This window comes from Diplotaxodon limnothrissa, linkage group LG23 (assembly GCF_057381915.1).
Source record: "Diplotaxodon limnothrissa isolate DT_005_m linkage group LG23, D_limnothrissa_male_GT1.1, whole genome shotgun sequence".
NCBI lineage: Eukaryota > Metazoa > Chordata > Actinopteri > Cichliformes > Cichlidae > Diplotaxodon > Diplotaxodon limnothrissa.
In genome coordinates this window covers 21,131,877-21,203,965 of record NC_140617.1, presented here as the reverse complement: position 1 = coordinate 21,203,965, position 72,089 = coordinate 21,131,877, and the positions used below count along the sequence as shown (strand labels likewise).

The 72,089-nt window shown below is 43.6% G+C and overlaps 1 protein-coding gene and 1 pseudogene across 5 annotated transcripts; one reads left to right on the top strand and one right to left on the bottom strand.

Moving 5' to 3' along the window:
- Positions 1–32,224: 32,224 nt before the first annotated feature.
- Positions 32,225–40,667, bottom strand: LOC146607981 (protein NLRC3-like). Of its 5 annotated transcripts, XM_085348481.1 has the most exons (10): positions 40,579–40,667; positions 40,393–40,494; positions 39,468–39,540; positions 39,063–39,291; positions 37,146–38,934; positions 36,618–36,791; positions 36,297–36,470; positions 34,470–34,643; positions 32,927–32,973; positions 32,225–32,751 (listed from the first exon to the last, which is right to left on the bottom strand). In XM_085348481.1, exons 1-10 carry the CDS (start codon positions 40,665–40,667, stop codon positions 32,225–32,227), a joined length of 3,378 nt encoding a protein of 1,125 aa, XP_085204607.1. The 5 variants fall into 5 exon arrangements, with proteins under 5 accessions (XP_085204607.1, XP_085204608.1, XP_085204609.1 ...); XM_085348482.1 differs by lacking the exon at positions 36,618–36,791 and having other exon boundaries at positions 37,146–38,970; XM_085348483.1 differs by lacking the exon at positions 36,297–36,470.
- Positions 40,668–68,387: 27,720 nt separating this feature from the next.
- Positions 68,388–70,032, top strand: LOC146607980 (E3 ubiquitin-protein ligase TRIM39-like; annotated as a pseudogene).
- The last annotated feature ends 2,057 nt before the right edge of the window (positions 70,033–72,089 follow it).

Genomic DNA, 72,089 nt, shown 5'->3' with positions numbered 1-72,089 from the left:
GTGGTAATGTAAATATAATATCGACAATATTATATGTATTGTCAGATTATTATGATATATATATATATATATATATATATATATATATATATATATATATATATATATATATATATATATATATATATATTACAGCAGTGAGCTTGAACTCTGGGTCAAAGATTCAAGTTGCATTTCTTTAAATATCCTTTCACCTTAAATCTTCACTCGAAGACAAGTATGTTTGACAGTGTATATACAGATGTATTATATATAAGAGACAAATATTGTTCTTTTAATATATTGGCATTACTAAATTTGGCTCAATGCTTACATATATGTGTAAAAACAAAATGTACGAGCTGTGAAAACTGTTTCTGATAGAATGAAGAGTAGACTGATATATTAAATATTCCTTTATTGGGTGAGAAAATCAGACCATGTCATAACTGCTTTAAGTCATACAGAATAGATATCAGAGCCTTAAACAGGCTGACTTCTGCTAAATGGGTCAAACTGGGCAGAAAGTATACAAACACCTAACATCCTTATAGAATATGATGTAACACTATAGATCAACTTACCTCAGAATATATAAAGCATATAAACAATTACAACAATATGATGCAACAAGTACTACTAATCCAAAATACTCAAAGCTTCAAAGAACTGAAACAAACATTTATTTTTAGGTCCATTCTGCTGCTGATACATACAGTGGGGCAAAAAAGTATTTAGTCAGCCACCGATTGTGCAAGTTCCCCCACTTAAAATGATGACACAGGTCAGTAATTTGCACCAGAGGTACACTTCAACTGTGAGAGACAGAATGTGAAAAAAAAAATCCATGAATTCACATGGTAGGATTTGTAAAGAATTTATTCATAAATTAGGGTGAAAAATAAGTATTTGGTCACCTCAAACAAGGAAAATCTCTGGCTCTCACAGACCTGTAACGTCTTCTGTAAGAAGCTTTTCTGTCCCCCACTCGTTACCTGTATGAATGGCACCTGTTTGAACTCATCATCTGTATAAAAGACACCTGTCCACAGCCTCAAACAGTCAGACTCCAAACTCCGCCATGGCCAAGACCAGAGAGCTTTCGAAGGACACCAGGAAAAGTATTGTAGACCTACACCAGACTGGGAAGAGTGAATCTACAATAGGCAAGCAGCTTGGTGTGAAAAAATCAACTGTGGGAGCAATCATCAGAAAATGGAAGACATACAAGACCATTGATAATCTCCCTCGATCTGGGGCTCCACGCAAGATCTCATCCCGTGGGGTCAAAATGATCATGAGAACGGTGAGCAAAGATCCCAGAACCACACGGGGGGACCTGGTGAATGACCTGCAGAGAGCTGGGACCAAAGTAACAAAGGTCACCATCAGTAACACACTACAACGGCAGGGAATCAAATCCCGCAGTGCCAGACGTGTTCCACTGCTGAAGCCAGTGCATGTCCAGGCCCGTCTGAAGTTTGCCAGAGAGCACATGGATGATACAGCAGAGGATTGGGAGAATGTCATGTGGTCAGATGAAACCAAAGTAGAACTTTTTGGTATAAACTCAACTCGTCATGTTTGGAGGAAGAAGAATACTGAGTTGCATCCCAAGAACACCATACCTACTGTGAAGCATGGGGGTGGAAACATCATGCTATGGGGCTGTTTTTCTGCCAAGGGGACAGGACGACTGATCCGTGTTAAGGACAGAATGAATGGGGCCATGTATCGTGAGATTTTGAGCCAAAACCTCCTTCCATCAGTGAGAACTTTGAAGATGAAACGAGGCTGGGTCTTCCGACATGACAATGATCCAAAACACAGCGCCCGGGACACAAAGGAGTGGCTCCGTAAGAAGCATTTGAAAGTCCTGGAGTGGCCTAGCCAGTCTCCAGACCTCAACTCCATAGAAAATCTGTGGCGGGAGTTGAAAGTCCGTGTTGCTCGGCGACAGCCCCAAAACATCACTGCGCTCGAGAGGATCTGCATGGAGGAATGGGCCAAAATACCAGCTACTGTGTGTGCAAAGCTGGTAAAGACCTATAGTAAACATTTGACCTCTGTTATTGCCAACAACGGTTATGTTACAAAGTATTGAGTTGTATTTTTGGTATTGACCAAATACTTATTTTCCACCCTGATTTACGAATAAATTCTTTACAAATCCTACCATGTGGATTCATGGATTTTTTTTTCACATTCTGTCTCTCACAGTTGAAGTGTACCTCTGGTGCAAATTACTGACCTCTGTCATCATTTTAGGTGGGGGAACTTGCACAATCGGTGGCTGACTAAATACTTTTTTGCCCCACTGTATATATATTTTGAAGTAGAGGCTTTAAAACCAAGTTAACGCTTTTTTTCCTGCTGGTCTGCTTATTATCTTTGCAAAACAAACAAAGTGTAGACTGAATGTTATATTGGGTCAGTCTGACTATCAGACTTCATCTCAGGTGAAGGTATGACTCTTCCACAGCAACACGGTCTGACTTCCAGCAGCTGAGAGCCAGGAGGAAAGGGTGAGTGAGTCGTATGTAGTGCGAGCGTCCACTGAGCTGTGAGCCAGGGGGCGGTAATGCACCTTAACATTGGTTGCCAACCAAGAAGAAGAAGAAGAAGAAGCTGTGAGCCGGGAGGGACAGGGAGAGTTGATTTGTTCAACTCGTTTGAGCTGTGAATTGGGAGGGAGGGGGAGAGTTGATTTGGTTGACTCGTTTGAGCTGTGAGTCAGGAAGGAAGGGATGAGTGAGTCCTTAGTCCTGAATGAGGCCGGCTACGGAGGAACTGAGTGATTTGTTCATGCTTCGATTCCGCACCGGATATTAGCTCTCAGGTAGGGAGGGGGTGAGTAACCCAAATGTGCTGTTAGCATGTTAGCAGAGCGATGATACTGTGAACTGATGAGCTATTGTCTTGACGTGAGCTTTCTACTCAAGGCTTTTTCTTCCAGTCCAGAGCAGAAATGTTTTTGTTAATAAACTGGCTGTTGTTTTTTTCCTACAATTTTAATTATAAGCTAGATATATTTCTACTAATGAAATTAGTTTGCTAACAGCAACAGGGATGAGTCAGTGAATGAGTCATTTGGGATTGGGAATCATGATTCATGAGTCAGTAAAGTGATTCTCGAGTATTAGACGATTCGTTCATGACTCGCACATCACTACCAGCAGCCTTTCTCTTAGGAAACAAACTACATTTACTTATTCTTTGCAGAATATTGCGCCGACATTACGTTATATAGAGCAGCAGCTGCCAATGTTAAACTGCAACTATCACCAGGTAATGTGAGCGTGTTTCTTGAATTAGCAGCAGGTGTTAAACAGCTGACAGGTGAGCAGGATGTATGCAGGTAAACTGAGGGTCCATTGAGCTGATCGCTAGTGTCGCGAGGACAATGTTGGCTCGTTATTTATGTTATAAAAACAGAGACACAAGACCAGGCGGAAAGAGATGACGGTTCGCTGAAAATGAGAATCTGCGGATGCAACATCTAAGCTGGAACACCGGGGCTGTGAGCTCTGTACACTCTGTCAGCTCACTGTTAGCGTAGCTAGCAACAAACAAACATCAGAACACTTTTGCAAACATGTTCTATGTTGACAACCTGACCAGACGTGAAGATTATTACACTACATTTGCTGCTAAAACAATATTAAAAGGGTAGTTTGTGAAAGAAAAATTTGGTATTTTTAAACTTTACTCACAGTTTAGAGCGCCACTACCATTGCTGCTTGTGATTTGAAATGCATTCTGGGATACCTGGCTGCCCCAAGTCCACACTACCACCAGTTCATAGCAATCTAGGATCGACCTGTCTTGACTTACTTTGCATGGTAACCAATCAGATGTTAGACAAGCTGCATTGGCAGCATTAACCCCCGCCCCCTGAGTTTGAGGCTGACAGATAAAATTAATTCATGTTGAGAGCCAGGCGTCAAATGTGCCAAAATGAATGAATTAAATACACCATTAAATAATTAATTAAATGTGTCAATAATTAATTTAAATGTGAAATAATTAATTAATTAAATGTATTATGTATATTTATTTAATTAATTCAATTTTTAATTAATTATTGACACATTTAATTAATTAATTAATTATGTCACTCCTGGCATTCCAGAGAACCTCTTGCGCCTTTTGGAAACTGGGCAAATGACTCAGGCAGATCCCAGGAACAACATGTGAGATATCTGCACAGAAGAGAATTGTTCAAGAACAGCTAGGATACTAGATACTGTTGTACCTTCAAGCTCACAGACCTAGAAGATGAGAGATATAAGGATTACAACTGCACACAGACTGAGTGGGGAATTTATTTCTCTGTATCTCTCACCCTTATCATACATTTCGATATACAGCTGATATCATGTAAGCTATTTAATTTATTTTTACCAGAAGATTTGTGCATATATACAAAAAAGTAGAGTTCCTTCAACACTGGTGGAAATGGTTCTGTAACAGTCTGTCCCAAGAAATGACAAGAATGAAATTATTCAGCACACAAAATCAGAGATAAAAAGCACGGTCAGCGACCGAGTAATAATACAAAAACGACACAAAACCATGTGAACATATATAAGACTTTTATTCATTTTTTCCACAAATTTCAGAATATTTAGCCCCTTCCTTTACATGTGTGTGTTCCTTGTAAAGGAAGCACTCAAAACGTGCGGCTATCCTAAATGAGCGTTCTTAAAGTCAGAAAAGAGGCACAGAAAAGAAGACCAGACACCAGCGAGGGAGGATAAGAAGGACAGACGCAACAACATTGTCATCCCCTATGTAGCCGGTGTATCAGAGAAACTCAGGAGAGTTTTCTCCAAGCATGACATCCCGGTGCATTTCAGACCCAGCAACACGCTCAGACAAAAACTGGTTCACCCGAAAGACAAAACGCCAAAACACAAACTTAACAATGTGGTGTATGCTGTACAGTGCAGCGAGGAATGCTCAGACCTCTACATTGGAGAGACCAAACAGCCACTTCACAAGCGCATGGCACAACACAGAAGAGCCACCTCCACAGGACAAGACTCAGCAGTCCATCTGCATCTTAAGGATAAAGGACACTCTTTCAAGGATGCCAATGTTCACATTTTGGACAGAGAGGACAGATGGTTTGAAAGAGGAGTGAAAGAAGCCATCTATGTCCACTGTGAGCGACCATCTTTGAACAGAGGCGGTGGTTTACGACACCAACTCTCTGCCATCTATAATCCAGTTTTGAGATCCCTTCCCAGACGCCTTAACGCCCACTCACATCCTGGGCCATCTGACCTCAGGAATTCGCATGATAAGGTGGGGCCAGGTTTCACAATGAACACACCCGAAACTCTGGCTGATTGGGACCCACACCCAGTTTCACACCTTGGCTCAGGCGATTAGAGGATCATCAGGGGGTCCTTTTGTCCCTCTGTGGGGGGTTACTCCCACTAGGTTTATATCTGGGACTCTCCACCATTTGACCATAGAACTGAAGAAGCTTCTCGGATGTGAGGTGAAATGTCTTCAAGCAACTTAAAGAAGTCCAGACGCTTTTCTTTGCAAGCTCCTTTGACTACGATGACCTGGATGACTGAGAACCTTCACAGACATGTTCTATTGTTTGTCCACTCAAGGTTTATATGGATTTTAAGAAGTATTTAGTTAAATACTTATGTAGTAATTAAGTTACTTTTCTGACACAGTAATTAGATAAGTATTTTAAATACAATATTGACTAAGTAATTAATTACTTTTTTAAAGTAACTTACCCAATACTCACATATCTATATTATTGCTAATATATATTGTAATATATCTATATCACTAAAGCACTTCTGGATGGATGCAAACTGCATTTCGTTGCCCTGTACCTGTGCATGTGCAATGACAATAAAGTTGAATTCTATTCTATTCTATTCAACACTGGTGATGAGCTTCGCCAAGGATGCCCTTTCTCACCAATTCTGTTCATAATTTTTATGGACAGAATTTCTAGGTGGAAGGCTTTCACTTCGGTGGTCTCAGGATCTCATCTCTGCTTTTTGCAGATGATGTGGTCCTGTTGGCTTCATCAGGTGATGGCCTCCAGCTCGCCTTGGAATGGTTCACAGCCGAGTGTGAAGCGGTGGGAATGAGAATCAGCACCTCCAAATCTGAGGCCATGGTCCTCAGCCGGAAAAGGGTGGAGCACCCACTAAGGGTCAGAGACGAGTTCCTGTCCCAAGTGGAGAAGTTTAAGTATCTCGGGGTCTTGTTCACAAGTGACGGGAGATGCACTAGGTGGAAGACAACCTCAAATCTCACAATTTTATATATTTGCAATGCTACTGGAATTTCTTGTATTATTAATAGTAGAGTCTAGTAACTGATTCACATCAACATTGATTATAATGCATTGTTATTTTTGTGCAGGGAGAGCAAAAACATAAAAAAACCCTCTCAGCTTGTTTGGGGCCAAAAATGGCCAGCCCATGCTTACGTTTACAAAGTGCTATAAAATTAATATATATTTTAAAAAATTCCACTTTCATTGACTTGAGATTTTTAAATTGGCATCAGTTCTGTTCATGGAAATCAAAATTTCATTCAAATTCAGAATTTTAACCCTTTAAATACCAGTTAGATCACATAATTGTGATTTATAAAGGGATAAAAGCATAAAATCCCTATTTTTAGTCTAAATAATACATGGCATCTGATTTATTTTTTAACCATGATGGAGGTTAGATGCATAGCAATAATTAACAGTATCAATGATTATATATGCATCTTTATTTTTTTCTGCAGTGACAGAAAAACAAAAAAAACTCCCTCTCAGCTTGTTTGTCGCCAAAAATGGCCACCCCCTATTTATGTTTACAAAATGCTATAAAATTTATATATATTAAAACATTTTTCTACTTTCATTGACTTGATTTTTTTTTAAATTAGCACCGGTCCTGGTCATGAAAACCAAAATATAATTCAAATTCAGAAATTATACCCTTTGCATACCAGTCAGATTACGTATTATTACTATGTTTTTTGGGGAAAATAGCAATAAAGTTCAAATTTTTCTCAGCATATGAATGATGAAACCTAATATATTTTTTTAATCATTGCAGGTCAGTACCAATAACAGTAACAATGATTTATTTTTACTTTATTTTATTTTGGGGGGATGAATGGCCAAAAAGAAAATCACAAATAGTGTGTTAGTGGCCAGAAAGGCCATTTAATGACCAAATAACCACTGAAATGATCACTAAAATGATCAAAATGTATATTTTAGTGTGTGTGCTTCTGTTTGCATCCTCATTAGCAGCAAGATGTGGTAACCACACTAGAGTGGTTTTTGTACGCACACTTTCCACACCCGGTGCATGGGGCTGCTGTTCCAATCCTGGAGGTGCGCCTTTTGCACCTTCTTCTCATTTTGTTGGTGGGGTGTGGGTCACACTCTGGTTCAGACTACTGTATCTTGATATCAATGGCAGAAGTGGCTGAGAATCGGGTACTAGGCCGTTTTGCAGTTGTTGAGGTCACCAGCATGTGGCCCAGCTCTTCCAGGATCACTCTTCATTTGTAGGTTGTAGAGGACTCCCCCACTTCAGTGAAGTTGTTTCCTTTTTGTTGTTGTTGTTTCCAACGGGACAAAGGCATCGTATCCCAAGACATCCAGGAGATTGGAGAAAAGAGCCAGCAGCCATCAGTTAGTTTTCCTTCAACAACTCGAGGTGCCAACATCCTCTCTAGGTTATCGAAGCTGTATTCATGTTTTTTGTAGTCCAGGGGCCCGTTCTTCGTACGTCGCTTACTACATCCAAGATCAAATGACACATCCAAGATCAAATCATCGCGCTAACCGTGAGCTCGCTAATCCGGTTCTCCGAACACACCTGCTGTTGACGATTAGTACAGCTGGATGAAGTAATGTGAGATCACTGGGTGTCGTAAAAGGGGCTACACATCGATAGTAGAAACATTGATCGGCAACCCTCTGATTGGTCGGCGAAAATGTCGAGGGAGCGCGCTCGGTATTTTTCGGCAGCAGAGCAAGAACTCTTGATTGAGGGATTTCAGGAGTTTCAGAGTTTAATCAGAACGCAAGGGAACACTGCAAAGGCTGCAAAAGCAAGGAGAGAGGGCTGGCAGAAAGTTGCTGACAAATTAAACTCGTAAGTAATTTAATAATAACAATAATAATGGAGTGGATTTATATAGCGCTTTTCAAGGCACCCAAAGCGCATGACAATACCACTATCCAGTCACTCTCACATTCACACACTGGTGGAGGCAGCTACGGTTGTAGCCACAGCTGCCCTGGGGCAGACTGACAGAAGCCAGGCTGCCATATCGCGCCATCGGCCCCTCTGGCCAACACCAGTAGGCGGCAGGGTAGATTTATCATATCACACTATATTATCCAATATTATATTACATTATATTATATTATAATATGTTATATTATATCCCCTTTCACATTAGAGCCACAACAGGACCCACTAGAACATGGGAACAAGTAAAAGTGAAATATAAGAATATTCTACAGAATGGTAATATTTATCACTTATATTGCTTTTAGTCTCTTGGAAAGAGACCCTGGAATAATCTGTTTGTTTGTTTATAACAGCAACCAAGAAAAGGGCAGAGCAAAAAAAGACAGGTGGTGGTCCTGCACCCCCTCGTCAACAAGTTGGTTAAGTAAATAATACCCTCACGGGAAAATCGATATCTCTCTATGAGCACACTGTCGCGCTGAGCTAAAGGATCCTGTCTGTCCCGCAATATACGCTGAATTCTGAGGACTCTCCTTATCAATCTTGCACCTTCTGCAATGGGTGGCTCGCGTAAACGGACAGGACATGGCTGCGACAGGCTTCCCAAATCCACCTTCGCTTTTATAGCCGTGGTCTCTCATCTTGATTACACGAAGTAATTTACAATTACTACTCTGAAATATGAATTACATCTGTAATAATCACATACATGTAATAGAATGTTAATAGTACATTTCCCTTTTTTAGGAAATGACCTGTATGTATCTGTGTGAAATCAATAAATGGATCAAGTGCTGCATTATCTTTAGTTACATTGATAATATTTATTTATGGTGAAACAGTGGTGGAATATCGCTGTTGCTTTCGTATAAATGAAGCGGACATACCTGCGTGGCCGCGATCTAATCCTGTTTACATAAAGTAAGCCTGCTCCCGAGCAGGTTTACGCTTACGGCTCTGTTGCTATGACAGCAAGTCCCGGATGAGCTTCGGGGAACCGAACGATCCAAGATCACGCGAAATCGTCAACAATCAAATCCAGCTAACTTACTTAGCGAGGTACGAAGAACGGGCCCCTGGACTGCTTCTTGCTTCCAGGCTTCCTTTATTCCCCATCTCTAACTGCTGATTCCCTGTGTGTTGTGCTCAAAAGAAGCACATTCCTCCGTTGCTTTGGCCATGGTAGTTTTGATGAAGGCAAAGACAGACAACAAAATCTTCCTCTGTTGCAACTGGAGGAGCTGGGGTGGAAGCTCTGGGTTGTTTCCCCTGTGCCAGTTTTCATCTGAGGACTTCCTCTGCCAAGGTGACCGAAGTAAAGACGTTGTCCTTCGAGCTCCTCTGTCAGTTGGAGTATGAACCCCTTTCCCTTTTTTACTTCATGAGAACTCCCAGTTTTGTCATCCAACATGCTGTGTATTGCTTTATTCTGGTTCAGGCTCACATTTCCTATTCATCTATAACCCTCCAATCCTCACACATTGGACTCCTATGTAGGTTTGTAAGGGTGCACAGCAGCTAAAAGATCTCCTTTGTTATAAAAAAAAAAAGTCAAAAGTAGATCTCAGGCTGCTAATGCAGGGAACTGAATAAAGGGTGAGCCCTTGTTTGATACCAGCGGGTACTGGATTGTAAAGCAGTCTCTCTTCAGTAGTGGGACCCACATGGTTTTCCCTTCATGAGGGATCCACTCAGTCGCCGGCTCCTCAGTCTCAGAAAATGCTCCTACGTTCTTTTCCATCAGCTGCTTGGCCTCCACCTCCGTGCCCCCCAACCTCAGTCCCCATCAAAGAAAAGGATTCAGGCACTGGCTAGTACTCATCATCAGTGGTGATGCGGTCAGCCTCTTTGGAGATTGTCCCTTCATCTTCTGGAGAGGAAGTTTCTTCATCTTGGGCAGATGTCTTTCCTTCAAGGGCAGAGGACTGCTTGCTATCCTTGCTCTCTGACCAGATCATATAGACAGTGCTTGAAGCTGTGATGACCTTCTTGCCATATTGCCAGAATAAATGACCTGGAAGCTCTTAGGATTACTTACAGAAGTAGCACTGACTGCACCTGCATAAACTCCAGGACCTGCAGCTGCAGGTTTGAATTCTGCAAAATGTCCTGTAATTTTCTTTTTGAGAGTTAATATTTGGGGTATGGTATCTTTTTATGAAAATACAAGAGTAGAAGTGCTTTTAGCATGTGCTTCAAAGCTAAGTTTGACTGGAAACCTCAAAGCTCAATAAGTTGAATCAACAGAAATTCACTGCAGCCTATGTATTTAATGCATCATAATTTATTCCAGTCTATCTTGCAAATACATGTTTGTGCTGCAATGTCATGCATGAACACAACCTATTAGATCCTTAAGATCAAATCTATCAACGCGCTTGTATTAAAAACGTTTCTATATTTAACGATCTGCTAGAGGGTATAGGGAGCCATAGCCCTGTCCCCCAGGGCATGAAGTAGGCAAGGAGAAGATCCAGGCTCCAGATATCCAGAGGCCCCAGAGTTCCCTGTGTTAGCCCAAGGAGGACCACTGGAGGGGCATTCATGCCACCCTCCTGGGAAGAGCTGAGGAGAGCCCAGATGAGGGGTCACCGAGCAGCCACGGAGCAGAAGCCAGAGGGGGCTGCAGTGGCGTGCCCATGGGCTCTGCCGGCAGCCAGCTGTGCCAGAGTGAACCGAGCCGCAGGCTCAGAGGCCGAAGGGCTCAGGGCCCCCCCACCCCCCGGAAGAGGCCTGATTGAGCCACGGGTGCCAGGCCCCGCCAAGCAGCCACCGGTACATACCTGAGTGCCCAGCCCCAGACACCAAGAACCACAAACGCACCGACGCCTAAGGGCATCAGCCACCAGCAGGGAGTGTGGTGAGGGGAGATAGGCCTCCATACATTTGAGGGCCTGAGATGTTCCCAGAGACGTCGAGTCTAAGACCCGACTTGACATATAGACACAGACAATCAGGCACACACAGACACAAACATGCATTCCCACCCTCATGCACACATATACAAATACTCAGCACTCACCCAACGTAAAGACAGACACAAATGGACATTGTACACACAATCACACTCCCCAAACATACTCTATACCCCAGATCCAGGTACCCCTGCCCCCAGAGGCAGAAATCACACTTAGACCCAGGAGATGATACTCTTTTCCCTGGGGTGGAGACAAGCAGACCGGCCCCGGCTCCGCAGCAGCAGGGGAGCCTCGCATCCCAGACCCCAATCGGACGGGCAACACCTCCTCCCTGCCCCTCTGCCACATTAACATAGTAATATGCACAGCTACAGGTGGTACATCTGCTTACATTGTGTTACGAAATCAGTTTTACCTCGGTTCTTTTTATTCCTCGAGCATCCAGAGATGGCACCGGACTCAGTAGTCATTTTCACAAAACCTTTATTCATCTTTACTCATCTTTACTCATCTTCATTTATCTTTACTCTTCTTCATTTATCCTCATTTAAGCATGCATCTTCGAGAAGGGAAGACTTGCCAGGCCGGTGTCCCTCTGCAAATCTTCACCCCTTTGTCTGTGAGACACAGTTTTGTAGGGGCGACCCTATCATAAAACCCCCCACGGTGTGCTGCAAACTCTGTGTCTGTGTCTATGTGCACGAGCACATGAATGCCTACATGTGCGCGTTCCCACGTGTCTATGTGAGTGCTCGTGAGTGACTGTGTGCGCATACCTGTGTGTATGTGTGTGCACATGAGTGAGTGTGCGTGTGGATGTGTGTGCATGACAGTTAAAACACTGTGGGTGTAGGTGACTCCCTAGGTCATAAAACCCATCTCCCTTCCAGACCACAGTTATCCAGTTACAAAATGTTGAGACCCCCACCCAAACATTCTCTGGGAAATTTCACTCAGCATTAACTCCTCTCTGTTTTACTTTCACAGTTCAAGTGGGGGAGGGGTCTCCTACAATCTACTCCTAAGTTCACGACACAGTGAGGCCTTTATTACTATATTGAGGGCAGTGTCAATGTCTCTACAATAGTTCTACATTCTATGTTAACACATTTCTAAACTCAAAAATAAGCTAAACACTCCTACAATTGCTAGCTGCTAATATGCTATTAGCATTATAATACCTTGAATTTAATACAAAAAGTTAAAAACAAATCTCATTAGTATTTTCCTTCAGATACCTTCAAAGTGCTTAATTCAATGGCAAACTCTGCATTCAACAAGGTAATCTGCACTTATTATTTGGTATTAACAGTTGTCATCCTATACATTGTTGTACATCTGTCACGTTTCTTTCTCCACAACATGCAGCTGCTCTCTATGAGGTTGGTTCCAAATTCACCATCAAGGAATACCAATAAACAAAAAACGACTGACACATCACTCTCAAGTGCATAGAAAGAAATAACTTTCATTCATGGTAATGGTGTCCATCTCTCTCTGTTGAAAGTTTTAAATTTCAGCCAAACCTGTGCTGCCTTACCTGTTGTGGGAGCCTACTATTTAAATAAAGTCATTGGTTAAATAAATTGGCATTCAAGTATAGTGTACAACATGCCAAAATGTGCAATACATCGAAACCATTTAGTTCAAAATTAATTCAACTATGATGAAGTGATAGTTATGGCTCTTCTCCATACAGCGGATGATAACTCGCACTTGCTGCTGATACAACACGTTCTCACTCCCAACTCGTCAAACGTGTGACGCATGGTCAGGCTCCCTCTGCTGCACTTATGGACGCACAGGGTACCCCTCTTGCGTCGGGAATTGACGTGAAGGGTCCTCCGATTGAAGAGATTGCCGCGGAAGTGCCTTTTGTCTGTATATTTAGACATTTTCCAAATCACATTGTAGTGACGTATACAGAACACAATAAATTATATAATGTAAACAACTACCTGAAAAACAGGTAGAACAATACTTTTGTATCGTTTATTGCATTTACGGAGGGAGTGATGTATGCTGGGTAATGGCACAGCTAGCTACTGGGTGACTTTATTCACCCGCTTCGGTTGTTATCAGTCCATACAATGGGCGTTATTAGCACAAATCAGTCCCATAGATATGGGCCATCTCCTGCTAGATTGTTCAGAAGGTTGTTCTCATCCATCCAGATGGAGGATCACTAACAGGAGCGTGGAAGACTCCAGAATCCACTCTGGCTGCAATCCGGTGGATATACAGTGTTTACTGGTAAGACCGTTTAAACGGACAGCATTTATAGAATGACTATTAAAAGTCAGCGAGTGTCAGTAATGTTAATGTGGTTATGTTAGTAATACACCGAGTGCTAATATAACAGCTGTAAGATGCATTTGTAGATGTTATTACGTGTTTTACCGTCTTTATGGTGCTAGCTTAAAGTTACGGTGTAAACGTTAGCTTATATTGGAGTAAAGCTGTTACTGTTTAAACGATGTTAGCACAGAAATATTAGCTTCTGTCATGACTGATGAAGTTACTAGTTAATAAAGTTTCCAGTAAAGTGTTTAATCGCAGCCACAGATTGACAGCAAATATCTCGATTAGCTTCAGTGCATCTATAATAAATATGTGCAAGTTTCAGTGCTTCGTTTAAACTGTATGATACTTATACTGACCCAGGGTCAGTGTAAAATACAATCCTAGCTGTGTGAACAAAGCCTGGCTCCTTTAATCCTGCATGACAAACCTCAGGATGCAGGTTATTATTACTCTTTCCTGCTGGCACACCTGTCACACCTGAGAGTCAGCTAGAAACTTACAGTGACGTGGACGTCATGCAAAGACTGCCAGACTCTGTAATACTGCAAATGATCAGTGACTTAGGTTAACACTAAACTTTAAACGGCACCTCTGTGTCTCTGTGTGCTGAACATCTAGGATTGAGTCAGGCTGCATTGACTGTGGGACTTTAATGTGTTAAAAGCAGGTTGAAGACGGCTCAGAAACATTTGAAGATTAAAATTTAGCATTATGGCTGCTGGTGGTTTGTAAAGCCTCTACTCAGCTGTATTTTTGTTACTAACTTATGTTTGTTGTTGTTTAACACAGATTTCAGAAGAGCAAATATGCTTAATAGTTTAACTAGATTTCATTTGTCAGTGTGGGACTGCTGAGTCACCTGAAGAACTCGTTTCATTCATTCTCCACATGATGTTCATTTACAGAAATGTTTCACAGGAACTGATTCCTCCCAAAGGGTGAACTAGTGTGTTTCCATAGATTACCTCTGTATGAATGTACTTCTTAAATGAAGGCAAGTGTTTGTCCTTTTTTGTTCCTCAGGTACAGTACGCGATATCAAGGGCAGGCGGTCAACACTGGGGGTAGACAAGAAGCAGACGTACTTCCAAGAGGGAGCTGCAGTGAGGTCAGAGGTCAGAATCTGAAACAGCTCAGGTTTATATTTTAGAGGTTATAAAAAATCAAAATGTATTATTTAAAGAAACCTTTAAATAATAGTCATAATTATGATTATTATAAGACATATCAAACATTTAAGTGGATTTTCTGTTACACATATTGTGTTAGCCCTGCGATAAACTGGCAGCCTGTCTTTGTCCTGTATCAGCTGGGATAGGCTTCATCCTCCCGCAACCCTGAATTGGATACATTGTATTCCAATTATGTAATCTGATCATTTACAAACTCAAGGTATCTAATCAAAATGTAAGTAATAATTATAAAATGGGAAAGCAGAAATAAGTGTGACATAAATGTAAATGTGTGAGCTGACATAGAGGACAGCTACATGTAGTCTGAAAAACCTTTGTTGTCAAGTTTGCAGGTATATCAGCACGAGACATTCTTACATAGAAGAGACATTAAAGTCTCTAACTCAGTGAAGCATTATTGGTCCCGTTTGTTTGGATAAATATAGTAAGTTGATGTATGTGCATTTATTGACACATTTTCTTAAGTGCTTATCCAGTTCAGGATCACAGTGGAGCTGCAGCTGGATATGTTCACTAAATAAACCTTACAAAAGTTAACAATAAACCTGCATCCATGTACGTTGTTGTCCACAGGATGAGAAAATCAAGCTGGAAGACTGTGGAACATGTTAATAAATGTTTGTGTTTATCCCTGTGTCTTTCACAGGAGGCGCTGGAAGGTTTCCCTAATAGTTCCTGGTGAATCAAAGCAGAACCATAAAGGTTGCTGGACTGCATGATGGCCTTACCCCTGAGCAGTCATCCTGTTAAAGGAGGAACCAGTTAGAAGCTGTTTTCAAAGTAGCTGATTAGATTTCATCTCAAGTAAGCAATTAACTGTTTGTTCGTTTGTTCTGCCACTTAAAGAGCATTTAAGGACGTCTTTTGAGTGTCCAGTTGAATTAATTCTACTGGCTCTCATGGTCATTTGTTATTATAGACATATTTTTCATGTTCATCCAGCTATTTAGTAAATTCTATCTTTTTAGTAATATCCGTCAGCTATAAAATGTAATATAAATATAAAAATATCTAAATATCTCCTGCCCTTTATGTTTTAATGATGTAAGTCTGTTATCGTGTTACATTAGCATTCCTCACATATCAATGAGATGCTGTACAGTACAATCCTACTGACACAGCAGAGGGATAACGACGGCTATTCAACATCGTTACACGACACATTCGAGCTGCATGACGCAGACAAAGTGACTAAATCATCTTTTTTGTGGTTTATTGTCTTCAAACCAGCAGACAAAGCTGATGGCAGAAGATGTCAGAGAAGAACTTCAGGCCGTGGACTGAAAAGGTATTTTTTTCTTGTTATCAAAAGACATTTGGAGTGACGGCTTCTACAACTGGTTGTGCTAAAGTAAAGCTTACAGTCTAAGAAATCTCAGTGTTGATATTCAGCACAAAGAGAAAAGCTCACTTGTTTGAATTTATTTACAATCATAGTTTTATAAATTCTGACTGTAAACAGCTTTACAGCTTTGATATTGTTTGACACTCGATATCAGGTGATAGTGTTTAATTTAAAGGTTTCTGTGTCCCAATGAGCCATTTACACTGACCAGTATCAGTTTAACTGTAACACATTCATTATTTAGATTCAACAAAGAAATAACTGAACGTAAAAAATGGCAGCCCTCAGGCCAGGTTTATAGAGATATATGCATGCATTATGAAATTTATGTATCCCAGATAATTGTTATTCATCTAGTCATGGCAGACCTACCTCTTCCTCCCAAGTTAACTGCAACCCAAAAGAACTAGTGGGGCTATTTACACACTCACAACCAGTGTGGGGTAAAAAGAGCCACCAAAAAGCTGTCAGCCACAGATGTGCTAGAAGAGTTAGAAACTCTACTTATGGAGAAACTTTCTAAGTCTAACAGAGGACAGGTACTCCTGCCCAAATAACATGATATAACCCCACATACAGCCCAGCCATAAAGTGAACCAAGTCATTTAGTTAAAGACAGCATGGGACCAAATGCATGTAACCAGCCTGCACCAACCTGACATTTCTTCCTCCTGAATTAAATGAATGAATGGATGAAAGTTAAATGACTACAAACCTAAAGCCACTAGTTCCCACACTGGAGCTCCCTGACACTGTGTGTTAACCGTATTTAGCTTGTATCAACAGTTGTAACAGGCTAAGCCACCTGAGACACTGCATTGAATGATTGTTCCTGTCTTAATGATTTCAGCTGACTGGTTTCAGCTCAGATGTTCTGCTTTTTCCTTTCAGTAGATCAAAGCAGCTCGTGCTCCTTCTGCTTCCAATTTAGAAGAAGAAGAAGAAGAAGAAGGCGAAGGCTTCAGCGAAGTGGCGTTCATGGTCTCAGTGAACAGTCATGGTCACACACTGCATGTGGTTTTAAAAGCAACATGTCTGTTCACCACAACAATGGAGATGTGTAATATTAGTGCAGCTACGGTTTGTTCTTGAACATCAGTTCTGTTTTCTACTTTGATCACTTAGACCAAAAAAGTGTTGTTTTCAGATTCTTTCTTTTACATCTATAAACCACCTGTTCATTTTTTTATTACAATCAGTTTCACATAAATGTTAGTGTTTCCTTTATGATCTTTTAATGCTTACACTACACTGTACACATTAGAGACATTTCTGTTACCTGTTTCTGTTGACTCAGAGTTGTGAAATGTTCTTTTATTTGATACACAATATGAAGTTCATAATTTTCTTACAAATAAAACTCTAATGACAAACATGAACATCTGTGCTTATTTCTGAGACATGAGTTTTTGAATGTGTTCATATTTAGACAGTGTGCATCTGTCTGCTGAAACTGTGATGGTGAACCTGAGGTGATGGTCAACAGAAGGCAAATATATATCAATATAAAACAATACTGAAGTAATGTCTTTACCCTCTGCAGCGTGTGCACGCAATCACCTTATTCACTGTAGTAAACGTGCACCGCTAGCTCACGTGACTGACTGTCTCCATGGTTACATCGTATATTATTAGCTATGTAAACAGCTTCCATAGATACCGTCATAGCTCTCTGCAGCTGTAACACTTAAACACTTTGCAAATCATTTCATGTTTTTGATAGTTATGAAGACAGAATATGTTTTTAAGGTCATGCTAGGCGGTTGCTATGGTGGTTGCTGTGGACTTGGGTGGACCGCGTCCGATTCCTGTTATTAGCTGTCCGCCGTAGGAAGGCTGCGTTCCATTTACAAGTAGTGACAGTCTGCCGCAACTCGAACTCAAACCCCACTTTGTTCTTTAATTATAGGCCTTTTATAGCCGTTCATGACACACGCACACACACACATAAAGCACTTTGCCTCACCATGAGAATGCAACTTTACCTAACCTAACCTTAAAGTATCTGATATAGGATAGAAAAATGAAGCAACCAGAGATTTAATGATGAAGACTCTGGGTTCTGTAGTTCACGTTTTACAGTCCCGAATGACTCTTTGCATATGATTTATTGAAGAGGACTTTAGAATGCACTTTACATTTAGACTGTTGCTGTTTCATTTTTTACATTGTTGCCGTGTTATGTCATGAATAAGGTTCACCTGCTGGGGGTTTGATGGATCAGCTGGACAATACAGTCAAAGACAGACTTCATTCATCATATGCAAGAATCCTAGTTGGATTTTTGTTGTCACTCATGTTTTTGAACCAAATATTGAAAACAATTCTGACAGACTGGATACCTCGTCAGGGTGTACATTACCTTGTAGTCAAGCATCCCAGGACAGAGCCCTGCCCCACCATGAGCCTGGGTGGATACGTGGTTATAATATAAAAGGACCAATACTGAATATGAATATTTCATGAAAATTGAATTCAATTCTACCATGGGTTCTCTCCGGGTACTCCGGCTTCCTCCCACCGTCCAAAGACATGCAGCTTGTGGGGATAGGTTAATTGGATAATCCAAAATTGCCACTAGGTGTGAATGTGCGAGTGAATGTGAGTGCGAATGGTTGTCTGTCCCTGTGTGTTGGCCCTGCGACAGACTGGCGACCTGTCCAGGGTGTACCCCGCCTCTCGCCCTATGACAGCTGGGATAGGCTCCAGTGCCCCCCACGACCCTGAAAAGGATAAGCGGACACGGGGAGAACATGCAAACTGCTTGAGGTGACTATAGTTGTGATTTGGGTGGCTGTAGCTCAGGTGGCAGAGCAGGTTGGCCACTAATCAAAAAGTTGGTGATTCGATCCCAGGCTGCCTCCTGGCTGCGTGCCAAATATCCTTGGGCAAGATACTAACCCCACGTTTGCCTACTGGTGGTGGCCAGAGGGCCCGGTGGCGCCAGTGTCCGGCAGCCTCGCCTCTGTCAGTGCGCCCCAGGGCAGCTGTGGCTACAATGTAGCTTGCCATCACCAGTGTGTGTGAATGACTGAATGTAGTGTAAAGCGCTTTGGGGTCCTTAGGGACTGAGTAAAGTGCTATATAAATGCAGGCCATTTACCATTTAGTGCTACATAACTAAAATAGAATTACATCAGGTCAGTTTCTGTTGGTTTGTCTCTGACAAGAATGTGTTTGGACTGAAAACATGCAAATGTCAGTATTTGTATTTAAACAAACATTTGGTTCAGCCGGTTTCATTCGGATCATGTCTGCATGTCAGCAGGGGTAATAGGAGAGGTGGAGTGATTTAAATATCACCTGCTGTCCTCATAGACTTTATCACAATCCAGACTTCTTACTGTAGCTGGACAGGTGGGAGGGGCTTAGCAGGAACAGCGGTCTATTTCATTTGAGTACACCCTTCAAGGTTAAGTTTCTGAACAACAGACTTTCATGTGAAAAGTAAAGCTTCCACCTTTTCCCCATTCCTTCTCTTCTTTGAGTTTTTTTTTCTAAATTACACTTTCACAGAGATGCAGTAACATTTCTATCCTTTCTTTCCTTTTTCCTTTGCATCAAATTTGCCCTTTGATTTCCCTCAAACTAACATGGCCAGGAAGTAGACACAGCTTAACCAAAAAAAGCCTCATCTGAGCTCTGAATAATACAGACATGTGCACATGAACAAGATCAGGTTGTTTTGTTTTTTGCCGTCATGCTGTGTCTCTGCACAAATAGAAAACACAAAACAAACATCAGTGTTTGCACTGAAAGCACCATGGCTGGTTCAACTGGTTTTATTCAGACTATGTCTGATGTCATGTTGAGGGAAGCTGGTAGAAGGATTTAAACCACCTACTGTGCTCAATCTAATCAAAGACAAGTTGTTGGAATTTAAGCATTCAATAATGATTCTGGATGAAAATCAGAGATGGTAATATCATCAAGAAGTGTAAAATCGCACTGAATCTAAAAATGTGTGGCTAATGTCTCCAGTCTGGTTTATTTAGTCTTACAGTAACCTGGTTACAACAGGATGATAATGTTATTTTAAATGAATCAACACCCCCGAGTCTGCGCGCTCAAACTGGAGGGCTTCCATCTGCTGCGCGCGGACCGGCAGGCCGCTCTCTCCGGTAAGTCCAAAGGTGGAGGTCTCTGCTTCTACATCAATAGTGGCTGGTGCACAGATGTGACAGTGATTGCTCAGCACTGCTCTTCCTCTCTGGAATATCTTTTTATCCACTGCAAACCGTTTTATTCTCCGCGGGAGTTTGCTTCATTCATCCTGGCCGCTGTTTACATCCCGCCAGACGCAGATGCGCAGGCAGCTCAGTGCGCACTCGCGGAGCAGATTCTCCACACGGAGCGGACATTCCCGGACTCTCTCATCATTGCTCTTGGGGACTTTAACAAAGCCAATCTGAGCCATGAGCTTCCAAAATACAAGCAGTATATTAAATGCCCGACCAGAGAGGAGAGGACATTGGACCACTGTTACAGCACGATCAGCGGGGCCTATCGCGCGGTGCCCCGCGCTTCACTCGGACTTTCTGACCACGTCATGATCCACCTAATCCCCGCGTACAGACAGAGGCTGAAGCTCTCCAAACCTGTCGTGAGGACTAAAAAACTGTGGAGCAACGAGGCTGTGGAGGAGCTTCGCACGTGTTTGGAGTCTACAGACTGGGACACAATGAAGGCTGCTTCTAACAGCTTGGACGAGTTTACGGACACTGTCACCTCCTATATCCACTTCTGTGAGGACAGCATTGTGGCATCACGCACCAGGGTGAGTTATAACAATGACAAACCCTGGTTTACTCCTAAACTCAAAAAGCTGTGGCTGGAAAAGAGAAAGACGTTCAGAAGCGGAGACAGGGACTGCTACAGAGAGGCCAAGTACAGGTTCACTAAAGAAGTGGACATTGCTAAACATCAGCACTCTGAGAAGATGCAGCAGCAGATCTCAGAGAATGACTCGGCCTCTGTGTGGAAAGGTTTTAGGAATATCACAAACTACAAGCCTAAAACCCCCCACTCCACTGATGACTCGCTCTTGGCCAACACCCTTAACGACTTCTACTGTCGTTTTGACGAGCCATCAGGGAGCCTTCACACCTCCAACGGCCCCAACAATAGAGACACTTTGGACACTAATTCCCCCACCTCTCCCCCCTCCATAGAGCCATCACCACCTTCAAACCGTTCACCTACAACACCCCCCTCTTCACCCCACACAAAAGAGGATTTCACACCACCTCCTCCCACCACAACTCTTCATATTCATGAAGCAGATGTGAGGAAGCAGTTTAAGAACCTGAATGCTCGGAAAGCTCCCGGCCCAGACGGCGTGTCTCCTGCCACCCTCAGACACTGTGCAAACGAGCTGGCCCCAGTGTTTTCTGGCATTTTCAACTCCTCACTGCAGGCATGTCATGTGCCTGCCTGCTTCAAGTCCTCCACCATAATCCCTGTCCCCAAGAAACCTAGGATCACTGGACTAAATGACTACAGACCCGTGGCTCTGACATCTGTGGTCATGAAGTCCTTTGAGCGCCTAGTTCTCTTCCATCTCAGGACCCTCACGGCCCCCCTCCTGGACCCCCTGCAGTTTGCATATAGAGCCAACAGGTCTGTAGACGACGCCATCAACAAGGCCCTACACTTCATCCTGCAGCATCTGGACTCCCCAGGAACCTACGCCAGGATCCTGTTTGTGGACTTCAGCTCTGCCTTCAACACCATCCTTCCAGACCATCTCCGAGACAAGCTTTCCCAGATGAATGTGCCTGATCCCATCTGCCGGTGGATCACTGACTTCCTGACGGACAGGAAGCAGCATGTGAGGCTGGGAAAGAATGTCTCGGACTCCCGGACCATCAGCACCGGCTCCCCTCAGGGCTGTGTTCTTTCTCCTCTGCTCTTCTCCCTGTACACCAACTGCTGCACCTCCACCCACCAGTCTGTCAAGCTAATCAAGTTTGCAGATGACTCCACCGTTATTGGACTCATCTCGGACGGGGACGAGTCTGCCTACAGGAGGGAGGTTGAATGTCTGGTGTCCTGGTGCAGCCACAACAACCTGGTGCTGAATGCCCAGAAGACAGTGGAGATTATTGTGGACTTCAGGAAGCACACAGCCCCACTCCCCCCCATCATCCTGACTGACACCCCCATCACCTCTGTGGACTCATTCCGCTTCCTGGGTACCACCATCACCCAGGACCTGAAGTGGGAGCCCACCATCACCTCCGTCATCAAGAAAGCCCAGCAGAGGATGTACTTCCTGAGGCAGCTGAAGAAATTCAACCTGCCAACACGGACGACGATGCAGTTCTACACTGCAATCATTGAGTCCATCCTCACCTCCTCCATCACCGTGTGGTACGCTGGAGCCACTATCAGGGACAAACAGAGACTGCAGCGTGTTGTGCGCTCTGCTGAGAAGGTGATTGGCTGCAGACTCACTCCCATCTTTGCAGGACCTGTACACCTCCAGGACATTGCGGCGTGCAGCTCGGATCTCAGCTGACCCTTCTCACCCTGGACACAGTCTGTTTGACCTGCTCCCCTCAGGCAGGAGGCTCCGGTCCATTCGCACCAGAACCTCTCGCCATAAGAACAGTTTCTTCCCCTCTGCTGTTGGACACATGAACAATAACCATATGACTGTCCCCGCCACTAACACATGACCCTACGCTGTGTTCACTGTATCATTCCATGTTTGGCACTGATCACCACCTGCACTCATGTATATATCTTTCAACGTAGCACTCTTAATTCTTACTCTCATGTATATATCTCATGTATATCTCATGCACATATCTTTCCACGTAGCACTTTTAATTCTTATCCCTACTTTTATTTTTTCCATGTCTATTTAAGTGTTATTTATGACTTGTAGTTACTGACAGTGACCACTAGAGGGCACTGATTCTGGTACTTTCATGGTATTAACAGTCCAGTGTTCAGTGTTGGGAAGGTTACTTTTAAAATGTATTAAAAAGAATATAGCCCATATGGTTTTCACTGCCCTATGCATAGCCAAGAAAACTGTCCTCATGAACTGGAAAAATAAAAACAATCTTAATTCTAACCAATATAGAAATTATCTATTAGATTACATTAGTCTTGATACAGCCTCTGCCACCACATCAGATCAATTGCTCTGGGCTCCTTTGATCAGCTCCATCACCTAGTGGGGGTGGGGGGTCATAGTTTGGTCCCGCCTTCACTGTTGTGATTGGTGTGGGGGTAGGGACAGGCTTAGGGCGTCGGGGGGTTCCCCAGAGGCATCTTCCTTGGGGGGCTCAACCCGGGGTAGCGGTCATGTCCGGTTGGGGGCTCTTTTGGCTCTCGGGTGACTGTTTCCTCGTGGCTGCGTGCAGCGGGGCTAGGGGAGGGTCTGTGTTGACGGACGTGGGTTACTGACCTGGTAGCCTGGCTGCCCCTGGGTGGGTCCGGGATGGGCGTGAGGTTCTGGGGGCGCTCCGTCTCTGGGCTGGGGCCCTGGCCGGGCCTCGGGGCCTTGGGTCCTGGTTGGTGTGTTGCCGGGGTTGTGGGCGGGTGGGTGCATGGGGGCCCATCCCTGGCGCAGGGTGCCGCCGGTGCGTTGAGCCACCTGGGGGGCTCTTCAACTGGTGGGGGAGATTGTCACGCCTTGCAGGAGCTTTCCTCTCCTCAGGAACTCTCTGGAGGAGGGGGAGATACAGGAGAGGTGGAGGAAGATCTCAGCCTGGGCGTCTATTGTCTCATGTAGTCTGGAAGATGAGTGGATGGTGGAGTGGGTGCAGTTTTCTCTGTGGTGGGGTTGGGTGGACTGTCCCGGGCTCTCTTTGGGGCCGGGGGGCGCTGCTGCACTGGGCCCCGGTCTGGATGGGCCTGGGCCCCCTTTCCCTGGCGGGTCGCGGAGTATGGGAGTGCCTACTGGGGTCAGTGGGGGGTCACCTGCCCCTCCCTTCCTTCCCTCCCCATCTCTAGCTGCCTCCCTCTTCCCGCTCCACCACAACCACCCACACATGCAGGACCTTGGAGTAGGGGTATGTCACCAGGGTGCAGAGGAGGCCACCCCCCGTCCCCGTCCCCTTCTGGCTGCCTCTGCCTCAATTTTATCCTACAACTTATGCTGGACTTACACTGTGCGATTTTTTCAGTCGCGCGATTCAGCTCCTGCTCAAACTGTACGATTGACTCGCAGGGGTTAGAAGTTCATAGGTCACGATGCAGGGTCTCACACTATACGACCCGATGCTCTGATGCGACCTGAGTGCTCACACTGTGCGTACATGCTCAACACGTCGTGATGTTGTTTCCGGAAGAAGAACCCGGAAGTCAACCGCCAATAAACAATAATAATAAGAAGAATCCGGAACTGGGGAGATTGTAATCCGGGAAATTTGAAAATGCTCACCAAAGAGAAACGCGCTGCCTTAGCAATGTGTGCCATTCTGTGTGCAGAAAGATCTAAAAATAAAAAGCGACTGCGTGTATGGACAAGGAAATGGCTTGGAAAACGTGGGCAGTACGGTCTGTCAATTCTACAACGAGAACTGGAGGTAAGCAGCAACAGCTAAATTGCACTTACCTACAGGACTTTATCTGCATGATGATGGGTAAATGTTTGAAGACATCTGATGCTTCTACTTCCAGTAGGCAACATTTAATTTTAGCCTATTAGTATTTTATTTAATTGGATTACTGGCCATTAACTACAGTACTTTTACATTTTACTTGAGTAGCATTCTAGTGAATGACTTGAACATCTACCAAAGTGATTTTTGGGACATCTTTCTGCTTTATACAACATTGGTTAAATATCAGTCCGACTCTTTAATTATCAATAACATTCAACCACTATTATGTTGCTTTGTTATTGTGTGTGTTCTTGACTTTGACTTTGTTCTGTGTAAACAGGTAGATGATATGAGGGGTTTTCGGGACCTTCTCAGAATGTCTGTAGAGGACTTTAACTATCTACTGGAGAGGGTTAGTCCTGCTATCATCAAGAAGGATACACACCTCAGGAAGGCCATCAGCCCCAGGGAAAGGCTTTCAGTTACCCTACGATTTTTGGCAACAGGCAAGTGTGTGGACATGAAAATTCATACTACATAAGCTGCTACTACTGCATTATATTCTACATCTGTCACCTAAAATCTGTCACTCTACGAAGCTGCATCCATGTCCACTATCTACCTGACATTATTTAAGACACTTTGTTCTATTTGACAGGTGAAACCTTCAACTCATTAAGTTTCCAGTATAGGATTGGAAGCACCACACTGAGCACGATTGTCATGGAAACATGCACAGCTCTTACCTGTGCACTGCATGAAGATTACTTGAAGGTAATTTTGACAGAAAATACATTACCCATGCTCACACTATTGAAAGATTGACTTGCACATTGTCAAAAACGTCCTATCAGTTTATACAGCAAGTTTTCACCAAAAACAATTCTGAGTCACAAAATGTATTTGTTCAGTCTTTGTTACATGTGTATATAAAAAAGTAAAGTGAACTCATAGTATGACAGTGACTTGAATGTATGGTTAAGAAAGGAAATCATGAATTCACCAGAGATTCTTTTTGCTGTATCACTTTCTACTTGTCGCACAGACACCATCAACCGAGTCTGAGTGGAAGGCCATTGCCAGAGACTTTGCAAACAAGTGGCAATTTCCACACTGCCTGGGAGCTATAGATGGTAAACACATCTTCATCCAACCCCCTCCCAAGAGTGGCAGCATGTATTTTAACTACAAGTCCAGGTTTTCCATCATTCTTATGGCTGTTGTTGATGCCAATTACAAGTTTGTGTATGCAAGCGCAGGGACACAAGGTAGGGTCTCTGATGCAGGAGTGTTTGCCCATTCAGACCTGAAAGAAGCAATGGACACAGGCACGCTGAACTTTCCCCCTGCTGATACCCTGCCAGGCACTGATGCTATGATGCCACACATGCTAATTGGAGATGATGCTTATCCCCTCCGACCAGATCTCATGAAACCATATCCATTTCGAAACCTTAACACCGATCAGAGAATATACAACTACCGTCTGTCCAGAGCACGTCGCGTTGTGGAGAACGCTTTCGGAATTTTGGCGAATCGCTTCAGAGTGTTCAGAACAACAATTTGCCTGGACCCAGACAAGATTGTCACCATTACCTTTGCGTGTCTTTGTCTGCACAACTATCTCCGGGACCACAGATCTGACGCCTATGTACCACCTGGCTATGTGGATTCTGAGGATGCCAACCACCAGCTGGTCGAAGGAGCATGGAGAAGGGAGGGAGAGCTTCAGTCAGTTTCAATGGGCCTTGCACGGAACCCCTCAGTGGAAGCAAAGAAACAACGAGATGTCCTTTGCGAGTACTTTGTCTCACCTGCAGGGAGTGTTTCATGGCAAGAATACATGGTGTAGGAAGACAGAAAGGGGGTTTTTTTTGTTTGTTTTTTTGTTTAAATTGCCTTGTTTACTTTCCAAAATTTACTAAATAAAAAAAAAATCCCTTTGTAAATACTGACAACAATAAATCTACCTCTGGGAAATTGCAAAAATGGTTTGCTTTATTACATAAATACAAAAATATCTTCCATCAAATTGTGCAAATAGTTCTGCAACACTCCACAAAATTGAGGTACGAAAGACACATAGTAATAGTGTCACCAAGAAAATTCTAATGTACAATTTCAATTAACTGTTGGAACATTTAAAACATTTGAATGAAGCTGTAATTTCAATGGACTGTGTTTACAGCAGGAACTAGTAAACTCGAAAATATTCTTAGATATAACTGTTTGAAATTTATTATTTAAGTTACTCAGAGTTGAGCATTTTCAGAAAGGACATTGGCTGGGTTGATGGGGCCTGGCAGTCTGGGGGGGGGCTGGACCTGATGAGGTTGGGTGGGATACCAAGGTGGCCTAACCTGCGAACCTGCAAATTGAGAATGGTGGCCTCCCTGCTCAGCCTCCTTCGTGTCATAAATCATGTTCATGATGTTTCTCTTGAGTCGCAGCTGTAGAGCTCTGTCCTTTATGTTTCTCAACTCTGAGGCTACTTGTTGGCCAAACAGCTCCTCAGAATCTGCATTAGATGCTGATAGCGTTTGCTGGACCTGCTGAAGCAGGGAAAGTTTGGTCATCTCAATGCTGTGCTCTGTTGATTTTGGTGCATGTTTTTGCACTCTAGGTCTTTTAACAAGCCGACCTGTAGACTCTGAGATTGGTGGACTGTTTGAGGTGTTTTCCTCTTCCTGGCTCACTGAAACTGGGCTAGTGGTGTTTGAAGACATAAGGACATCTGCTTCAATTCCCATAGTGGACTGATCCTCATCTCCCTCCTCTGTTGCGCCTATATCCTCTGACTCTGTTCCAAGCTGTAGGAAACCGTACCAAAAGCAGACAAAGGGAAAGTGATAAAGATCTAAACAGTATTAGTTACATCACACACTAATTTTACACTGTATACTTTGTGGCATTTATTTTACTAAAAACATTTCAACTGAGAATTACCTTTGACATCATTCACCACAAATATCCCGTCATAAGGTGTGTGTATCTGTGTATGCTTTTAAACTACTTGGTTATGAACTTACTCTCAGAGTGGACTCAGTCTGTCTATGGACAACATGTGCCTTCAAGAAGTCCAAATGTTTTAAGATCCAGGTCTGTTTGGGAGTTAGTGGTTTCTGGCCACTGCCACTAGGTTTCGGTTTTAGCAGTTTGCCATACTGCGTCCGAAGTGATGCAACCCGGGTTTTCACCTCATTCACTGAAAAATTTACATTAACATGTACTTTTTATTTAAATAGTTCAGATTCAAAGCTCTCCTCATACTAAAGTTAAAACTGCAGTTTGAGAGAGTTTTTACTTGGAAATGAATTATAAAAATAAATATTTCTGATAGTCGATTTATAGGGTTTAACATCTGTCTCTTTCTCTCCCTCTCTTTCACTCAGTCACAAACACCACTACCACCATCAACTTTGCTAAATTGCTAATGACAAAAAATTACCAGGAAGCTGCAATTGGGCAGCAATGTCCACCCAACTCCTGTCACGTTTGTTGCGGTCATGGTAATTTTTTGAAGCCACATCAAAAAGGCTCGGATGAGCTTGCCAAAGTTCAACCAGTTGTGCCTCCATCGCTTGTGTCCATACAATACGCTGCGCTGCCATGCTACTCCGTCTTTTCGCCGACGTTTATGTGTTTGCGCGTGCGCAGTGTGTGAAGCTGTGGTGACACCCTCACGACGGTCGTGAGGATTTCAAACAGGTTTGAAATCCTCCCGACCAAGCGATTGATGATCGGGAGCTGGTCGTGAGGTGTCAATCGCTTCTCATTACCCCACGTATACTACACGATGCACGACGCACGATGAAGGCCAAAATCGGGCCGATCGCCAAAACGGTCGCACGACTCAAAAATCGGCTCAAAATGGGCCAAAAATCGCACAGTGTAAGCCCAGCATTAGACATTCACATTACTCACACTCTCATTACACATACATATAGGATCTTGGGGGTGGGCACGATACACGGACTCCAAATTACCATCAGGGTGTACACCTCACCCCTGGCGTCGTTGCCCACCTCTCAATTTTAAATACACGTAGACATTGAGGGCTAGCAGGAGGGACTATGCGCTTACCTGCTGCTCTCTGGCAGGTAGCTCCATGCCCTCCTGGGTTTTAATTGCACCTTAGAACACACATGCATCAACACTACAATGAGCGGGTGGAGGGAGGTTTGGAGTCTTCTCTCACCCCCATTCTCTGCGGCCTGCTGGAGCGGGGGGGCTAGGAGGAGGAGTTGGCCGTCCGACTGCGGTCTGGAGTGTGGGGCCTCCCTGCTGCTACGGGGTCGGGGCGGTCTGCCTCTCCCCACCGCAGGGAAAAGGGTAACACCACCTGGGTCTGGGTGCGGTTCCCCCCTCCAGGGGCAAGGGTACCTAGACCCGGTTCGTAGAGTACGCTTGGGGAGTGTGATCGTGTGTACAGTGTCTCTTTATGTCTGTCTCCACGTTGGTTGAGTGTGGAGTAAGTGCATATGAGAGCATGAGGGTGGGAATGGATGTTTGTGTCTGTGTGTGCCTGTATTTCTGTGTCTATATGTCAGGTTGGGTATCAGACGCCACCTCTCTGGGGACATCTCAGGCCCTCCAAGGTTTGGAGGCCTATCTCCACCCACCACCACTTCCCCTGCCAGTGGCGGACTCCCTCAGGTGTCGGTGCGTTGGTGGTTCTTTGTGTCTGGGGGTGGGCGTCCAGGTACACACCAGCTCACTCCTGGGGCTCGCTCGGGCCACTTCGGAGGTGGGGTGCCCCCGGCCTCTCGGCCTGGGGCTTGGTCACTCAGGCACAGCTGGCTGCCGGCGGAGCTCACGGGCGCGTCACTGCAACTCCCCCTGGCTTCTGCTCGGTGGCTGCTGGGTGAGCCCTCATCTGGGACTCTCCTCAGCTCTTACTGGGACAGTGGCGTGGCTGCCCCTCTGTTGGTCTTCCTTGGTCTCTTGTGTTCTGGGGGCCTCTGGATGTCTGGAGTTTTGATCTCCTCCATACCTGCTTCATACCCTGGAGGACGGGGCTGTGGCCCCCCCACACTCCCTAGCAGATCGTTACATGGAGAAACCTTTGGAATGCAAGCATGCTGATCCACACAGGTATGCACACAGGTGTACACATGGGTATTCACAGACGCGGACTACAGCTTTCTTGGCTGCTGCCTCAAAGCACATTGTGCGCTGTCTATCTTGCGTGCTGCACAATATCGTTTATTATTTAGTATCTACTGTTATCTACTGCTAACTAGTTTATTGTGATGGTGCTGTTTTTTTTTATTATGTTGCTCTTTGTTGTTTGCTTTCTCTTGTTTTTTTTCTCCATACAGGTGACCCAGGTGTTTTGTTTGTTTTTGTTTTTTTTCCCTTTCTTCCCCCCCTTCTCACCGTCTCTTCTCCCCTTTGGTTTTCTTTCTCTCCCTCTCTTTCTTTCATTCTTTCTCCCTGTCCTATCCCCCAGTCATGTCTGTCCCGTTTGTAGCAACTGAAAATAAAATAAATTCATAATTATAATAAAGGTCAATCAAATGGACCAATATGGCAAGGCCATGATGATCCACTTGGTAAAATAAATCCGCTTGGCATCTTTCTTGGCCTTAAGACAACAATTCTGATGGCTAAAGATCCAAACGGGACACAAAAAAAAAAAAAAAGTATTCCATTACAGAATACAGAATACATGCCCTAAAATGTATTCTGTAACGTATTCCGTTACGTTACTCAATGACAGTAACGTATTCTGAATACTTTGGAGTACTTAATATATTATCATGCATTTTACAACTACGTGAATGTACTATTGCTGTGTGATTTATTACTATTACTGAAGGTCCGCGGCTCCGAACCGTAGTAAAGGGACCTCTGACTAATACCGTTCGGTGTCGGGCTCATAGCCGAAAACTAGCTTTACTTTGTTGTCTGGGTCAACTTTGCTAGCAAGAGACAGAGAGAGGCGTTGAAAGGCTGCTCCAACGAAACTTATTGTTTCGGAGGAAAACACGAACACAGTGTACTGTCACGGCTGGCGGAGGGAGCCGTGTGGTGTGGAGGAAAAGGAGGACCCAAGATGCAGCGAACTGATGACAGAGTGATGTTTATTTACAAGGTGGTGGTGGTGGCAAAAACAGGCAACTCAACATGAGCAATTACAAACCTAAACTGGGAGAAACTAAAGACAAACCTGAGACCATACAAAAGGGGTGCGGGGCAGAGAGACGCAGAGACAGGAACGAAACACCATAGAATGCAGAGCTACACGGAGGAACGCAGTGATACATGGATGAACGCAGACGAGCCGACGAGGAGCACAGGCAGACACCAACTATAAATACACACACCAGGTAATGAGGAAATGGCACACAGGAGGGGACACAGCTGGAACTTAATGGGCATAACGAGACACAGACCTACAAAGTAAAACAGGAAATCTAGAACCCGAACCGGACACAAGGGGGGAGGACACAGAATAACTAGAACAGAGGGAAATAGTCACAAAACACAAAACGCTGGGTCAACGACCCAGGACCATGACAGTGTACAGTCGAGTCTTAATAGCTTACAACTGGGCTTGTCAGGCTCTCTTCTTGGCTGCAGTGGTTATTATTATATTTACATGCTTCCAGCTCCCGTTTTTGCTCGATGACAGCTCGTACTTTTCGACTCTCCTTTTTCTCCCTCCTCGCGCTCACAGACACATAATGTGTATGGCGGTCCAGTCTCCTTGCAGCACGGACTACACTGCCCATGAAGCTACATTCTGCATTCTGTCTATTAGCTTAGCACAACAACAACAAAAAGGCGCTCTCTCACCGAGGAAACACGCAGAGCGAGAGCGTCACCCTGTAACCATGGCAACCGCAACGCTGCCGCCTGGAACAACAGAACGTAGCTTTCAAACAAAACCCAAACAGTGCTGACCCGCCACAATATGAAACAGGAAAGTACCGCCGTGTAATCCATTTATTTCAACAAAGTAACTGTATTCTAAATACCACCTTTTTAAACGGTAACTGTAACGGAATACAGTTACTCATATTTTGTATTTTAAATACGTAACATCCGAGTAAATCCGTTACTCCCCAACACTGCCAGTGTTAACAGTGTGAATATAAATCTATATCAGTGTGGTTGAAAACAGTTATCAGTACAATTATTTGAAAAAGAAAAAAAAACAACATTAAAACAGGTGGGATATATAAATAAAATTTAATTGAATTATTGTCATAAATATCTTTTAATTAACACAAAAAACGCTTACTTACAAACAAAATAAAAATATGGAAAATGGGTTCAGCTCTCCTACTTACAGGTCTGTAGGTGATGTTTACTCAACATAAGACCAAGGTTAACGTCAGGGCTATACATGTAACCAGTTATATATCACAGAAAGTAAATGAAGGAACGGTCTACATATTAAATAAGAGCCTGACATGAGTATGAGAATATAGTTAATCTTTTAACCAGTAATGAGTATCAAGAGATATTTTTCTTTCAGAGTTAAAGAAAATGCTGGTTTCATTGGAGCTTCAGTGAATGTTGATCATAATCTAAACTCAGAGTAAAGAGAAATTTTATCTTCTGATGAAACAGGAGAGTCTCACTTTCTGAGTGAAAGAGACAGACATGTATAGACTGAACTATCTGTTCAACAGTCAGAGTGTTTCTCTTTATACTCAACTCAGCACAGACACACTGAGGAACCAGAAAGCCAGACTCTAAATCCAGGATAAAGAGGTTCAGTGAATGTGGTGTTGAAGGTGTGGAGGTGGATCAGAGTGTCAGAGGAGACTCTGTAGAAGGACAGAGTGCCAGCAGGACAGTCCACATACACTGCTACTCTGTTAGACACAGAGGAGGAGGAGATAAATGTTACTTTCTCATTGTGACTGACAGAAGGAGGGCCGTCATCACAACAGCTCAGACTCCAGGACTTTTCATTAAATCCAAAGGTACAGTCTCTACTATCTCCTTTCCTTTTGATTCTTCTGTAACTCACTGATATGTAAGCCAGTCCTTTCCACTCGACCTCCCAGTAACAGCGACCAGTCAGACCATCACTGCAAAGCAGCTGAGGCCAGTAATCAAATCTGTCTGAATGATCAGGATATGACTGAACCTCCTCCACATGTGTCACCTTCCTCTTGCTGTCAGAAAGTTTGAGGTTTTTGTTCACTGTGTTTGTATCAATTCTGAGTTGACAGGAATCTGATGGAGAGAACAAACACAATCCAGCTGCAGTTATTGATCCATCATCTGTTCATTGATTGACACTTTGATAATGACTCCTGACATCAGAGATGTGAATGAGTGATGTGACAGTTTGAAGATGGTTGAATGTGTGCTGCTTTGTTTTCATGAATCACATTAAAAACACACTTACACTTCCTCAGACCTGGTGTCAACCATCGGACTCCAGCAGGCTCCACCCTGAAAGGAGGAGGGGGTCAGACCAGCACATTCTTTTGACAAGGACACATCAACGTAACACTGAAATCACATGAAATGTTACTTTTTTCAATTTTAAAAGTCTTAATCCACAAAGAGACTTATTTATCCCAAATTCCAAAAAAAAAGTTGGGACCAGCAGAACAATCTGCATATAGTGCATAAAATGTAATGCAGTGATTTGCAAACCTCATAAACTTATATGTCTTATTACAATAGAACAAAGAAAACATTCACTGTTCACACTGGGAGTCTACCATTTAAAAAACAAAATGGCATTTTTGTTGGAAGTGACATCTCAAAAGAGTTGTGATAGGGTCATGTTTGTCATTGTGTAGCACCCCCTCTTCTTTTAACAACAGGCCTCAGATCCACAAACCACCTCAACTGGCTCCTTTGGATATGGAAAAGTAGCAGCTCTACTATTATTCTCTCTTTAATGACCAAATTCCTAACCCCAACTCTAAAAGAGAGCCCAGCCAGAAACTCATTTCTGACGCTTGTATCCAAGACACCAGTCTGTAGGTGAGCGTACGAACATAGACTGACCAGTAAATCTACAGCTTTGCTTTTATGCCCAACTTTCTCTTCATCACACCAGATTGATTAGGGCAGACCAATCTGTCAGTCTTATTTTAACTCCCCCTACCCTAACTTTGAAACAAGACCCAAAGATTCTTAAACTTCTCCGCTTAGAAGTGCTGATTCTCACTCACACCACTTTACGCTTGTTTAAAGACTCTAAGTAGCTCCAGTGCAAGCTGAAGTTCACTAACCGGTGAAGCCAAAAGAAAAAAACTCAATTGGTGACAAAGGATAGCCCTGGTTGAGTCCAACGCCCACCAGAAATTATTCCAACTGACTTTAAATATAAACCAAGTTCTCGCTATGGTTGCCAAGGGCTACATGGCCTGTAACAATGGACCAGACACCATACTCATGAATTACCCCCCCCCCCCCCCCCCCCCCCCCCCCCCCACAAGACACCCCTAAGGACCCTATCACAAAACACATGAAGTTGGTTGGGCACCCTCGAATATCCTTGAAAGGATAAAAAGTTGGTTAAGTGTTTCACAATAAGGACTCTTCCTGAATCCAATGTTCAACTAACAGATGGACTCTCCTCTTTAGTACCCTGGCATAAACAATACTGGGAGGCTGAGGAGTGTGATTGTAAAAGATACAGACATGTTTTTAAAATATATAATAATATATTTAGAGCTACTTTTTATTAATGTCACAGTGTGGTGCAATATAACAGGATATACTAACACACACACACACACAAATGGTGAAAGGCAGAAAAAAAAATTTTTTAATCACAAAGCTGATTATTTTAAGTAACTTTCTGAATAAAAGAGCATCTTGTTTAAAGAGTCTACCTCTTTGATGTTTGTATATTCAGGCTGCAGCAATTTATTTTTTTGATACTGAAGGTAAAAACACCTGTCCTCCCGCATCAGGCATTCCTTCTGTACCTGAGTGTTTCCAGTCTCCAGAGTGGATCCTTTAGTCCAGCTGAAAGCAGCTTCATTCCTGACTCTCCTGGATGATTGTAGCTCAGGTCAAGCTCTCTCAGATGGGAAGGGTTGGAGCTCAGGGCTGAAGCCAGAGAAATGCAGCCTCTCTGTGCAATAAGACAGCCTGAAAGACTACAGACACATAATATAATTAATTCAAGGTTTTAAATTAAAACAGAATGCAATGATTTACAAAACTCATGAAACTATACTTTTTAAAAATAGAACTCAGAAATATATTAAATGTTTCAAAAGAGACATTTTACTATTTCATGAAAAATATTAGCTCATTTTGAAATTAAAGACAGCAAGACAGCTCAAAAAAGTTGGAACAAGGGCAACAAAAGGTTGTAAAAGTAAGTGGTACTAATAAGAAACAGCTCAAGGAAGATTTTGCAGCTAATCTGGCAACAGGTCAATATCGTTACTGGGTATAAAAAGAGAATCTTAGTGAAGCAGTTGCTAAGATGTAAGAATGAGCAGAGGTTCACAAATCCAGTGTCTTCAAATTGTGGAATTTCAGAATTGTATTTCAAAAGAATTTCAAAAGTTTCTCAACATAAAATTATGAAAACTCTGAATACTTCTTTTTCTTTTTTGCTTTACAGAGATAATGCACTTAATCTATTCAGTTAAATTTAGCATTATTTATAAATTGACAATTCCAACAGATGACAAAAGTTGTCTCAGATTGCTTCACAATGTAAGATAAGAGCCTGCAACATTAGACAGAACAGCAGGACAGTCAAGAAACCTGCTCATTGTATCATGGGAAGCCGCAGCAACCTAAACTGGTTAACTAAGAAGATTCAGAGTCACCTGATCCAGTCCTAACTATATGCTTTATCAAAAAGGAAATTATGAAGCCTAATCTTAAAAGTAGTAAAAGTAAATTTGCTGAATCCTAACTGGTCTTAAAGATTTGATGGGGAGTAATTATTCAACACTATGAATGTGAGGAGAAAGCTTTTAAATTAAATTCTCAATTTGACAAGTAGAAAATAGAGACACGATCCCTCTTTCTAATCTTTCTCAGAATGCTTGATCAACAGTTTTAGTAAATGGCCTGTATTTTGTATAGCGGTTTACTAGTCCCTAAGGACCCCAAAGCGCTTTACACAACCAGTCATCCACCCATTCACACAATGGTGATAGCAAGCTACAGTGTGGTCACAGCTACCCTGGGGCGCACTGACAGAGGCGAGGCTGCCACTGGCGCCACTCTGGCCCTCTGACCACCACCAGTAGGCAACGGGTGAAGTGTCTTGCCCAAGGACACAATGACCGAGACTGTCCAAGCCGGGGCTCGAACCGGCAACCTTCCGATTACAAGGCGAACTCCCAACTCTTGAGCCACGATCATTCAACTGACAGCTCCTCAAGCCTACTAATAAGGAATTACATTAGTACACACTTGACTTACACAATGGTATAAGAGTAACAGATGAATAAACATTGGTATTTATAAATGTCATATTAAGAAGATGCAATGATACATAAATGACTTGCTCCTACATTGTCAAACATTAGTAAGCTAATGGCAATGTGACATTATTATAAAGTGCTACCAAATAAATGAATAAAACTAAATTATTAACAAGGGGAGCCTACAGTGAGTCTACAGTGCTACAGGTTAAAAATAAATGGTATGTGGTTTGAAGTCTGCACTTTCAATGGGAAACTTAGCTGCTATATCATCTTAAATTGGTCATTTGATTTCGATGCACTGGCGTGTCCATCGACTCGAGAGGGTTACATAATCAGTGGTAATGTCTAAATCCTGACCTGAGACTTTTCAGTGTACAGTGTGGATTTTTCAATCCAGCAGAAAGTAGAATTCCACCGGAATCTTGCAGGTCATTGTTACTGAGGTCCAGCTCTCTCAGACGAAAAGACTGGGAGAGGAAAACTGAGGACAGAGCTTCACAGCTTCTCTCTGTTAAGTAACAGGAAGTCAATCTGAAAAATAAAACCACGAGGAGCTACTAGATTTAGAAAAACTTATTTCATTTTTTAAGCATTGATTCTAACTAAGAATGCAGCAACGATCAACTAAGCTTTCTCTAACAGGAGGCAGTAACAATGAAGTATATCATTTGACCTCACCTGAGACTTTGCAGGTTACAATATGGACTTTCTAGTCCTGTCGATAGAAGCTTCAATCCTGAATCCTGCAGGTCATTGCTGCTCAGGTCCAGTTCTCTCAGATTGCAGGATTGTGAGGTGAGAACTGAGGACAAGACTTCACAGCTGCTCTCTGAGAGGTTACAGAGATTCAGTCTGAAAAAAAAAATCATATTTGTGATCAAATGAAATCACTTATTTATTAATACTGAACAAGAAAAATTACTATTGCATCTAATGAGCTTGGAAAGAAAAGCGTCTGGACTTCTTTAAGTTGCTTGAAGACACAGGGCTTACATCAAGGATTCTCCACCATTTGACCCTAGGACGGAAGAAGCTTCTCGGATGAGAGATGAAATGTCTTCAAGCAACTTAAAGAAGTCCAAACGCTTTTCTTTCCAAGCTCCTTACACTATGATGACCTGGATGACTGAGAACCTTCACAGACATACTGACTATTGCATCATTACAATTTAATGTTAAAAAAGGGATGAACACATATTTACTTACAGAGCTTTGTTGGAGGCTTTGATCACTGGCAGCAGCCTCAGAAAAGCCTTCTCTGAAGCAGAGTATTTCTTCAGGTCAAACACATCCAAATCTTTTTCTGATGAGAGTAAGATGAAGACCAGAGCTGACCACTGAGCAGGAGACAGTTTATCTGCAGAGAGACGTCCTGATCTCAGGTACCATTGGATCTCCTTGACTAGAGAGCGATCATTCAGTTCATTCAGACAGTGGAACAGGTTGATGCTTTTCTCTGCAGACAGATTCTCACTGAGCTTCTCCTTGATGTATTGGACTATTGTCTGATTGGTCTGTGAGGCACTTACTGTCTGTGTGAGCAGGCCTTGTAGGAGAGTCTGACTGGTTTGCAGTGAAAGACCCAGGAGGAAGCGGAGGAACAAATCCGAGTGTCCATTTGGATCCGTTAAAGCCTTGTTCACAGCATTCTCGTAGAAACGTGTTTCTTTTGTTGTTTCAGAAAACCTGGATGTTGCTTCTTGTACTTCCAGCAGATTGACTCCAGAGTGGAAGAACATCAGATGGACATGAAGAGCAGCCAGAAACTCCTGAACACTCAGATGAAGGAAACAAAAAACTTTTTTCTGGTACAGTCCTCTCTCCTCTCTAAAGATCTGTGTGAACACTCCTGAGTACACTGAGGCTGCTCTGATATCGATGCCACACTCTGTCAGGTCTGATTCATAAAGGATCAGGTTTCCTTTCTGCAGCTGTTCAAAAGCCAGTTTTCCCAGAGACTCAATCATCTTCCTGCTCTCTGGACTCCAGTGTGGATCTGTCTCAGATCCTCCATCATACTTGACCTTCTTCACTTTGGCCTGGATCACCAAGAAGTGAATGTACATCTCAGTCAGGTTCTTGGGCAGCTCTCCTACCTCTCTGGTTTTCAACACATCCTCCAGAACTGTAGCAGTGATCCAGCAGAAGACTGGGATGTAGCACATGAAGTGGAGGCTTCGTGATGTCTTGATGTGGAACATGATCCTGTTGGCCTGTTCCTCATCTCTGAACCTCTTCCTGAAGTACTCCTCCTTCTGTGGGTCAGTGAACCCCCTGACCTCTGTCACCATGTCAATACACTCAGCAGGGATCTGACTGGCTGCTGCAGGTCGTGTGGTTATCCAGAGGTGAGAAGAGGGAAGCAGCTTCCCCCTGATGAGGTTTATAAGCAGCACATCCACTGAGGTGGACTCTCGAGGATCATTTAGGACATCAGTGTTGTGGAAGTCCAGAGGAAGTCGACATTCATCCAGACCATCAAAGATGAACACAACCTGGAAGTCTTCAAAGCTGCAGATTCCGGCTTGGGTGGTTTCAGTAAAGAAGTGATGAACAAGTTCCACCAAGCTGAACTTTTCCTCTCTCAGCACATTCAGCTCTCTGAAAGTGAATGGAAATATGAACTGGATGTCCTGGTTCGCTTTGTCTTCAGCCCAGTCCAGAGTGAACTTCTGTGTTAAGACTGTTTTCCCAATGCCAGCCACTCCTTTTGTCAGCACTGTTCTGATTGGTTGCTTTCTTGCATGTGAGGCTTTAAAGAGATCTACTAGTTTGATTGTTGTTTCTGGTCTGTCAGGTGTCATGGATGCTGTTTCAATCTGTCTGACCTCATGTTCACGACTGACCTCTGTAGTCTCCCCCTCTGTGATGTAGACCTCTGTGTAGATCTGATTCAGAAGGGTTGGGTTTCCTGCTTTAGGAGTCCCTTCAAACACACACTGGAACTTCTCTCTCAGGCTAAATTTAAGTGCACGTTGACAAACTGCAGCATGTTCTGAATAAAACAAATGTAGACATGAGTATGTTGGTCCTCTAGAGTGACTACATGTTGATCCTTTTCTTGAGACACTAGTAAACATTCATTACATCTAGCAGCTCACATGTTTTAAGAAATCATCTTACTGTTTTGGAGACAGTCAGCCAGCTTCTCCTGCTTCATTCTCCTCAGGAAGTTCAGTGTGATCTTCATAAATGCCTCTCTGCTGGTTCTTATCTGCTCTCTAGCCTCACTCTCCAGCTCTTCATCATCCTCTCTCTGACTCTTTAGGCATTCTGGGTAATCTGGATTGAGAACCATCTGGATCTTCTTCAGCTCATTCTTGGCAAAAGTGGTGATGTTGTCCTCCAGCAACTGGAACAGAATACTATATGAATGACCAAATCAGACTAATATCATGGAATCAAACTGAAATTATGGAGCCAAATATCAGATCCATGTTGGACACAGTTCACTGGTCTACAGAGTGCAGCATGAAGAGGGCTGTGTGCAGAATATAAAAAACATGCAAATGTAGTTGTTGTACAGACCATAAATATGGAGTCCACGTGATGCTGCTGGGTAGACTTGCTACTGGGAGACTCTGAGCTCTCTTGGTCCCATCTGTTGAGCAATGATACAGATTTTGTAAGTAATAGTAAATAACAAAAATTATTATAAGGTATAAATAATTATAAGGTATGTATTATAAGGTAAAGGCAACAGTAATTACAGCACTCTGGGCAATGACCAAACAAAAGTGGGAGCAATTAGCTCCAACAGATTCCAGGAACAACATCTGTGATCTCCGTCCAGAATAGTGCTGTTGTTGCAACTACTAAGATATTGCTCAGGACCTTAACGACTCTGGTAGAGATCCTGAGCTAGTGATTTTTCTACTCTACTTAAAACCCTTCATGCAACATGCCACTTTCACACCCATGTGTTTTTTTCTACCTATGTGCTTTTTATCTTCTGGAAAAAAAAGCTTCTGGACTTATTTAAGTTGCTTGAAGACATTTCACCTCTCATCTGAGAAGCTTCTTCAGTTCTAGGGTCAAATGGTGGAGAGTCCTAGATTTAAGCCCTAGCGGAGTGTCCCCTGAGGAAGTCATGAACCCCCTGTTGATCCTCTACCTAATCACACGAGCCAAGGTGTGAAAACGGGTGTAGGTTACAATCGGTGAAAGTTTTGGGTGAACCTGCTGTGAAACCTAGCCCCACCGTGTGAGCTCAGATGATTTCCTGAGGGGCAATTCTTTTTTTCATTTAGCAAGTAGGTTTGGATAAATATTTTTCTCCATGAATAAATAAAATAACTATTTAAAAACAGCATTTTATATTTACTCGGGTTATCTTTGTCTGAAAATAATATTTGTTTGGTGATCTGAAAAATTTACATGTGACAAATACAAAAAAAAAAAAAGAATCAAGAAGGAGACAAGTATTTTGACAAAGCATATATAAATAGATTACCTCTCTACAGCAGAACATCTTCCTTCTTTAAAATCAGTAATAAAACCCTTGGAGTTGTCGCTCTTTAATGACACACAGCTTGGATCAGGTTCAGGTTGGTTCCTGTGAATAATGATGGAGCAGTGATGTGAATGCTGAGCTGTGACATGGAGAAGAGTCATGGACAGTTAGAGATGGTCATCTCACCTCTGAGCTTTGGTCTGGCTCTCATGTTCCCCACACAGAGTGGTTTTAGAGGGAGGGACTCCCTCCTGTCTGTCCTCACACTGATACATGCTGCTGAATTCACATCCACATCTGATTATATCCTCTTATGTGTGGAAACTAAAATAATAAGTTTGACACTTGGGTAAAACACAGACTAGAGTTTAGAGAAAACAAAAGTTGAAATCTCGGAGTTAACTGGTCCTTGAAAATAACCCTAAAAATTAACCAAATAACATATTTTACTAAAAAACGATTAAGTATAATTTTTGTTCTTAACCATATGTACCAGCTATAGTACAGTTTTGCACAAGCTGATGGTAGTTTTCATACATCCTGCCATACAAATACAGTACATTTACTTTTATCAGTGTAAACAAAACAAGTATTACCAGTACTACCACCACCCCCTCCCACAGAGCCCTGAACACAAAATTGCAGAAACTGAAAATTCAAAAGGGAAAGAAGACCAGAAGAACCAAAGAATTGCTGCACATCGTGGTAGCTAAGCTAGACCTTAGCTACCACAATCCTCCCTCTATTTCCTGCTCGTGCCGAGACATGAGTGCAACCCCCGTTTCTTCGAAGTACTTTCTTCTGTGTATATACTTAATGCCAATGAATCACCATTACAGGTACAAATAAAAGAATACAGCTGTTAGTTCATTTACACAACACAACATTGAAAACTTTGATTTACAATTGCAAATGTAACCTGCCTCTAAAGTGCAAATGAAAATTAAAAGACGATACAGATGCTGCTCTTCCGGTGTTCCAGATCTACTGGCGTTTAGATCAACTGGCGTTGGTCGAACAGATGTGTGGCAGTCTTGCGTTTCAGTAGCTCCTACCGACAAACCAGCAAAAAAACGCCAAATGTGTCATCTGTGACACTTGTGAGGTTGTCTCAAACACACTCCGTCAGTCTTGATGCTGTTGAACAACAAAATGTTTAAAAATGTGGCGAGTTTACCTGGTGATATCCTCATGCGCGACGCGATCGCAAAAACAGCAAACAAGTAACACCACGCCGATGTTGTTCACAGGACAGCAAGAGTAAACGATCGGGAGAACCTTGTCGTCGTTATCGTTCCCCTCGCACGGTTTATTTCTCCGAATTCAGCGTTTTTGCTTCACAACTAAAGCGAGCTGTTTACTTTGTGCACTAACATGGAGTCGGGTCAACCAGCGCCACCTCTGGCCAAGTGCCACAGCCTACAGCCAGATCAACTGGTGACACACATCTGCACCACGTTTGAATCAGTGTCATGCACATTTGTACCTTTCAATTGTCTCTGTTTGTGCGTCATGCAAATAAACCTTTGAAAAGAATGAAATGATATCATATATTCCTTATTGGCCTACATTTGTTCAAAATCCCAAATTATATACACAAAGTCATAGACATCACCACTCCAATTGGTCATCATGATTTTGATATTCTCTTTTTCCATAACAATGAAATACACCTTGGACAAATATGACACATCAATATTTCATTAGTGTTGTAACATCACATGTCGTTAGCATAGTCTGTCTGTGTCTTCCCTCTGCAAACGAACATTTCAGAGTTGGTTGTTATATACAGTCTGTATAAGTGTGGTTAATCTAATAAACATTTGTAAGGAGATGGCAGTTACTGTGAATGTACTGCAGGTGATTAGTAATAAACAGTCAGACAATGACCCTGACAATCTCATTCAATCTTGCAGATTGAATGCACCTTCTGTGGAAAGTGGTACCACACAGTGTTGTGGACAAATGTTGTGGGTGCTAAATAAACAGAAAAAAGTGATCCCTGTTGTCTTTGCTTACTGATTGTTTTTAGTGTTGACAATCCACATTGCTGGCATTGCATCTGTCAACATGTTTGTGGGCAGATTTGGATGTACCAGGGGTAAGTGCAGCCACTTAGCCTCTACTCAATGTGATCATAGCAGCAGGTGCAGATGTGTCACAAGTTAATCTAGTAGTAGGCTATGGTAGTAGTGGACTGACCTCCATTGGAGACTGCTCCAGCTGCTGTGTGATAGTGGATCTGCTACAAATTGAAGATCATAAGCAAGTTTTGGAAATTAACCCTTGTATTATGTTGAAGAACAAACAATTGACATTGATTTTGTTGCGGGTCATTTTGACCCGTACTGTGTAAATCCACTCAGAATTATCCAAAAACTGCAATAAAACAACAGCAACTTTATTTTCCATTAGATAAACATGTAGAACACAGACATACAACAGTGACTTTCCATAACTATTTTAGGAACAATTTGGTTTTTCGTTCTTACAAACACATTTCTTTTGAACTTGCCCAACGTTCTCAGTTTTTCAATGCTCAACATTTTCAATTTTGTCCACATGCTGGACAAAATGTGCTTTCTGCAGATGTACTTCTTGCATTCCTCACAGAAAGTGCTTGTTTTCAAACAGGAATCTTCCTAACTAAGATTTAAAACAAAGGATTTCTACGTCTCCTCCAGTCTCACAAACAGATGACAAACCAAGCGACACACCTGAGTCACTGACTTTCTTAAATCCACTCACTCTCACTGGCTCTGTTTATTACTAATCACTGTGTAACTGCTGTGAATTCAAAGTAACTGCCGTCTCCTTACAAATGTTCATTAGATTAACCACACTTATACAGACTGTATATAACTCCAGCCATGTTGATGGATTGCCTAAATTGGCTGGAAATATTAATTTCCAGGGAAAAGACACAGACAGACGATGCTTACAGGATGTGATGTGACAACACTAATGAAATATTGATGTGTCATATTTGTCCAAGGCGTATTTCATTGTTATGGAAAAAGAGAATATCAAAATCATGATGACCAATTGGAGTGGTGATGTCTATGACTTTGTGTATATAATTTGGAATTTTGTACAAATGTAGGCCAATAAGGAATATATGATATCATTTCATTCTTTTCAAAGGTTTATTTGCATGACGCACAAACAGAGACAATTGAAAGGTACAAATGTGCATGACACGAATTCAAACGTGGTGCAGATGTGTGTCACCAGTTGATCTGGCTGTAGGCTGTGGCACTTGGCCAGAGGTGGCGCTGGTTGACTCGACTCCATGTTAGTGCACAAAGTAAACTGCTCGCTTTAGTTGTGAAGCAAAAACGCTGAATTCGGAGAAATAAACCGTGCGAGGGGAACGATAACGACGACAAGGTTCTCCCGATCGTTTACTCTTGCTGTCCTGTGAACAACATCGGCGTGGTGTTACTTGTTTGCTGTTTTCGCGATCGCGTCGCGCATGAGGATATCACCAGATAAACTCGCCACATTTTTATACATTTTGTTGTTCAACAGCATCAAGACTGACGGAGTGTGTTTGAGACAACCTCACAAGTGTCACAGATGACACATTTGGCGTTTTTTTGCTGGTTTGTCGGTAGGAGCTACTGAAACGCAAGACTGCCACACATCTGTTCGACCAACGCCAGTTGATCTAAACGCCAGTAGATCTGGAACACCGGGGCCCTGTTTCAGGAAGCCGGTTTAGAAAACTCAGAGTGAAAAACGATACGCAGGGTTGAGTAACCCCGAACTGTCCAACTCGGAATATTCGGTTTCAGAAAGGCTGATAACAATTAGTTCAATCAACGCGGAGTTGCGTCAACCCCAAGTGAAGCGCGCGGACGAGGATACATAAAGCCCTGATAAGCGGAGCACAGATTAAGCGAGTCACCATGGAGACGGAGGGAAAGAAGGCGCGGTCAATGTATTTTACAGCGCTTGAGGCCGAAATTCTGATGGCAGCATATGCCGATAACATGCAAATTCCGCGGAAAAAAGTAACACAGCCACAGCTGCAAAAGAAAGGGAGCATGCATGGCAAAACATAGCCGACAGAGTCAATGCGTGAGTGTTAATTTAAACATTGATCTAGGGATTTCCACCCATTTAACACGTTATTTTATCATATGTTATTTTATTTGTTATTTTATACATTTTATTTTGTGATGTGATGTGAGCGCAGGTGCAACCCAACAGGCCCCAAACGTGCCTGGCAGCAAGTAAAAATGAAATATAAAAGTATAGTCCAAACAGGTAAGGTGTAATTGTATTATGAGCCATAGTGCTTGGTCTGTTTGTCCGATGTAAATCAATTGCAGTTAGAGGCTACATTAATTTCCTTTCTGTAAGCACTTATTGAAAGTATCTGAGCACATTACAAGTACATATTTGCTTACTCTGTATGCTCAAATGTGACCCCGTTATAGCCAACAGAAAAAAAGCGGAGGCCCGAAAAACAGGTGGGGGTCCTCCACCACCACCACTCACAGAGGCTGAGCAGTTGGCCCTCAGCCAAAACAGTGGGCGCCCTGTGGCCGAAGGCATCTCTGTGGGGACATCCTCTGAGTCAATAACCCCGCAAGACACAAGTGCCTACATAGGGGGTAAATTCAAAATAATACATGATGTGCATACATCCTTTCTTCACAGTCACCTTTGCAGTGCTGCTCATTCATTTGATAAACTCTTCACCATAATGAATTTGTTTGTAGTGAAGTTATTTTCCTACTGATTTTGCCTTCCCTCAGTCTTGGTTGTCTTTGAGAGCATAATGACAATGAAGTGTAAGCTGAGTGCTATATGTTTGTTAATTGCCATTTGGTCCCTTGTAAGTTATAAGTGACCTGTGTAAACCTCATATTCTATCAGTTGATGGTGATGGTGTACTGCATCTGGTGCAGCCTCCTGTTGAGCCAGACCAACATGCAGTTGTGAGTAATACTCCACAGATTATATGAGTTTACAGTAGAACAGCAATGTTGTTTATTTCTTTACTACAGGAAAATAATGAAGAAACATTGACAGCTGTTACAGAGGAGGAAGCAACAGAGACACTTTATGAGGTTTACATCTTTTAATACTTTGTGTACAGGAAATACAGGCGACCAATAAAGCCAGTTGAACAGAAAATCTGTTTATTCGTCTTTCAACATGTTGAGGTGATGGGTCAAAAGACATGATTGTGACATATGGTGTCTCTGACTGCGCTTCCATCTTGTATGTCCGTGGGAGGGTCAGGATGTTCATGGTTTGGATCACTGCTGATGTTTGGTTCAGAAGGACAGTGTTCTCCTCTAATTGTGGCAATGTTGTGAAGAATCACACATGCCACAATAATGTCACATGCCCTTTCTGGGGTGACCCTGAGTCTTTGCAGGCACTGGAACCGGGCCTTAAGCATTCTGATAGTCATTTCAATTCTGGCTCTTGTCCTGCAATGAGCCAGATTAAATCGCTGCTGTGGGCCCGGTTCAGGGTCAGGGTAAGGGGTAAGCAAATAGGGTAAACATGGATACCCCCTATCACCAAGCAAGTAGCCAGTGAACTCTCCTAAGACAGAAGGATACACTTCAGTTCAAATGTCCCTGTAGCAATTGGTCTTTATATATTTTAAAGTATTTTCAACTCACCATGTCCAAATTTTGTGCTCAGTGTACATTCACGGAATATTTGTGAGTCATGGACAGAGCCTGGCCACTTGGCTTCCACATTTGTGATAATGTTGGCAGCATCACATATGATCTTCACAGTGCAGAGAACACAAATTAGCATCCATTACTATAATGAAATAATTTGTTAGTTTGAAATGCTACAGGGAACTATGTACCTGTACATTAATGCTGTGGAAAGACTTCCTGTTCACATAGTCTCCTTCATTTACTGAAGGAGCAATGATTGGAATGTGAGTGCCATCTATACAGCCAATCACGCCTGGGAACCGTGAGAATAAATGTAAAATTTAAGTAGTAGTTCAAGTATCACCACATCATAAATTAAGTTTTGGTCATCCTGATACCTGCAATTTTGTGGCATCCCTCTTTGATAAATCTTGTGGGTCTATGACCGGGGAACACCACAAACGGGTACAGGAGACGTTTCAGTGCAACTGTAACATTCCTGACTGCCCGACAGACGGTAGCCTTGGAAACGTGCTCAGCGTCACCAATATTATACAGAAAGCTCCCGTTTGCAAAAAACCGAAGTGCAATACAAATAATATGTAATGAACTGAGAGCATGTCCGCGATGTGTCACATGCGTAATATATGGCCTGAGGATGTTATCCAAATAACTTATAGATTGTGCTGAAGAACGGTAACGTTCACACAGAAAATCATCAGGAAATGATAAAATGTCCAAACGCGCTCTGATCACTCTCTCCCGGCGGAGAGCTCTGTGGAGAATTTGGGCTTCACGATCTACTGGCTCTTCAAGGACGGGGCACGCCATGTCCGACACTTCCTACTGTCAGGTTTCTGACAAAGGGGCGGAGACAGTCAGGGTTAGTTGTAGTAAACCTGCTAGGGGGCAGGTTAGCTTCACGGAGTGTGTCGTCATAGTGACTCACTGAGGCTTCATCTGAACTCACTTTGTGAAACCGAAAACCCAGAGTTTTCGTTAACTCAGGGTATACTTACTCAGTTTTTCCACTAAACCGGCTTCCTGAAACAGGGCCCGGGACTCTGCGCAAACAAACGTAAACTACTAAATTGCGGATAAACAATTACTGTAAGCCTCCTTCGTCCCGAGCTCCCAGTTCTAGCTGTGAGTCCGTTAACGTCTGTTGTTTGTAAGCTGCACACAGGTCATGTTAGCAATGAAAACATTACCTTCACACGCAGCTTTAAACGGAACCGATCATCTGCGCCACAACCTTCAAAGAAAAAAAAAGAAAACGGAAAGTTTTGTAAACACCCAAAGATGCGTTTGAGAGCAGCTTCACAATCAGGGAAATCAGAGACTGGCCAGTATGGGATTTAATTCTAGAAATGTTTGTTAAAGGTTTTGCAGAAATCATTCTCACTGCCCTGTTATTGAATGTACACTCCAAAAGGATCTGTTTATACTGCAGTGTGACACCGTGTTTTTGAATTAAACCTAGTTTTAATTTAGGAGTACAATAAAAACAGGTTTGAATGTCCTGATGCTTCCGTGCTCTTACACAGAGGCCTTGAAGCTTCAGCAGCAAGTTTGTCAGTTTAGCTAATATAGTATAGGGTAGATCATTAGACATTATTAGCTAATGTCAGCTTTTAGAGCCATTTCCTATGGAACGCCAGGACTGCCATAATGAATTAATTAAATACACCATTAAATAATTAATTAAATGTGGCAATAATTAATTAAAATTGGAATTAATTAATTAAATAAATAGTTATGACACATGTAATTAATTAATTATTGACACATTTAATTAATTATTTATGTATTTCACATTTTAATTAATTATTGACACATGTAATTAATTAATTATTGACACATTTAATTAATTATTTATGTATTTCACATTTTAATTAATTATTGACACATTTCATTAATTATTGACACATTTAATTAATTATTTAATGATATATTTATTTATTTCATTTTGGCAGTCCTGACGCCTGGCTCTCGTCATGAAATAATTTTATCTGTCAGCCTCACCCATCAAACTCAGGGGGCGGGGTTAACGCTGCCCATGCAGCTTCTCTAACATTTGATTGGTTGCCGTGCAAAGTAAGTCAAAACAGGTCGATCCTAGAAAATCGATTGCTTGTGTAGACTTGGGGCAGCCAGTTATCCCAGAATGCAGATCAAATCACAAGCAGCAATGGTGGTGGTGTAGTTTTAAAATACCCCGTTTTTCTGTCACCAGCTACACTTTTAACAGTGTTAGCCGCGAATGTCGCGACGTATGTCTGGTCAGGTTGTCAACATAGAACATGTTTGCAAAAGTGCTCAGATGTTTTCAGAGATTTCACTAGCTCTGCTAACAGTTAGCATGCAGAGTGCACCGAGGGGGTTACGTTAACCGGTTTGTTTACATATTCCACTCTCCGTGTTCCACATGTTGCATTCGCAGATTCTCATTTTCACCGAACGATCGTCTCTTTCCGCCTGGTCTTGTGTCTCTGTGCTTCTGTAACATAAAGAACGAGCTGACATTTTTCTCACGAAACCAGCGATCAGCTCAACAGACCCTCAGTTTACCTGCATGCATCCTCCTCCTCATCTGTCAGCTGTTTAACACCTGCTGCTAATTCAAGAAACACGCCTAGTTACCTGGTGATAGTCACAGTTTAACTGGGCAGCCGGTGCTCGATATAACGCAATGTCAGCGCATTTTTCTGCACAAGATAAGTAAATATAGTGTTTTCCCCGAGCGCAGAGCTGCTGGGCCCTGTTTCAGGAAGCCGGTTTAGTGGAAAAACTGAGTAAGTATACCCTGAGTTAACGAAAACTCTGGGTTTTCGGTTTCACAAAGCGAGTTCAGCTGCAGCCTGAGTGAGTCACTATGACGACACACTCCGTGAAGCTAACCTGCCCCCTAGCAGGTTTACTACAACTAACCCTGACTGTCTCCGCCCCTTTGTCGGAAACCTGACAGTAGGAAGTGTCGGACATGGCGTGCCACTTCCTTGAAGAGCCAGTAGATCGTGAAGCCCAAATTCTCCGCAGAGCTCTCCGCCGGGAGAGAGTGATCAGAGCGCGTTTGGACATTTTATCATTTCCTGATGATTTTCTGTGCGAACGTTACCGTTTCTCAGCACAATCTATAATTTATTTGGATAACATCCTCAGGCCATATATTACGCATGTGACACATCGCGGACATGCTCTCAGTTCATTGCATATTATTTGTATTGCACTTCGGTTTCTTGCAAACGGGAGCTTTCTGTATAATATTGGTGACGCTGAGCACGTTTCCAAGGCTACCGTCTGTCGGGCAGTCAGGAATGTTACAGTTGCACTGAAACGTCTCCTGTACTCGTTTGTGGTGTTCCCCGGTCACAGACCCACAAGATTTATCAAAGAGGGATGCCACAAAATTGCAGGTATCAGGATGAACAAAACTTAATGTATGATGTGGTGATACTTGGACTACTACTTAAATTGCACATTTATTTTCAGGGTTCCCAGGCGTGATTGGCTGTACAGATGGTACTCACATTCCAATCATTGCTCCTTCAGTAAATGAAGGAGACTATGTGAACAGGAAGTCTTTCCACAGCATTAATGTGCAGGTACATAGTTCCCTGTAGCATGTCAAACTAACAAATTATTTCATTATAGTAATGGATGCTAATTTGTGTTCTCTGCACTGTGAAGATCATATGTGATGCTGCCAACATTATCACAAATGTGGAAGCCAAGTGGCCAGGCTCTGTCCATGACTCACAAATATTCCGTGAATGTACACTGAGCACAAAATTTGGACATGGTGAGTTGAGAATACTTTAAAATATATAAAGACCAATTGCTTCAGGGACATTTGAACTGAAGTGTACCCTTCTGTCTTAGGAGAGTTCACTGGCTACTTGCTTGGTGATAGGGGGTATCCATGTTTACCCTATTTGCTTACCCCTTACCCTGACCCTGAACCGGGCCCACAGCAGTGATATAATCTGGCTAATTGCAGGACAAGAGCCAGAGTTGAAATGACTATCGGAATGCTTAAGGCCCGGTTCCAGTGCCTGCAAAGACTCAGGGTCACCCCAGAAAGGGCATGTGACATTATTGTGGCATGTGTGATTCTTCACAACATTGCCACAATTAGAGGAGAACACTGTCCTTCTGAACCAAACATCAGCAGTGATCCAAACCATGAACATCCTGACCCTCCCACGGACATACAAGATGGAAGAGCAGTCAGAGACACCATATGTCACAATCATTTCTTTTGACCCATCACCTCAACATGTTGAAAGAAGAATAAACAGATTTTTTGTTCAACTGGCTTTATTGGTCGCCTGTATTTCCTGTACACAAAGTATTAAAAGATGTAAACCTCATAAAGTGTCTCTGTTGCTTCCTCCTCTGTAACAGCTGTCAATGTTTCTTCATTATTTTCCTGTAGTAAAGAAATAAACAACATTGCTGTTCTACTGTAAACTCATATAATCTGTGGAGTATTAAGAGTACTCACAACTGCATGTTGGTCTGGCTCAACAGGAGGCTGCACCAGATGCAGTACACCATCACCATCAACTGATAGAATATGAGGTTTATACAGGTCACTTATAACTTACAAGGGACCAAATGGCAATTAACAAACATACCAAGCACCTTACACTTCATTGTCATTATGCTCTCAAAGACAACCAAGACTGAGGGAAGGCAAAATCAGTAGGAAAATAACTTCACTACAAAATAATCCATTATGGTAAAGAGTTTATCAAATGAATGTGTCGCACTGCAAAGGTGACTGTGAAGAAAGGATGTATGCACATCATGTATTATTTTGAATTTACCCCTTATGTAGGCACTTGTGTCTTGCGGGGTTATTGACTCAGAGGATGTCCCCGCAGAGATGCCTTCGGCCACAGGGCGCCCACTGTTTTGGCTGAGGGCCAACTGCTCAGCCTCTGTGAGTGGTGGTGGTGGAGGACCCCCACCTGTTTTTCGGGCCTCCGCTTTTTTTCTGTTGGCTATAACGGGCCACATTTGAGCATACAGAGTAAGCAAATATGTACTTGTAATGTGCTCAGATAATTTCAATAAGTGCTTACAGAAAGAAAATTAATGTAGCCTCTAACTGCAATTGATTTACATCGGACAAACAGACCAAGCACTATGGCTCATAATACAATTACACCTTACCTGTTTGGACTATATTTTTATATTTCATTTTTACTTGCTGCCAGGCACGTTTGGGGCCTGTTGGGTTGCACCTGCGCTCACATCACATCACAAAATAAAATGTATAAAATAACAAATAAAATAACATATGATAAAATAACGTGTTAAATGGGTGGAAATCCCTCGATCAATGTTTAAATTAACACTCACGCATTGACTCTGTCGGCTATGTTTTGCCATGCATGCTTTTGCAGCTGTGGCTGTGTTACTTTTTTCCGCGGAATTTGCATGTTATCGGCATATGCTGCCATCAGAATTTCGGCCTCAAGCGCTGTGAAATACATTGACCGCGCCTTCTTTCCCTCCGTCTCCATGGTGACTCGCTTAATCTGTGCTCCGCTTATCAGGGCTTTATGTATCCTCGTCCGCGCGCTTCACTTGGGGTTAAAGCAACTCCGCGTTGACTGAACTAATTGTTATCAGCCTTTCTGAAACGGAATATTCCGAGTTGGACAGTTCGGGGTTACTCAACCGTGAGTGTCGTTTTTCACTCTGAGTTTTCCAAACCGGCTTCCTGAAACAGGGCCCTGGAGCTCGTTTCCTTACAGAGCACTTTATAGGCGAACAGCTTTATCAGCGGCTGATGTCCAATCACCGGCACACAGCTTTGAAACCTCAGCTGAGTTTTAGCTCTCAGTGGTTAAACGCTGGACTTCATTCACTCAGGTTCTGTCTGTCGGGTCACGTTTACTTCGCTGTTTTATTTACAACTGAGCAAATCGGTTTGGCTGAGGTTAAAGTTACGTTTCATAACTGCAGTTTCACAGACGTTTAATGGTTCACTGGCACATGTGTTAGACTGAACTATCATCTAAATATCATCTGTTTTTTAATAGTTATTCAACTGTATTCTAAGCACCAGCTGTCTGTTAGAATGTGATTTTTTTTCTCTCTCTGTTGGCAGAGGTATAAAAATGCGCAGGAAAATCTGACATGCATGGCGAACTTCACCGACGATATTTAGGGAGGAATAAACACACATCAAACATAAATGAACCATTTGCCTGTCTCCATAATTGAGAGCATTTTCTCTTCTTATGTCAACACTCTCTCTCTTTTTTTTTTCTTTTTTTTTGCTTTTTCGGTCATGTTATGTTTACCTGTCAAAGGCTTGTTACAAACTATGAAACACATCGTGCAGACTTCTGGATGTTAGAAGAAAACTAATACTGCTCATGAATGAGACTAAAGGCAGGAAGGTGTCCTTTAAAACTAAACATGTTAATAGGACCTCCCTATTTATATCATAGTTTATGATATAGCACGTGTATTTCAGTAATAGCCTGCTGAGGCCACTATACGTGCTGGCCTCATATCAAATGTGAAGGCAGACTGAGTCTATGTTTGACGTTTGTTTATATCTAATCTTCCTTTTCAAACATTTAAACAGCAGCGAGTCTGCAGCTGAGGGAATACAAATTCAAATTGTCGGAACAGGTTTGCTCGTTTCTTGGATTCATTTGGTGATTTATTAAATGTATAACTGTTATTCTAATCTGCTGCTGAGTCTCTTACACTTTTCTTTATGCTGTATATTTTCACGTCTCTGGAATAGTTGGCAGTTAGATAGTCAGCTGGGAAACTTTGTGTTAACTCATGGAGCTGAGGATATCGTGGATATGCTGACCTCGCTGCGTGGTGTACAGAGCGAGGTCAGCATGATTAATATTCACAATAAAAATATTAGCCGAACATCATGAAGTCTGTATGTGTTTCATAGTGTCGAACAACCTTTGTACAGTTAAAGCCAGCAGTTACTACATGACGGAAACACCAACGTTATCTCTTTTATGTGTTTATACACAGGTCACGCTGATTACTGAACAAAAACCCAAAGATCAGATGTTAAACAGATTTATTTGCTCTCTCTCCTCCTTAAACATGTTTTTAATGTTAGTTATAATTCAGAATTGGCGACTGAAACACGTAGGACACATAAGAACATCAGGAAATAAAACATCGATAAATATAACCTCAGTAAAAGAAGTCAGCGGGGGTTACTACAGCTGTGTACCGGGGCCTGCGCTTTGTCGGTGGGATTGCTTGCGAGGCGAGCGGGTGTATCCCACGCTTTGCCGTGAGACTGGGCAGACATCTCCGAAATCATCGAAACACTTTTGCAAAGAGGCTGTATCTTGACAAACCGACCAGACACATGAAGATTAAACCACTACATTCTCGGCTAAAAAAATATTAAAACGGTATTTGGTAACACACAAACAGGGTTTTTCAAAGCTCAGTTCTGTTAGCTTCCACATGCCGGTTGTTGTGTGCTAGAAACAATGGCCACCAGGCCAAAGCAATGGTTTTGACTCGATCAGCGTTAACCCCGCCCCCTGAGTTTGATGGGTGAGGCTGACAGATAAAATTATTTCATGATGAGAGCCAGGCGTCAGGACTGCCAAAATGAAATAAATAAATATATCATTAAATAATTAATTAAATGTGTCAATAATTAATGAAATGTGTCAATAATTAATTAAAATGTGAAATACATAAATAATTAATTAAATGTGTCAATAATTAATTAATTACATGTGTCATAACTATTTATTTAATTAATTAATTCCAATTTTAATTAATTATTGCCACATTTAATTAATTATTTAATGGTGTATTTAATTAATTCATTATGGCAGTCCTGGCGTTCCATAATTTACAGTCTGTCTATCTATTTATTTATTTAGCTAGCTAGCTAGCTATCATTAGTCTGCTGGTGTATCACTAATTTGCAGCCAAGTACATGCTGTACTTTTTAATTTTATTTTCATTTCCATTCCTATTCTGGTCGAATTAAACTTCATTGTTTCCAGGTGAAAGCAATTCAAAAGGATCTCACCTTTTATGATTCAACTTGTATTGTCATTATGCAGTTACATGTCATGTCTTTGGTGTTTTAATGCATGCAATGTGTCTGTGCATGCAGGAGGGTGACAGAGTTCACAGCTCTGGAGAAGAAGTTGTCCCTCAGTGCCATGGTCTAGGTTTTTATAATCCAACCATTCCCAAATTTAAGAGGCCTTCCTTGCTTCACTACAGCTTCATGTACTGAAGCACATTCCTCTTTACAGACGCACTTTTCCTTTAGGTAGTCTTCATGCTCCCTGATTTTCTACAAGATGGCGCCGAGTATGGCAGCCTCGTCGCGAGCTCCCCCAAGCAACAGCTTTTTTCTGTGTTTAATTTTACTTTTCCTTATTTTTTCGCGAGTAGCACATGTCTCCTTGTGTACGACCGACAAACCTTACTGGACATAAAAGACGGTCTTTCTTATAACTTTCCGGAGTTCAAGTTTTGCAACACGGACGCTCCGTTTGCAGACCCCCTATTCATCTCACCTGAGACACCTTTGTTCTCTGGCCCTGGAGGCCGCAAACGCCGACGCAGAGGGAGAAGATCTGGCGTTCTGGTTTGACTGAGACGGAGCACTAACAGACCACCGTTACCCAGTTTATTACTGGCTAATGTGCAGTCTCTGGAGAACAAGCTGTGCGAGCTTCGGGCACGGATCTCATTCCAGTGAGAGATGCAGGACTGCTGCGTGATCTGCCTCACAGAAACCTGGCTATCGGACAAGGTACCGGACTCCGCAATACAACTACCGGGGTTCTCTGTGCACCGCGCGGACCGGTCACAGGATCTTACTGGGAAAAGCAGAGGCGGTGGTGTATGTTTCATGATCAACAACAGCTGGTATGATTATGCGAACGTGCACCCGGTCAAATCCTTCTGCTCACCGGACCTGGAGTACCTGATGATTAAGTGCCGGCCATTCTGGCTACCGAGGGAATTTACAGCAGTGATTATTACGGCTGTTTACATTCCCCCACAAGCCGACACTGGCCGAGCACACAGGGAACTGTACAGCGCGATCAGCAGCGAGGAAACCGCACACTCAGAGGCAGCGTTTATCACAGCCGGAGACTTTAATAAGGGAAACCTGAAGAAAGTCTCACCCAAACTCCACCAACACATCCATTTTAACACTCGTGGAGACCGGCTACTCGACCACTGCTACACCTCTTTCCGGGATGCGTACAAAGCCCTCCCCCGCGCCCCATTCGGCCAATCAGATCACCGCTCCATCCTGCTCCTGCCCGCCTACAGGCAGAAGCTGAAACAGGAAGCTCCAACCCGGAGGGCGGTGCACTGTTGGACGGACCAATCGGAGTCTGCGCTGCGGGACTGTTTTGATCACGCGGACTGGGAAATGTTTCACGTGGCTGCTAGGGACATTGATGAGTACACAGACTCAGTCTGCGGATTTATCAGGAAATGCGTGGAAGATGTCGTCCCATCCAGAACAGTTAAATCCTTCCCAAATCAAAAACCCTGGATTAACGGAGATGTTCGCGCGGCACTGGCGGCACGGAACACCGCCTTTGCCTCCGCGAACACATCGGACTACAAACACGCACATTACCAACTCCGGAAGACGATCAAAGCAGCCAAACGTGAGTACAGGGACAGGGTGGAGCAACAGTTTGACAACCCTCGGAGTATGTGGCAGGGACTAAACACGATCACAGACTTTAGAGGGAAAACCAGCACACCGCAGACCACGGCCTCTCTGTGTGAGGATCTAAACGTATTCTACGCTAGATTCGACACAGCGAACACTGTGATAAAAGTGATTTGATTTGATTCTCATTAAAACACATCAAAATGTTAAGAGAAATGCAGGCAGGACACATCTCACTGGTAAAACAAATTTTCACACTTCATGGCTGTGTCCCAATTCAGGGTCTGCACGCTTGAAGTACGAAGCGCGGAAGTGAGAGGCCTGTGAAATAGTGATGCGTGAATCATGAACGAATCGTTCAATACTCGAGAATCACTTTACTGACTCATGAATCATGATTCACAAGCCCAACTGACTCACTGACTCATCCCTGTTGCTGTTAGCAGCAATGTATCTAGCTTATAATTAAAATTGTGGAGAAAAACACAACATCCAGCATCGTAACAAAAATATTTCTGCTCTGAACTGGAAGAAAAAACCTTGAGTAGAAGCTCACATCAAGAAAATAGCTCCTCGGTTCACAGTAGCATCGCTCTACATGCTAACAGCACATTTGAGCTACTCACCCCCTCCCTTCCTGTGCTGAATCGTAAGCGAACGAATCACTCACTCACTCACTAACCCCCTCCCTCCTGTGCTGAATCGTAAGCGAATCACTCAGGACTCGCTCACCCCCTCCCTCCTGTGCTGAATCATAGAGCGAACGAATCACTCACTCACCCCCTCCCTCCTGGCTCACAGCTTCTTCTTCTTCCTGGTTGGCAACCAATGTTAAGGCGCATTACCGCCCCCTGGCTCACAGCTCAGTGGACATTTAGATGAGAAAATAGATATTTAACACATTTAAGGAAAATACTGATAAAATAAAAATAAAATAAAATAAATGTTTATTAAGCAATTTTGATAGGAAATTGCTTAATTTTAGAAATGTTTTTGCTCTTTTTTGCTCTATAAAATAGTTGTTTTCTTTTAGAATCATTCATCTTAGCAGTAGGATTTACATGAAAAGAGAAACAAATTAAGTTTGAGTGAAAATTTTTTGCACTCTCTGGTCGACTGACTCAGTGAATCAAATGACTCAAAAAATCCGATTCACTTTGGTGAGTGACTCATTAAAACTCGATTCAGTAAAAAGAATCAAATTTACCATCACTACTGTGAAATGGGACGGTCTAGCCTTCGTCGCGCTGTTCAGGTTGCCTAGCAGCCATGATACTCTGAACAGTTGATGTGTCGGTCGCGAACGAAACGGCTCTTAGAGCCGGATCTTTGACGTGAACGACACAAGCCGTGGGTTTGTTTTTTCTTTCCTTTCTCTCACCCTCTCTCTCTCACTTTTTTTCCGCTTCACTCCGCACCCCAGCCTTGTGCTTTGCGCTGGGAAGAGGGGGGAGGGTATGGCGTTATTTTTGTGCCACTATTCTGAGCGCACGTAAAAAAAAACTTGAGCGCACATAAAAAAGAAATTGAGTGCATGTAAAATAAAATTGCAGGTGCAAGTGTTGCATTTTGAGCGAAGAAAAGATAAATTTGAGTGAACAAAATTCATTGCTGCGTGCAAAAAATGTATTTCAGTGTTTGTTACTCCAAGAAAGCGGAACCGGCTGTTCAAACCCCCACAAGGCTGCCCGCTGGATTCGAAGCGACGAGGTGCGACCTCTCACAACGAACGTAATATGGTCAACACCTTGGAGACGCTTACAGCTGCTGTGAAGGCTCAAAACAACACCATTGAGCGTATGAGGGGAAACATCAGAGAGAGGCCTGCTCAAAATGAGACCCTTGAGCGACAGTTGGAAAACATCGCGGAACGGATCACTGCAGTTGTGAGGTCTCAGAATCAAAAGACTGACAACACCACGGAACAGAAGTTTGATACCATCATGGGGAGGCTCGCAGCTCTTCAACGGGAGATCGAGAGACCAGCCTCGGAGTGCTAGAATTCGAGCTGCTCACAAAGGAGAAATCAACAATATTCAACATTTGGACACCACGGCCCCAGCTGCAGGCCCAAGGCTGGAGCCCACCAAAACAACTCCCTGATAACGACTGTGTGATGACTATTCTTCCCGCCCCATGAAGGACACCTGGATTGGCTGGAGGACTGTTTACTTAGCCTGATAGGCCGAAGGACACTGTCTCAGCTAAACTATGGACACGCACACACACACACTTACACTGATAAGCACTCACTCATCCCCCTCCCTTTCCAACGCCTTCGATGCTTGTGCCCTACCGGGGATGATAGCAGTCAACTGGACCAGCACAGATGCTGCAGGACCGGATGCGCTGTCTACGCCGGCTCTCTCTTACCCTTTACCCGCCCCTGTTGCTTGTCTCGTGTTTCTATGGTGTATTGATAGTCATGTGCTTTTGTGCTGAGGTGTTTTTTCTTTTATCAAACTGTTCTCCCACTAGGAGCTCAGTCTGAGTGGAGTTTTTTTTCTCCTCCTCTTACCTCATGTAGTGTATTTTCGTTGTTTTTTTCCTATCAGCCTACCTTCTGACATGTCTGCCCAATGTGATGTTTGTGTAAAGTTGGTCAGAAGGTTCCTTTGTGAGTGCGCATGCGCCATTAGCGTGCTGCCTGCTGTAACCCCTAATTTCCCTCGGGATGAATAAAGTATTCTGATTCTGATTCTGATTCTGATACACACACAATAGCAGCCCCTGTCACTCAGTTTTTGCACTTGCGCTTGCTCGCAATGTGTTGCTTGCGCTCTCAACATTTTTGCCTGTGTGCGCTCAACTCTTTCTGTACACCGTTATATTTGTGCAACAAAACCAGCCAATCACAGACTTGGATGCAAAAAGAATTTGATTGGCTGTTTTGGTCTCCAATCAGCTCGAAATGACGAAATGCAATATCCCAGAATCCATTTCGTCCAAAACTCAAACGAGGCAGAATAGCTCAGAATAGTGGCACAAAAATAACGCCATAGGAGGGGCGGTAGTTACACTCGCAGTAGCACAGGAACAGAGCAGGAGGGAGAGACAGAGAAAGAGAGCCAGGGACAACAACATCACATTAGAAAGGTACACTGTAAAATGTAATATTGTGTTTAATTAAAAATATTAAATAGGCTGAACTCAATTTTTATCAATTTGTTATTAGAACTCGATTTAAATAAGTTACCAGTACTTTTTATGCAAAAATGCTGATAAACTCAATTTATTTGAGTTATCTTAACTTAGAAAAACTAAGTAAGCTGGAAGTTTTGCTTCTCAGTGTGGAAGGATGAAAGATGTGTTTTGAAAATGCCACGTGACTACCGTCCTTCTCCCTCTCGGATCAGTCCGCATGTTCATGGTGCCAGCATTTTTTATGGAATATGTTGAGCAAACCTGGAGAAGCGTCAGCTCAAGAGATTATTGTGGATCTTTACCTGATACACTGACTTGGTGAGTAAATGTTTACTCTTATTCAAACTGATTTTGTGGCTTCTCTTAGTTTAGCACCAGGTTTATAATTTTGCTAGCTAGTTAGTGTTAGCCTAGCGTTGCTGCTGCGGCTGGGCTCATGTTACTTAAAAATTAACACCACAGCCTTAAAAACCTTACATAAAAATATGTCTGTGAAATTTTCTGTTGATTGTTTGAAATAAAAAGGGAGATAAGAGCCCAGACAAAATTCTTCGGGAGGTGCATGTCACGGTTTGCCGGGGCAAGCCGTGTGGAATATGAAATAGGACCCAAAATGCGGCAGCTCTGGTGCAGATGAGTGTTTATTTACAGGGGTGTGAGTACAAACAGCGGTGGCGACAAAACATGAAACCGGAAACCTAAACTGGGGAAACTAATAAGACAAACCAGAATGAGGATGCAGGGAGGTCCGGAGAAATACATACGGGGAGACGCAGGGAGACCGAGGGGAAACAACACAGACGAACCAGCGATTACCAAGACAGAAAATACAACTTAAATACACTCAGAGAACACAGGGAGATTACACACAGGTGGGAGACACAGCTGGGAGTGATTAACATGACGAGACCAGGGAGGCAAACTGAAAACACTCACATAAGACGCAGACCTTCACAATATAACAGGAACACACGGGGGGGAACAGGGTAAACACCAATTAGAGAACAGAACCAAAATGGCGAAGAGAAAACACAAAACGCTGGGTCAAAAGGACCCAGGATCATGACAGTACCCCCCCCCCTCAAAGGCTGGCCCCAGACAGCCCAACAAGAAACAAAACAGCCAGAAAAAACAGAAAACAACCCGACCAGGGCGGGCGGCGGGGGCCCAGGAAGGAGGGCTCGAAGCAAAACAAAACCGGAGCACCAGAAGGCCAAAAGACAAAAACAAAAAACGAGTCCAAAACCAAAAGAAACGAAGCACACCAGAACACAGGAAAAAACAGAGTCCAAAACAGAAGAGTTCAGGGGGCCGACAGCACAGGAGTCCAAAACAGTTCAGGGGGCCGGCCAGGGGGCCGACAGCACAGGAGTCCAACACAGTTCAGGGGGCCGGCCAGGGGGCCGACAGCACAGGAGTCCAAACAGTTCAGGGGGCCGACCGTGCGGACGGCAACGGCGGCGACGTGGACACAGTTCGGGGGGCCGACCGTGCGGACGGCAACGGCGGCGACGTGGACACAGTTCGGGGGGCCGACCGTGCGGACGGCAACGGCGGCCACTCAGGCGATGGCGGTCCAGGGGCCGGCCGTGCGGAAGGCAACGGCGGCCACTCAGGCGATGGGGCCGGCCGTGCGGAAGGCAACGGCGGCGACGAGGGAGACGACGGAGCAGTTCGGGGGGCCGACCGTGCGGACGGCAACGGCGGCCACTCAGGCGATGGCGGTCCAGGGGCCGGCCGTGCGGAAGGCAACGGCGGCCACTCAGGCGATGGGGCCGGCCGTGCGGAAGGCAACGGCGGCGACGAGGGAGACGACGGAGCAGTTCAGGGGGCCGACCGCGCGGAAGGCAACGGCGGCGACTCAGGCGATGGCGATCCGGACCAGGCGAGGCTGCAGAGGCTGGACCAGGCGAAGCACAGGCAGAGGCCGGACCAGGCGAAGCACAGGCAGAGGCCGGGCCAGGCGAGGCTGAAGACACGGAGGCCGGGCCAGGCGAGGCTGAAGACACGGAGGCCGGGCCAGGCGAGGCTGAAGACACGGAGGCTGGACCAGGCGAGGCTGAAGACACGGAGGCTGGACCAGGCGAGGCTGAAGACACAGAGGCTGGACCAGGTGAGGCTGAAGGCCCTGGAGCTGCAGCAGGCGAGGATGATGATGGAGCTACAGCAGGCGGCTGGACGGGCTGAACGGGCCCCTCGGACCCTCCAGCGGAGGCAGGAGGCTGAACGGGCCCCTCGGACCCTCCAGCGGAGGCAGGAGGCTGAACGGGCTCCTCGGACCCTCCAGCGGAGGCAGGAGACGAAGGCCGGAGCGGTCCCTCGGACCCTCCAGCGGAGACAGGAGACGAAGGCCGGAGCGATCTCTCGGACCCCCCAGCGGAGACTAGAGACGAAGGCCGGAGCGGTCCTACGGACCCTCCAGCAGAAGTCACCACTAAGCCAGCAGTCATGGAGTCCTCTGGCAAACACGAAGGCAACTGGCGATGCACTGAGCACTGGCTCTGCCCAGACAACGCGGACATGGTGCAGTTCTCAGGTGGCTGCATAAACTTCAGGGGTCCAGAATCAGCCGGGGACTGAGACCTAGCCTCTGGGGAAGCCCCGGAGCGGCAAACTGTGCCAATGGCGGCTGAACCATGAAAAGCACCTTGAGGTGAAATTAGACTTTCTCCCTGCATGGAGTGAATGAGTGAAACCGGTGATACTGGAGCCAGAGCTACGGGTAGCGGGGGCACTGGAGCTGCTGGGGCCTGCGCTACAGGCGGCACTGGAGCTGCTGGGGCCTGCGCTACAGGCGGCACTGGAGCCGCTGGGGCCTGCGCTACAGGCGGCACTGGAGCCACTGGGGCCTGCGCTACAGGCGGCACTGGAGCTACTGGGGCCTGCGCTACAGGCGGCACTGGAGCTACTGGGGCCTGCGCTACAGGCGGCACTGGAGCTACTGGAGACTGAACTGAGGGTGGCACTGGAGACTGAACTGAGGGTGGCACTGGAGACTGAACTGAAGGGGACACTGGAGACTGAACTGAAGGGGACACTGGAGACTGAACTGAAGGAGGCACAGGAGACTGAACTGAAGGAGGCACAGGAGACTGAACTGAAGGAGGCACAGGAGACTGAACTGAAGGAGGCACAGGAGACTGAGCTGAGAGGAGCACTGGCTGCGGGGGAGCTAACCGAGCTGAGAGGCGCTGCGGGGGAGCTAACCGAGCTGAGCTGAACCCAAACCAGAATGAGGATGCAGGGAGGTCCGGAGAAATACATACGGGGAGACGCAGGGAGACCGAGGGGAAACAACACAGACGAACCAGCGATTACCAAGACAGAAAATACAACTTAAATACACTCAGAGAACACAGGGAGATTACACACAGGTGGGAGACACAGCTGGGAGTGATTAACATGACGAGACCAGGGAGGCAAACTGAAAACACTCACATAAGACGCAGACCTTCACAATAAAACAGGAACACACGGGGGGGAACAGGGTAAACACCAATTAGAGAACAGAACCAAAATCGCGAAGAGAAAACACAAAACGCTGGGTCAAAAGGACCCAGGATCATGACAGTGCAGCCGTTAGGGGTGGGGTGTTTTCAATCCATAGCCATAACTAACTACACTCAACAAAAATATAAACGCAACACCTTTGTTACTGCTCCCATTCCCCATGGGATGGACGTAGAGACCTAAAATTCATTCCAGATACACAATATAACCATCCCTCCCAAACAGTGGTCACAAATCAGTCCAAATGTGTGGTAGTGGGCACATCTGCTATATTGAGATAATCCATCCCACCTCACAGGTGTGCCACATCAGGATGCTGATCTGACATCATGAGTAGTGCACAGGTGTACCTCAGACTGCCCACAACAAAAGGCCACCCTGGAATGTGCAGTTTTTTGCGCTATTGGGGGTCTGGGGACCCAGAACCGGTCAGTATCTGGTGTGACCACCATTTGCCTCATGCAGTGCAACACATCATGCAGTGCAACACATCGTCGCATGGAGTCTATCAGATTGTCAATTGTGGCCTGTGGAATGTTGGTCCACTCCACTTCAATGGCTGTGCGAGGTTGTTGGATATTCGTGGGAACTGGTACACGCTGTCGTATACGCCGGTCAAGCACATCCCGAACATGCTCAATGGGTGACATGTCCGGTGAGTATGCTGGCCATGCAAGAACTGGGACATTCTCAGCTGCCATCTGCCCTGAACAATGTGAACCATGATTCATCCGTGAAGCGCACACCTCTCCAACGTGCCAGACGCCATCGAATGTGAGCATTTGCCCACACAAGTCTGTTACGGCGACGAGCTGGAGTCAGGTCAAGACCCCGATGAGGACGACGGGCATGCAGTTGAGCGTCCCTGAGACGGTTTCTGACAGTTTGTGCAGAAATTGTTTGGTTGTGCAAACCAATTGTTCCAGCAGCTGTCTGGGTGGCTGGTCTCAGACGATTTTGGAGGTGAACCTGCTGGATGTGGAGGTCCTGGGCTGGTGTGGTTACACGAGGTCTGCGGTTGTGAGGCCGGTTGGATGTGCTACCATATTCTCTGAAACGCCTGTGGAGACGGCTTATGGTTGAGAAATGAACATTCAATGCACGGGCGACAGATCTGGTTGACATTCCTGCTGTCAGCATGCCAATTGCACGCTCCCTCATTGCTTGTGGCATCTGTGGCATTTTGCTGTGAGACAAAACTGCACATTCCAGGGTGGCCTTTTGTTGTGGGCAGTCTGAGGTACACCTGTGCACTACTCATGATGTCAGATCAGCATCCTGATGTGGCACACCTGTGAGGTGGGATGGATTATCTCAATATAGCAGATGTGCCCACTACCACACATTTGGACTGATTTGTGACCACTGTTTGGGAGGGATGGTTATATTGTGTATCTGGATTGAATTTTAGGTCTCTACGTCCATCCCATGGGGAATGGGAGCAGTAACAAAGGTGTTGCGTTTATATTTTTGTTGAGTGTAACTAACTAACTAACGAATTATATATATATCATGTTTAACCTGAGTAGCAAAAGACCACAGGGGGTTGAAAACAATAAGCCAGGAGATAGCTGTGCTCCCGGACTCTATCGAGCCTTGACCTCCCGGTCAGCTATGGCGCTGGTGGATAACAGAGCTCTCCGAAAACGTGGAAGCACTTTTGCAAATATGTGATATTTTGATAAATTAAGTAGATATTTAAGCATTACACAGCTACATTCTCGGCTGAAAATATCGTAAAAGGTTATTTTGTGACTCAGAAAGGGTAGTCTGGGGAAAAGGAGGATCGCATTTGTCGGCCACGGTTGGGAGCCTGTGCGTACTTGTAAGCGCGGGAATGGCGGAGGAGCGTGGCTAAAAAACTTTTTACTTTTTCTGGGTCACAAAATAAACTTTTAAGATATTTTCAGGCGAGAATGTAGCTGTGTAAAGTTCAAATATCTGCTCGATTTATCAAGACATCACATATTTGCAAAATTGCTCAGACGTTTTCGGGGACGTCCATTTTTTTTTTTTTCATGCTTTGTGGCAGCTTTTGAACATCTGTGGCATCTATTAATGTCAAATCTAGCCTTTATTTAACAACATAAGCAAACTCTATGTTACAATGATTGCACAGCCATTAAGGATCAAATCAGTTTCTGAAAAATGTTCTGTTTTTTCTCCCTCTGCTTGCTTCTTACTGTCTTTGAGGTTCGGGACCAGCACTCCTGTTGTTGGACAGAAAGACATCAACTCAGTGGTAAGTATTTTGGTTTTCCAATATATTAGCAACTGTCAGTGACATTTATATTAATCAGGCTGAACTTTAATCATACTTTAGATCAGCCTGTTTTACTTATTGTTTTATTTGTGCTTTGGTTTGGTTGTTTCTTTACTGATCTTTTCCTGTCTTCTGTTATTAGACTTGAGATATGACTACACTACGCTGTTGCTGGTGACTCCAGTTAATTCTACAAGACATGCTGTGTAAGTAAACAAACAACAACAGTTTGGTCTGCATTTCTTGAAAGATCACATCCCCCAAACTTAGTTTAGAGGGGATATATAGTGAAGTCTGCAAGTTTTCTAACAGCAAAATTTGTTTTGTTCCCAAATCATTTTGCACATCATTAGAATGAAAGTCATTGGCCATGTTTGCATAGCCCTTTTTAAAATGATGCTTTCATGACATGAATGTCACCTCTCCGGTGGGGAGGGAGCCTGAGATTGTCTAAATTGGAGTCTGTTTTATACCAAATGCAGAAAAAAATGTTTTAAGAAAGCAATTAAGTTCATGTTCCAAAAAATATGATTGTTTTCTTGCAGGACACCAGGAGAGATGAGTCCTCCGTCACAGATGGTGTGGTCAGTGAAGATGGTCGCCTGCAGGTTCAAGCTCATTGCATCTCCAACCCACATCCACTGCCACTGTACTTAAGGGAAGTTAAAGACTCATCTTCTGGGCCTGAAAAAAGCCACGGTTTAAGTGCCTTAAACATGCACTCTATTTAAAGGCCACAAGATGACGATAGCTGAGATTGCAGTGACATGACCGCTAACCACATAACGTTAACTTGTCTCCTTTTTTGGAGTCTATGACACCATAGGCTCAAGAGAATGAAACCTCAGATACACAGGCCTAGAGACTAGTCTGCAACTATCTGACAACCAGTTGTCATGAGGAAAGAGGTGTAGAAGGTTTGCCTTCAAAGTAAGAGCATCACACTTTAGGGCTGTGCGATATGACCAAAATCTCATATCCCGATATTAAGACATCTATCGTCCGATAACAATATAAATCACAAAAATGTAACATTTTCTGTAAATTCTGTGAATCTCGGGCAGCTCGACTTGCGTGAAGTGTTTCCAGCTGGGCGTCGCGTACCTGGAGTCGAGTGTTTTAACTGATGCATGAAACTATACATTTTTAGACATAAGTTGTAACGGCCGCCGCTTTCTTTGTATTTTTTACACGGCGTGCTGCAGGGAAAAGCCTGTTCTAACATTTGAGTCTAAGGTTTATTTTTTAGCACCTGACGGCTCTTTTTTGCTTCTCACCTGTAAACACTCTGCATCTTTCACGTGATTCAGTTTATTTTGAAAAGTCTCAACAGGATCTTGAGCTTTATTGTGAAAGGTTTATGTGTAACAAGCGGAAACACGGTGGTTTTACCGTCGTTGTTGCTAATGACAACGCATAAAAACAAATGCTTGTCCGTCTGTAGTGTGGTTATATTAAATGTAAGAGAAAGAGAGAACTTTAAGAAGTTAATTTAGCCACTACAGTGACCATCAAAATAATGAAAAAATATTGCCATAAACAGTTTATTTTGCGACACCACGAAACAAACGATAGCGTAAAATGAAACGATAAATGTTTTTATATCGTCATCCAATATATATCGTTATATTGAACAGCCCTGTCACACTTTTTCACTAGTGTTTCACTACAGCTCAGAGAGTAAATGGTGACTGTTTACAGACAAGTTAATGTCTTCGATACAAACTTCTCCTATCTGCTAGCAACAAAAAAAAAATCACAAGGTGGTTTTTGATTGCAACACACTCTTTGTGATTGATTTGGGTCAAATTTATACATTTTGGTCACACTCTTTTTGAAAAAGGTAGAGCAAGCTGTCAAGCAGTAGCACATCCTAGATTGTATTAGAGAATGTGAAAGGTCCCGATATGCTGATTCTGAAGTAAATTACAAGTACTTTAAAACTACACTGAAGCACAGAATTGAAGTCAATGTGATCAGTTTTAGCATCATTCAGAGAGGTTTTTGGGAGTCACCCGAGGTCCACAAAAACTTGAAAAGATAAGCTTGAACAGGTCCAACTTTTTTCAATAATCCTAAATAACACTGTATAATTGAACTCTCCACCAGCTATGTAGTTACAATAGATGCAACAAATCAATTCAGCAGTTTGTGAGTCATATTTCAGCTCAGGTCGATGGATTTGGTGGACACTGTAGATCATTTTACAGTCTTGTAGGTGTGGAGCAAAACCCGAAGGACAAGCGTTTTAGGAAGAAGTGAAACCTAAAGTGAGAACTATGAAATATTTCTCTCTCTTTCAAAGATACTTGAACTGGATTATCCAGCCTTCTTCAACAACAGAGTAGAGCTTCTGTCCAACACTGGTGAGTAGAGATGATCATTAAAAAAATAGTCCTCTCATTTTAAATAAGAGTAACTCTCAATCTTGAGCTGCGAAAAGTGACAAACATTTTTTGTTCTTTGGTCACTGAAGCATTCATCAACCAAAAGAGGAAAGGGTAAAAATGGGTTGAGGTTCTGATTTTCTTTTTGCTGATTTTTAACATTAAGTCCATAAAGTCCAGTCCTCCTGTGTTTGAGGAATCCTGGAATCCAGTCTGACGAGAATGAGATGGGACAAAAATCTGAATAGGTGACATTCCAACATTTACTGGATGAAAGTAAATGTTTGTGTCACAGCAGACTTTCAGTTAAATACTGATACAATCTGTTATACTATCTGTTTCCCTTTAAAGGAACATGAAACTGAGTTCATACAGCCATTCTCAACAGCACAGCAGAGATTTTGTCCAATACTGGTGAGTACAGATAATCGTGATCACACAATTTAAAAGTCCAAGCCAAATGTGGATCTTTCTTTCTTTGTCAGTATATGTAAATTTTATGCTGCTGAAGCTGGTGTGTTTGTTTGGTTTTACAAAAGGATGAAATAAGAGTTTATTTAACAGCAGGACTGATCAGACTACATTTGTTGGACAGAGAAAAAAAGTTTAGAGTTAAAACCTTTCATCCCTAACTCCCAAAAGGTGGATTCTGTTCATCTGGACGTAGGGTTTTCAGTGGGAGAAACGTTTCATGACTTGGATGAGTCATGAAACGTTTCTCCCACTGAAAACCCTACGTCCAGATGAACAGAATCCACCTTTTGGGATTTACTTACCTGGATGACTGAGCATGCATCAAGACTTTCATCCCTAATCTCAAGGTCTGAAAAGCTTACTACAAGGGTGCCTGACACACCTGCAGAGAGAGGTGGGATTTAACAGAGTCCATCAGGTTGTCTTCAACAACACAGCAGAGTCTCTACAAGCAGTGGTGAGTCTAGTTGATCACATTCATGTTTCAGTGCAAATCTTCGATTCACTTTATTCATTTCATGCTGACTTTCTTTGTCTCCAATCCTCTACCTTAAGTATGTTTTCACTACAGCCATTTCCATCCTCTTTACGATATCCTCAACTGTTATTCTGCATTTCTCTCCCTATATCCAACACAGAGGGAACAGAGGTAATTCTCATCACCTCTGTTCCCTGTTCCCTATATTCATGATCCAGCCTGACACGCATGGCTGGGATTGTCATCAAACAGAACTAAGAGAACAGAAGAAAAAAAAAATCTTGAAACTCATTCTCCACAGGCAGCCTGGAACAGGACATATGTGGCAGGAAAGAAGGAAAAGCAGAATGGATCCACATTAAATAGAATGAAAACTGAATTTTAAATAAAATCAGTTTCTTTTCTCTGTCAGAGTGCAGACATGTCTGCTGCCAGCTGTCTTCTATCTCATGATCAGTTTCAGTGCTCCATCTGTCTGGATATCTTAACTGATCCAATCTCCACACCATGTGGACACAACTTCTGCAAAAACTGCATCAGTCAACACTGGGATATTAGTGAAACCTGTCAGTGCCCCACATGTAAAAAGGTGTTTGAGACCAGACCCGAGCTGTACATCAACACTTTCATCTCTGAGATGGTTTCTCAATTCAGACGTGAAGCTCAGCAGAAAGTCAGCAGCAGCAGTTCAGAGCAACAAGCTGCCAAACCAGGAGAAGTTCCCTGTGACATCTGCACTGAAACCAAACTGAAGGCCCTGAAGTCCTGCCTGGTGTGTCTGGCCTCCTACTGTCAGACTCACCTGGAGCCTCATCTGACAGCTTCACGTCTGAAAAGACATCAGCTGATTGATCCTGAGGAGAACCTGGAAGGCAGGATGTGTATGAAGCATGATAAACCTCTGGAGCTGTTCTGTAAGACTGATCAGACATGTATCTGCATGCTCTGCTCTGTTATAGACCACAGGACTCATGAGTTTGTTCCTTTGAGAGAAGAATATGAAGGAAAGAAGGCAAAACTGGGGGAAGACTGAGACTGAAATTCAACAGATGATCACGAAGAGACAACTAAAGATTCAGGAGATCAAAGAGTCAGTGAAGATGAGTAAAGATGCTGCAGACAGAGAGAAAGCAGAAGGTGTTCAGGTCTTCACTGCTCTAACGAAGTCTCTCAGGAAAAGCCTCAACGAGCTCATAAAGGAGATTGAAGATAAACAGGAAACAACAGAGAAACAGGCTGAAGGTTTCATCAAAGATCTGGAACAGGAAATCTCTGAGCTGATGAAGAGAAGCTCTGAGGTGGAGCAGCTCTCACGCTCTAAAGACCACCTCCGCCTTCTCCAAAGATTCTCATTCCTGAAAGCTGCTCCAGCCACCAAGGACTGGACAGAGGTCATTATCCATCCACCATCATATGAGGGCACTGTGGTGAGAGCTGTGGATCAGCTGAAGGAGACTCTCAGTAAAGACATGAAGAAGCTGTTTGAGGCTGAGCTGAAGAGGGTCCAGCAGTATGCAGTGGATATGACTCTTGATCCTGATACAGCACATCGGAAACTCATCCTGTCTGATGATGAAAGACAAGTACACTGTGGTGATGAGAAGAAGAATCTTCCAGACAACCCAGAGAGATTTTCTAAAGGTGTTTGTGTTTTAGGAAAGCAGAGTCTCTCTTCAGGCAGATTTTACTTTGAGGTTTGGGTTAAAGAAAAGAGAGACTGGATTTTAGGAATGGTCAGAGAGTCAGTCAACAGAAAGGAAGAAATCACACTCAGTCCTGAGGATGGTTACTGGACTGTAGCAGTAGTAAATGGAAATGTATGTGTAGCTTTTGAGGACTCCCAGGTCCGTCTCTCTCCTCAGTTTTGTCCTGAGAAGGTAGGAGTGTTTGTGGATTATGAAGAGGGTCTGGTCTCCTTTCATGATGTAGATGATGCAGCTCTTATCTACTCCTTTACTGGCTGCTCCTTCACTGAGAAACTCTACCCATTCTTCTGTCCCGGTGTCAATGATAATGGTAAAAACTCTGCACCTCTGATCATCTGTCCTGTCAATCAGTCAGTCTGAACTTTTTCGATCCAGAAACTATATTAATTACATTATTCTCAACATTTTAACAGCACAGAGAAGAAGTCCTAAAAACAGAACTGAACAAACTGCACCTGTTGATAAAAAACCATGAGATATGGTCAGAAGCTTCAAAACAAACTAGTGAGCTCACCTTTCAGTTGATTTTTATTGAACTGTTTTCAAGTTGAAGAAAAAGATTTCTTTGAGGAAGTAAGATAAGATAAGATAAGATAACCTTTATTAGTCCCACACGTGGGAAATTTGTTTTGTCACAGCAGGAAGTGGACAGTGCAAAAGTTATGACGCAAAAATTAGAATACAATAAGAATAAATACAGTACACAGCTGTACAGAATAGAATAAAATAATATACTATATACAGTAGAATAAAATAGAATAAAAATATACAATAAGATAAAAATAGAATACGAATGCTATATACAACTGAGTAAAAATACGATGCCAGAAAAGATTATTGCACTTAGTGTTATTGCACATGTGTGGATGTGTGTGTTTGTTCAGTTAAAGTCTTTGTTGTGGAGTCTGACAGCAGTGGGGAGGAAAGACCTGCGAAATCTCTCCGTCCCACACCGTGGATGCCGCAGTCTCCCACTGAAGGAGCTGCTCAGTGCTGTCACAGTCTGCTGCATGGGGTGGGAGACGTTGTCCAACAGGGATGACAGCTTAGCCGCCATTCTCCTGTCACTCACCACCTCCACTGGGTCCAGAGGGCATCCTAGAACAGAGCTGGCCCTTCGGATCACCCTGTTCAGTCTCTTCCTGTCCCCAGCAGAGATGCTGCCGCCCCAGCAGACCACACCATAAAAGATAGCAGAAGCCACCACAGAGTCATAGAAGGTCTTCAGGAGTGGGCCCTCCACCCCAAACGACCTGAGTCTCCGCAGCAGGTACAACCTGCTCTGCCCTTTCCTGTAGAGGGCGTCTGAGTTATGAGTCCAGTCCAGTCTGTTGTTCAGATGAACACCAAGGTACCTGTAGCTGTCCACAGCCTCAATGTCCATACCCTGGATGTTCAGTGGTTGCAGTGGAGAATGCTTGTGCCTGCGGAAGTCTACCACCAGCTCCTTGGTTTTACTGGCGTTGATCTGGAGGTAGTTCAGCTGGCACCAGTCCACAAAGTCTTGAGTCAGTCCTCTGTACTCCTTGTCGTCCCCATCAGTGATGAGGCCGACTATTGCAGAGTCATCAGAGAACTTCTGCAGGAAGCACTGGGTGGAATTGTGGGAGAAGTCTGCAGTGTAGATGGTGAAGAGGAACGGAGCCAGAACCGTTCCCTGTGGGGCCCCCGTACTGCAGACGACCCTGTCCGACACACAGCCCTGAGTCCTCACATACTGTGGTCGGTCGGTGAGGTAGTCCAAAATCCAGGTAGTGAGGTGATGGTCCACTCCAGAGTTCTCCAGCTTGTCCTTCAGAACCGAGGGAAGAATAGTGTTGAAGGCACTGGAGAAATCAAAGAACATGATTCTCACAGTGCTTCCAGCGGTCTCCAGGTGAGCGAGGGAACGATGTAGGAGGTGAATGACGGCATCATCCGCTCCAATGCCAGGCTGGTAGGCAAACTGAAGTGGGTCCAGTGATGAGCTTGTTAGGCGCCGAAGCTGAGCCAGGACCAACCGCTCCAGGGTCTTCATCAGGTGGGATGTCAGAGCCACCGGCCTGTAGCTGTTGAGGTCCTTGGGGCGTGAAGTCTTTGGCACTGGTACAACACAGGAGGTTTTCCAGAGCTGTGGGACTCTTCCCAACCTCAGGCTCAGGTTGAAGAGGTGCTCCATCACCCCACACACAAACTCTCCTTTACTTTTCTCAGTTTTTAAAGGCACAGACATTAAAGCATAAACTGTACAAATGTTAATATTTCATTATTTTTATTCACCTGGGGTTAAATATCAAAAACTAGGATTGATAAACTGTTCTGTTGTTTTAACATGAAATGATTAAAAATATGAACTTTTATCATCTCCTGTGATGGTTTCATTGAACAAAGCTGTTCAATTTTTTAACCTTGCCAGTTAAGTTATAAGAGAGAACATA

Excerpts from the sequence above, each read along its gene's own strand:
- LOC146607981 (XM_085348481.1), bottom strand. The coding sequence starts at position 40,667 with ATGTATCAGTGTGAGGACAGACAGGAGGGAGTCCCTCCCTCTAAAACC. Across the intron at positions 40,495-40,578 it reads AGCCAGACCAAAGCTCAGAG|GAACCAACCTGAACCTGATC; the intron begins GTGAGATGACCA and ends CATTATTCACAG. Across the intron at positions 34,644-36,296 it reads TGTACACTGAAAAGTCTCAG|TCTTTCAGGCTGTCTTATTG; the intron begins GTCAGGATTTAG and ends ATGTGTCTGTAG.